Raw genomic sequence first — 72089 nt, forward strand, 5'->3', positions numbered from 1 at the left:
GATGTGGAGTACCTGGCAGTAGGGGGCAGCACAATGCATGTATTATGAAAAACGTGTTGTTTTTTTTGGGGGGGTCCGAATTCTTTTGATCACATAGTGTACCTGTGGCTAGTAGTTTGATAATTAAAAGTGAGGGGGGATGCTCTGAATTTCCTGAGTATTTTCCTGAATGTGAGTGAAATAAGTTCAATTACATTCTCAGGTAAACACAATTTTATTTTTTCCATGTGGGCCTCTTACGAAGTATTCTATTTTGATAGTAGTCTTTTCTTTTTTTCACATGTTGCCGCCCAGGGCGGTGGCACGGTTCGAGCCCGCCCTCCTCACGCCGGCCCTGCTACACGTTAAAAAAAGAAAGATTTAATTAAGATAAAATGACTAGCACCTGGTGTTACAACACAAAGCCAGTTAGCTCTGTTCTTCACTTTAAAATAAATCAATCGAATTCAATGGGGCTTTTTCCTCGCCTATTATTTTCATTCTTTTTATTTGAGTTACTATCCCGTTCAGCGTAACATGGGATCCGAACCGCATGAGGTCCCGTCGGAAATCGAACCCGTGTCTCACGCGCCAAAGGCGCGTACGCTATTCGTATAGATACGAGAGATCTCTCCTGTTAACCGCCAATCACTTATAAAATAAATAATCTTATCAGATTTATCCTAGGGCCCAGTGGTTCCCATCGTTTTACCTGGCGCTCCCCCTTCGTAATTCCTACATACTTTCCGCCCTCCTTCATCCCCGCTCTTTTGTCATACGTACTTTTTGTCTGGCCTTTTCTGGGATTCCAGATGCAGCATTTTATTTTCAAATCTTCAGTAATAATAACAATACTATTTTATTATATAGAACAGTAGAAGTGAGTGACTCATTATCAGCCAGACAATATTTCTATAGGGAGGAGTGTGCAATTTACATATAATGCTCCTTTTGTCACAAAAACAAGGGATAAGGAAGGATTTTCGGAAACGTGTATCGTAAAAGAGTAAATGGTATTTTTTTTTTTTCAAGAAACTGTATCTCCCAGATTTCTGAAGTTAGGAAGATAAAACTTGGAACACCAATTTACCATAAAAAGTAACTTTTTTTTAAGCTTTTTTGGAAATTCAACACCTTAGAGGGGAATTACACGTACGTACTATTTTACACGTACTATATTGGGCACATTTAAGTTTGTCGTGTCCTGATTAATTTAGTTGCTTGAGGGTAAGTGTGAGGGCGTCATTTGAGTGTGGGTGTGAGCAAGGACGAGGGTGTTAATGGAGGGTGAGGGCGTCAATGGATGGTGATGATGAGGGCGTTAATGGAGGGTGAGTGTGAGGGAGGGTGAAGTTGAGGGCGTCAATGGAGGGTGAGCGTGAGTGTAAGGGAGGGTGAAGTTGAGGGTGTGTGTGGGAGGATGACGGGAGGCCGTCAATGGAGGGTGAGTGTGAGGGAGGGCGTCAATGGTGGGTGATGTGAGGGAGGGTGAGTGTGAGGACGTCAATGGAGGGTTTGTGTGAGGGAGGGTGAGGGGAGGGCGTCAATGGAGGGTGAGGGTGAGGGGCGTCAATTGAGGGTGAGGGAGGATTAGGAAAAATAGCCATCTCTGGAGCAGAGGTAATTTAAGAAATTTAAGGAAGGTGACGAAACACTCGAAGACGCACCAAGTGCCGGAAGACCAATACATGTACAAAATTAAGATCTTCAGGCAGCAATTGAAGCGAACAGTGGCCAGACGTGAGGAACTGGGACTACAATTCAGTGTGAGTGCAGAAACCATGCGGCAGCAACTTCATCAACTTCGGAAGCACTACAAGTTGGGTCGATGGGTCCCACATGATTTGATTCCGAGTCAGAAGGCAACGCGAGCAGACACCTGTGTTTCTTTGCTGTTTCGTCTAAGGAAGGAGCCATTTCGGCAGTTCAGTTCATATGTAATGAGAAGCGGGTCCTGTACGAAGCTCCACAGCGCCGTCATCATTGGTTAGCATCCCATGAACCGGTTCCAAAACAGCTGAAACCAGCACTGAACCAGAAGTAGTTCCTTCTGTGTGTTTGGTAGACTGCTCGCGGCATCGTGCATCGGAAACTTCTACCAGCTGGTCAGAGCATCAATGTAACTGTGTACTGTTACTGTCAGCAGTTAAGCCGTGTTCAAGAAAAACTTAAAATTCTAGATCCAGCACTTGTGAATCGCAAAGGGGTCCTCCTGTTACAGGACAACGCTAAGCGCCATATGGCTAGGATGACCCGGGACACCATTCTACGACTTGAATGGAAAACACTATTTCATCCGCCATACTCCGCAGGCATTGCACCGTCCGATTACCACCTGTTTCATTCCTTGGACAATCACCTTAAAGGGCGCCAGTTCAAATCCCTAGTAGAGGTGCAAAATGCACTTGATGCCTTCTTCGCTTAACGGCCCACCAAGTTCTATCATGATGGAATCCATGGCCTTCCAGAACGTTGGCAGAAGGTCGTCAATGCTGATGGGGATTATTTTTGATCATCCAGGTACGTCTTAGGTGACATACCGATGTTCGAATGTGTTGGGTGAAAAAGCGACAGAACTTTCTTGGTTATCTTTATAAATTTAAAATAACTAATAACCTGACATAGTGCCACAATGCCACTTAATTTTATGTTGGATTGACAATACAGTTAATCGGGTGATATTGCGGAGTATGTCAAACAGTATCCCCCAGTGATATTTGCATGTTGCTAAATTTCATTGTTTTTTACCAATTATTAATAGTAATTGCTATATATTAGCAACTCCACAAATAAGTAATGAACTGATTCAACTAAAAATAGTCAACTTAGATTAAACTTCAATTTAGGGAAGGGTAGGAAAACAGGCCTACTCTATTAAGTACCTTCTCTTCTGTTAAATAGCTGACTCCACATGCACCTAATGCCAGAAAATTTTGGGTCTAATTTGCTCCATTCTTTGGTATTTGCACCAATTTATAATCAATTTTAAAACAATACTGCAAATACCAGTGTAATAAGTGTTACAATGCGATAAAAAGGAATTTTAAAACTTACAAACAGTATAAGTATTGTTTACAGTAACGAAATTTGAACTGCTTGAATTTTAAAACTGAATATTAACTACTTTCTCTCCCATAATGAGCAAGGCGAGATACAGAAATGTCGTATTGATATAGAACATTCGGTATCAGTTTCCAAAGTGCTAGAGGCATTTTCATATCTACCTAACAGATTTTCGGCTAGAAGAAGTATTTTGCACTTCAGTTTTCATAAAAAATGTAACTAAACATTAGTGCTAAAAATAGCACATGCGTAAATTTAGTGAAAATAAATATCACAAAAATTAATAATGAAATATGGCTTTAGACTTCTAACTTTGGCACTTTAGTAAAGAGATCAAAAAACAGAACAAGTTTACATGAAATAATCATTTATTGAAGTTTGTAGACACAAGTATTTACGATAGAAATATAATTTAACCTCCTTAACTTTATTTCAGAAGTTACCTTGTTCTAAACAGCATGTACATTAGCTAATACATGGAATTTCAGGCCTTTTTAAAACATGTTTCAGGAACATATATACAATGGCTGAGAAAATCTTACGTATTTATACATCGTAATTACTATATAAATTAACCAAAAATCAGTTCCAAATATCATCGTTGTTCATTCACAACGATAAAACACCTTTTTCGTAGTTATTTTGTAGACAAATTTCAATTTGTTCAAAATATTATGCTATTCTGACATACAATACACATATTTATAAAGACGAACTATTTACAAAGACACATGAAATAGTCAGCATAAGGATGTCAAACATAGTGTAAACTACATGTGAAATGTAATTTGCTTAGGAACATGAACATTGCGAGAATCAACTAGTATGTGTCAATAAGAATGCATGTCCATGTATTTTTCTGTTCATAGAGAATTCTACCTATGTTTGTTCAATCTTACTTGGAAAAAAAGTAGTCTGAAAGTTTAGTGTTCTTGAAGCACTAAAATAAATAAAAGCAGCACTGTCTATTATGTTTGAGAATCAGAAAAACACGCAACGGATTTTGTAATGAACATAAATGCAATATCCATAGAGAATTCATTCTCTCAAAAATAAATATATTTTCAACAGTTTAGTTCATCCAAGCAAGACGAAAACAAAGTACATACATCTACACATCATTATGAAGTAGCATTTTCACAAGCTTTATGTAAGTGTTCACTACTTCTCTATTTACACAATGTATACTTCACAGTCAGTATTTCTGAAACATGTTCGATTCAAAAATAAGCAATAGTAATTACAGATCGTACAACGAGAACAGTTCTCATTTGTTTGTCGCTTCAAACATGAATATATATATTAAAGATTTTATAAAGAGAATAGTTCTTATTTGTTCCTTACTTCAAAATATGTCTTTTCAAGTGCCTTATTGTAGCATCTCTCCACAATTTTCATTAACACAAACTGAAAATATCTCGTGTTTATTTTACATTGTGCTGCTGATGATAATCTAGTTTCTCCTATTAACACTTCCACTTTTCTCTCCTTCTTTATGTATGTGTGCCACCCTTCACAAGATTCAACTCATAGAAAAAAATACTTTTAAAAAATGAAAAAGAAAAAAAACATTTTCCTAGGAAGAAGAAAACGCAGAAGGAAAATACACACACATTCACACAACATTACATAGTTAATGGCTCAAATTATGGTTGTCAAATTATTAAGTTATTTGTTCGATTGCACAGAAGGGTACAACTCTATACCACGTCCAATACCTAAAGTATCCATGAAGTTAAATGAAACCAACAATATTGAAGTTTTGCTGTACTTAGTATTGAACTGTATCAGGAAGGAGCACATATAATGTCTAACACACAATAGGTTAATCTGTACGCAGGCAGTAGTATATAATATGATAAACAAATCACAATTAACAGCAGTGTCCGAAGATAGTGCAAAATTTCGATTATTATTATTATTATTATTATTATTATTATTATTATTATTTATTAGTGTCTATAATAGTGAATTTTCTGAAGACATTGAAGACAAGTTGAGTTTTACTCTACAGGGTGTTTCAAAACAACACCAACAACGTTTGGGAGATTATTCCTGACACCAAAATAAGGCAAAAAGTATAGATCAACCTCGGTGCAGAAATCCATCATTTCGGACTTATAGGCTCTCGAAACCTTAAAAAATATAACTTTAAAGGTCCATAGCTATAATACTATGGGACCTACCGTAGTCTTGTCAAAACTTCACTTAAGAACTTGTATGTGTTCTATCCAAATATCCATGTTTCAGAATCCTGCGGTACTTACGCAACAATTTTTATAAAGGGAGTCTGGTTACGGGCATATAATTTGAAGTACTCACCAACTACCTCTACAAAAATTGTTACGGTAGTATTGCAGGATTCTGAAACATGTATATTTGGATAGGGTACACACTAGTTCCTAAGTGAAGTCTTGATCCGACTACGGTAGATCCCATAGTATTGGAGCAATGCACCTTTAAAGTTGATTTTTCATATTTTCGCAAGCCTAATAATTCCGAAAGGATGCATTTGAGCACCCAGGTTGGTCTATACTTTTTGTCTTATTTTGGTGTCAGGAATCACCTCTCAAACATTGTCGATGTTGTTTTGAAACACCCTGTATATATCAACTTGTTAATATGCAGAACGTTTGCTTTTTTTAAAAAAAAATCAAATATAACAAATATGGGATTTTTTTTCTTTCTTTTAGATTTCATTGAGGAATATGTAATTGTATTTTAATATAATGATTTTGTTCAATTACTTTAAAGCTTATGAAAACACTCAGAATAGTACCAGCCCTGTCAACACACACATACACACATAGTATTACTAATGAACTCTCATGTGACGATCGAGACTTCTTTTATCTGCGAATCCCCTGGGACACACTTCACACACGTAAGGCCGTTCACCAGTATGAGTCTTTTCATGGCGGAGAAGATGGTGTTTCTCGCGAAATCGCTTTCCACACTGTTTGCATGAAAATGGGCGTTCAGTATTATGGACTTTTTGATGGCGATACAGACGGCTTTTGTACAAGAATACTTTCGAACACACATCACAGCGAACGAATCCACCATTGTGTTCATTTACGACTGGTACCTTTGTATTACACTGGTTACAAAACAATGAGTCATCTTTAATCACACATGATTGCGAACATACAGGGCATACAATTCCAGTTTCTGGAGTTTCTTCAATATTTGATGCAACAAGATTTTCGTAATTTTCTTTGACACATGTATCTTGGACTACCTCCAGTTTGACTTCACAACTGAAATGAAAAAATAAATAAATAAAAGCTTCTGAAATTGTTTGTATACTTTAAAATATGGTTTCAGAAATTATTTCTACTCCTACTAGACCTAGGGTTCCCAGGTTTTTTTTATTATTATTATTAAGAGCTTACAAGTATGTAGTATAACATAAATATTCATATTACATTATAAACGATAGTTCTGTCACAATTTGAGTTAAAAGTGCGAGAAACTTGTAAGTACTGACATAAAACTATGTTCCTTTAAGTCTTAGCAAGAAATTGTAGGTAATTTAATCATTCTCTCACCAACGATTAAATTATAGGTAAACAAAAAGTAATATACTCAAACTTGTGAAGAAGTCCCATTTAAAATATTCTGATAAAATCTGAACTCAGCCTCTTTGTCTCTCTGAATCTATTCACACAGATGATTATTAGAAACAAACAAGGGCAGTGTCTCTGTTTCAATAGGATACTTTGGTTCAAAATTGATAGACAGACGTATCCATCACATTGAATGAAGGCCTTCAAGATATTTGATATGTAAAGACACATTTATACTGAAAAAATACTAACAAAAATGTTGGTAACTTCTAATGAGGAATTTTAAAATGTACGATTCCACAATATGCATTTGAAATTGCTAGTAACATGTTAATGGTGGTGGCACATCAGCGAGAAATTGTTGAAACTTCCCGAAAGAAACATATACCGAAATATCTTATGTGTTAGCTCTATTCACTGCGTCTGCAATACCCTTATTTGGAATTCAAGTATATTTCATTGACTTGCTTCATTGTTTTTAATATACCGTACATAAACTTATCATTATACACGGAAAGGTAAAAGGGAAAAAAAAGTGTATAATAAAAACTTAGAATAGCAGAAACCTTTGTAATGTGAACAATTTAATAAAATTCTAAACCATAGGATAGCACAAAAAATTAGGTAAAAATGCAGTTGTTTTTAATTCTTACGAACAGAAAACTGATAAACTAACTAATTTAAGATTATACACTTTCTAAAATTGAGAATTATATGTAAAACGTCCTCTGAATTATATCGAGAAATCTGCTAAATTTGAACAAAATCGATATCGCGGTTACAATAGCCAATAGAATCGAATGCATAAAGTATCAACATAATAGAATCTACATTGAAAATATCCTACTTGAAACCTCTTTTAACGTATATTTTAAAAAGTTAGTAAAATTTTAACCAAAATCGGTCTATTAATTTCTGAGGTAATCACGAATATCGTCGTATCTTTAGATACACACTCGTGTAGAAAATAACTTTTGATTTTTTTTTTTTTTTTTTAATACGTAAATAGACTCGTTAAATTGAAACCGACACTTTTAATATAACAGGTTGTTTAAGGAAATTATACGCTTTCACTTAGGAAGTTGCTGCTTGTATGTTAATTATCTTAAATTGATGGTAAGTAAAATCAGTATTTTTAAAGTGAATCAGTTTTTTAATGACATCATTCGCATATGTCACAATCCATAAAGTTACAAGGAATTCGGGATATTTTGTCAATAACTATTTTCAAATTTGGGTACCTACATCGGGGCATTAGGTTCACGTATATACACGAAATATATCTCAAAAAATATTTGGTATTCAGGCCCCGAGTTTTATTACGCAGTATGAAAATAAAAAAAATATTGTCAAACCATATGTACATACAAATTTGAAAAACTGAAGAAGAGAATTTAAGATCCTCCTCGTACCCTAATTAACTTTTAATTTTGCTGTTTGTACGTCATAATCTTTAAAATAAATCAAGGTTTTTAAAAATAACTTACATATATTCCTGATCTTTTTTCACTCGAAAACCAGCAATCCCAGCCAGCCAAATAAAATGTTATCAACATCCTTTGATCCAAATCATCTCCAGAGCGATCGCAAAATTCATATTATTAACAATGTCAGTAACTTTGTTATCAACATGTTACCGAAAAAATTACCAATGTTGATAACAAATGTACCAATATTTGTCAATAACAAAACTGTTATTAACACTTTTTGAAGAAATGCAACAATGTTGATAGCAAATATTTTCAACAAATGTTATTATCATTTTAAAATATGAATTTGAAATTTTGTTAGAAACATTATTAGTAATATGTGTTGTTAACAATGTTACACCCGGTGTAAATCCACCTTAACGTTTGATTTAAATCCATATTATTGAAAGCTCTTGGTTTCAACTTCTGACCCTTGATTTGACCCAAAGATATCAAAACTTCTCTTCAAAAATTGATATTACAAGTGTTGAGATTGTGTCACGCTAAGCCGGTAAGGACTACAAAACGTATAACAAACAGTTTGGTATTTACAGCCTTTATTATGGCTTCACGAATATAGATGAGGGATTTCTATTAAATGTTGGGATGATACACTCAGGTAGATAATTGGTTTGAACACAAAATGCATTTTTGTGATGGAACATCGATTTCCCAATTTCGATTCAGCATTGTCAGCTTCATTCTAATGTACAGTAGTCTCGTATGTATGATTTGTGTAGACGAGAAAGTTACCAAACAATATAAACACTCGTGTTACAAAATACATGATTTTTGTGAGTTAGTAATCCTGAACGTTCGTGTACTTCGACTGCCTTGTGTTTGTGCCGTGTTGGGCGACGGTGAGTAGTACGCGAATATCCAAGGTCATGACAAGATACTGAATTTGTGGCAGGGCCACCATTAGAGATTATAAAAGGTGAACCGAAACCGAAGCTACGTCAGAGAAATCGACTAACATTGAAGAAGATTGTCATAAAGAATCGTAAAGTTAATGCGGCATACTTGACTGTAAAATTAATCTATCTGAAGCAACATGATCCTACAAGTACAGTCAGGACGAGAGCTGCATAGCCTCAACATCCGTGGTCAGTTTGCGATGCGAAACCTCTGATAAACGTCACCAAGGTAACAGTGCGAAAACGATAATGCTGGAATCATAAAACATGGACCTCCAATGTTTCGGAGAGAGAGACAGAGCACTTCTTGTTTACACCAATAGGATGGATCTCAAAAAAGCGGCTACTGTTGAACATGGCGGCAGCTTCACTGATCTGAGAAGCAATTCCATGTTTTCCATTGGTTCTGTCACTGCCTTCAATGAGTGAATTACTGTCAATGGTTATGTAGACATTTTACATATCTAGGTGTATGCAACGGTAAATATGCTATTCTCTAACAACGCAGACATAAATCCATCAAGTTGCTGGAAACGAAAAGACAGATGATTCATCCGACCATGTTACTTTCTCCCAATCACCGGATGTCCATCATATTTTATTATCTCGCCGTTATATTTCTCCGACCGGTGATCGCTACCGTGTTGACAGCGGTGATCATAAGATACGAAGTAGCAATTCGACTGCAATGTTGAGATTACTTAGCTCTTCGTCGGACCGACCTGACAACAACGCAACTTCCACGATAACAATGCCCCAATACATACAAACGTAGTTTGAAGAACCACGCTTCCCTGGTGCGTCCAATCTCCCGAATTAAACATTATTCAATACCTATGGTCAATTTTAGAATAGAGAATGACTCATCACTGACAAAACAGAGTGCTACACTGGATGAAGAATTATTTTGAATCTGAAAATGAGTTATGAGCTACGTATCTCAATTCCACGACGAGCATAAGCTGAAATATGGACTGAAGGAGTTCGAATGCTACATTAAGTAAGTTACATTTTGTTAAGGTATCCGCATTATTTTGATAACTATTTGTATATCAACACCAGTATTTAACTATCGTTCCTACGACATTACCTAATGCAAAATGTGGGTAAACAGTCAGATTAAGTTAGACTAGTGACCTCGCTTAAGGAAACCGATCATATGAATACTAGAATATTAGATACTTCTAAAAATATTTCTGAAACAGTGTTAATATACACACTCGGAAGTTACGTTATATCTTTAAATTTACTTCAATAATTTTAAAATATTTTTTTGGAAATGATTTTGTTACCATGAATATACTTTTGTTGTATGTTTCCCAAAATTGGAGCTCCTAACGTCGAGGATTATGTATACTACATGCTTATTACGCGAATTCATCAACAGATCTGTTAAATTCACGAAACAAGCATATACAATAGGCAATTTTTCTAGATATCTAATCATTCTACCTCCTACTAAAATGCTGTCTTGATTATGTAGGCTCTTGTTTATTATCCTTTCTAGACAGATATTAAATGATGATGGCGAGAGACAGCATCCCTGTCGAACTCCCCTTTCAATTGCATTCTCCTTTGTCATTTGCTCCCCTATTCTAACACTTACTTGTTGGTTCATGTATAAGTTTCTTACGAATCTTCGATATTTCCATTCCAACCCAACCTTAGAGCTCCCAATACCAATTCCCAATTCACGCGGTCTACAGTCTTTTCTAGATCAATAAATACAACATACACCTCTTTCCCTTTCTGTATAAACCTTTCACCAATCATCCTTAATAATCCAATTATACCTTTTGTGCCCTTACCTCTCCTTAACCCAAGCTGTTCCTCCTCAGCTTTTTCATTTGTTCTTCCATACAATCTTCTGTTCAATATTCGAAGCAATTTTTTTGTTGCATGCGATATGAGACTATAATTCTATAATACTCACATCTCTCTGGGTTCGATTTCTTAGTAATCGGTATTATGATTGTCTTCAGGAAGTCTTTTGGTCACACTCCTGTTTCATATATTTCACTGCAAAATTGGAACAATTCTTTTTTGCCCTTGTCTCCCATATTCTTAATGAATTCGATTGGTATATTATTTATCCCGGTTGCCCTTCTATTCCTAATCGCGGATATAGTTTTTCTTCAAACTCATGCCGAAAAATACTAAACTCTTTATCATCGTCACGTATTTCATTTTCTACTTCAACATCTAGGCCATATGGTCTATCCCTACTCCTACGTAAGTCCTCAACATATTCTTTCCATCTTCCTAAGACTTCACTTCTTTCGCTGACTACCTTTCCATTCTAATTTTCTGTCTCCCTTGTAATACCACTTGTTTCGTCCGAAGTTCCATATGTTTCACCTGCTTGTACATTTCCTCATATTTCCCACTTCTTCCTAATTCTTCTATATTCTTACACTTTCTTTGGTAAAACTCTTTCCTTGCTCTGTCTGTTACCCTTCGTAACTCATTGTTTAACTTTCTGTACATCTTTCTGCCCTCTTCTGTACCTACCTTTTTCCACATCTTCTTTCACTTATTTTCTCTAACATCTTTCTGTAATCCATGGCTTCTTAGCCGTTTTGTGTTCGCGGTAGCACACTACTTCTTCTGCAGCCTGCTGTATGCGAAGTTTAATATGTTCCCACCATCTGTTACTACCTGCACCTTTCCCTTCCTCATTTGAGTATTTTTCTTCGAATTTTTCAACGAAATGATTTCTTACTCCCTTCTTTCTCAACTTTTCAATATTCAACATCTTGTTGCCTACTTTTCTTCTCTCTATGTTTTTCAGCTGAATATCTACTTCGGCCAGCACAAGCTATGATCAGAGAAAATGTTGGCCCCGGGGAAAAATGCCGACTTCGCATTTTTTCAAGCTATTCCGATACCTGTCCTGAATCATAACATAGTCTATCTGATATCTTCGGCCGTCTATTGAGAATTTCCAGGTATATCTTTTTCTCTTGTGCTAATTGAACCAAGTGTTCCCAATTACTAGTGAATTCTGTATACAGAAATTGAGTAGTCTACAACGATATGTTGTATTCTTTTAAACTTTTTCTGGACAATATGTGATGTTTCTTTAAATATGTACTAGTCAGCTATTTCTATGGTAGAAGAAGAAGAAGACACAAAAATAATTATATTTTAAAAGTCAATGTTTTCGTATATGTATGTTTTTGTTTTTTTGGTAACCATGACGATATGTTAAATGTCGACATAGAAACGGAGTTACTGTAAGCTATAATATAAATAACATCAGAGAGATCACAACGAACATAAAAAGGTATAATAAACGACATTTTGGTACCATATTAATTTTGTTTATTTATGTGGCTCAAAATATATATAAGGATCAGGGCTATAGAACATCGATTAAGAGTAAATAGATTTATTATTCGTTCTAAGTCCCTTTCCCCTTTCATTTCTTTCGCTAAACCATATTTGCCTACGACATTACTGCATTGAAATCTCCCATTACAATTACGCATGCATCCTTCTTCTCCCTATCTATAATTTCTTCTATTTTCTCATAATTTTCCTCTGCTTCTTCAGTTGTATGCGAAGTCGTCGGTGCGTATATCTGTATCACCACTAAATCCTTCTTTTTTCTTATAAGTCTTAACTTTATCAATAACAAATTCTACTTTCCCTATCTTCTCTTTTAAGCGCTTACCAAGAATTATTCCTACACCATTATGACCGCCCTTTTCATTACCTGAGTAAAACATTCTATATTTTATATATATATAAGATTTTCTATACTTCCTTCCCTGTAACATAGTACGTACGTTCCATGTCTCAATCCTAAACCTTTTGCTCTTGTTTGTCTTTTTTTCTCTATCTTCCCCACATTGTTACCTTCTCGTCCAATATCCTTCCCAAGACATCCCCCTCCCAGAGATTCGAATGGAGAGGATATTTTATCTCCGGAACTATATTTTGACCTGCGAAAGATCATTGTATATATGTTCTTTTTCTGTCTGCAAATTAGGGAAAATGAAGTGGTAGCTTCGTGTTGTCTTCCACCCCGCAGTATCCCAGCCATTAAAATCACTGATCACGATAAGATATTTCATGTTCGGACGTTCAGTTCAAAATACATTATACTACGGCTACTTGTTTACAATACTTCGTTGAATAGTATTTCTTATATAATATAGTTGTTTGTATACGTTACATTCAATTCCAAATGGTAACTAATCATTACAACATTAAATACAAAGGAGTATCTTAATATACACGAAAAGGAAAACAACTATAGTTTTATCGTCCAGGAATTCTTTTGTACGGTGTTTAATGGAAACTTTCTTACCTTTATTTTTAAACTACACAATATATTTTCCATTCCTAAAGTCTCCTGGAAGGCGATTATAAATACTGATTTCCATTTTCGTAGGCTTTTGTGTGTAAAGTAGGTTGCAATAAATTTTTGTTTTATATGCTAAAACAATCATGTGTAGTGTTAACGGCGTTAGTTTCCTTCTTGGTGTATACGGCTATTTGTAGGACGTATGACAGAACAGTGAGGATTTCGTTTTCTTTTTTTAATATCTATTTACATAAGTATGTGCATAGTTTGCCAGTGATTATACGAGGCTTCTTTCTGTTCTCTGAAAAATAACTATGTCGTTCTTATCATTTCCCCAGAAAAGCTATCCTATACCTTAATGAGTAAATAAACTTGTAGTAAAGATTCTGTCTCTAAATTTTCTCTTAGAAATCTCTTAGAAACAGAGAAAGAATTTAAACTCTGTTATAACAACATTTATATATATGTCTGTATTTTCATTAATTTCGATCGTGTCTGAAGAAGGATATGCTAGATATCCGAAACAGTTACAAATTATAATTTAAAATAAAGTTTTAAGCTTTGGTCAGTGTCTCTTTTGCTAAAAGAAATCTAGAAGTATATAATTTACTATTTATTTTCTGTGTTGCTCACAGTATGTGGTTCAATCAATTTAAGTTTTCGTGTATTTTCAAATTCAAGAATCTAATATCTGACAACAAATTTTCAAGTTGCTTATGTTGTATAAAGACTTCTTTAGCTTTTTTTGTTTCATTCGGTGTAGAAGAATACCGTACGAATTATGTTTTTGACTCATTTGATAACTCGTTTGCTTCATATTTTCTTGAACATTTCATGTTTTATTTTAGTTCTTTTTATATCTTCCCCTTTAAGAATCAAGCTTGTGTCGTCTGCCCACAGTATGGATTTTACGTTTTCTGGAAGAGTATTTATGCAAAAGAGATATAGTAAAGGTACCAAGATTGATCCTTATGGTACTCCGTGGTTTGTGTGCTGTAAGTTGACTGATATGTTTTCTTTACGTTTTTTTAAGTATGAGAGTTATTTCTACTACTTGTCTTCGATTCAAGTTATTTCTGAGCATCACCCCTTATGTCATGTACGCAAATCTTTTTAAGCAGAATTGTATGATTGACCAGTCAAATGCCTTAATAAAATCATAAAATATTCCTATCTTCAACATCTTATTATAAATTGCTTCCAATATATCATTCATCAGCGTGTAAGCAGCGCCAATTCTGCATTTATTGGACGTAAAGCTATGCTGTTCAGAAGCTAATATTTTCAGCTTTTGTATGAAGCTCATCATCTTTCTTCCTTTCTTTCTTTCTTTTTTGTTCTCTCATTTTTTTAAATTAAGTTTTCGGAAATCTTACTCAGAGAAGCAATAAGGAAATCAGCTTACAATTTTCATCCTATCTCTAATGAATTCTCTTCCTATATCCATTTTTGAAGATTGGTTTAACTCTTGCTATTTTCAGTTTTGATGGAAAGTTTCCGCTCTCCATGCATTCGTTAAACAAATAAATTATGACTTTTAGCCTTTATGCAATTTTACTGAATATTATCGCTAACAATTATAAATCCTTTTAAGTTATTCCGCTCTTTTACTACTTCATTTTTGCAAGTATGGAAGATTATATTCGTAATTCAAGGATCTCTCGATTTTAGCATCTCAAGTGCCTCTTCAGAATGGATTTTCCTCGTTAAACTGCCACTTTATTATATTGTATTATTTTATGGCTTGTGTACTGCATTCTTTCGTTTCTTTCTCTTTTACTACGAGGAAAGATCTATCAAAAATAGGTGAAAACGTTTTATAAAAGTAATCAAACTTTTCCTCTGTATTACTGATAATAAATAACTGGTCCCAATTTTTGCTAATTAGTGCTCTGTTAAATGCGCGTGTTCTTGGCACTGAAGATTTTTATCACGTTTTCTACGATTTTCAAGTGTAGAATTTCTGTTTATGCGAATGTGGTTGATCATTCAGTCGTTTTGTCATTTTTAAATTGTCTAAGGGTATATTTGTAAGGACATTGTCAACAGCAGTCTTAGAATGTGGTGTTATTCTTGTCGGTTTATTAATTACATGATTCATATTGTGAAAGACAAATAATGTAAACAGCTCTTGTTTTTATATGGATTTTTTTTTAAAGTCAAATGTAGTCAGAGTAAAACATCACTTACTTTTTATAAACAATACAAATGTTATTTAAGGTCTATTTAATTTTTCAAAAACATACCGAAAAAGCCCGACTGACTACGATAAATCGACGCTATTATAAGATTTATAGATTTTACTAACACTAAAGAGCATTCGAAGCTTAATTCGCAACTTTCATGGTTAACTGCCTCTACACAGAATAGTAAATATTTTGAAACTAAAATTACTAAACTTCCTTCCCCTCCTCTTGTGATTTTTACAGAAACTACTCACCACTTCATAGTTAGCAATTTTTACCTATTTTATGCTATTATAAAGAGGTAATTCTGCCTATAATGAGGTAATTACGAACATAATTTGATAATTTACACATGATAATTTGGATTCTGCTATTTTTGAGCATTATGCGAACTACTAATTTTGTTTATCTGACAAAATTACCGTTATCTGTTTACTACCGTGGCGTGGCAAAACAATCGATATTATGTACAGACCAGCAATACACCAGCAAGCAAAAAGTTTTATTCAGCATATTCAGTATACACTGGGGAGAAAATACGAGGAAAGAGTTCATAGTTATCTTGTTCCTTTAACATATATCCAATGTTAAGTAATAATGGGTTCCGAAAGTAATACACTAAGTTAATAGTACGGCATGCACCAAAATATACAGTACTGAAACTCGCGCATTTCGAATACGTAGTTGCGTTTGTGGACGGGGCATAGCTCCACCTGAACTTGTTCGCGTTAGCGAAAAGGAAGTTGTGTTCTGCACTTGTTGTTGGAAATGGGTCTCTTGACGGAGGAAAAAGTATTCATAGTTGGGACGTTATTTCTGCTCATACGGAAGCGGTCGTGAAGGTGGACCGAGTTTGAAAAAGGTGGCAGAACAATTCCGAGAGGAGTGGCACCAAGTAACACAGTTATGCTGTCTATTGTTAAGAATAAGCCAAGAACTGTGCCTGCATTATGTGAGCAAATCATCATCTTTTGCAGCAGTCTGCAGCAACCTTTGTTTCAGAATATGTTTGAGAATCTGCGTGAACACTGTCTACAGCGAGGCGGTGCACACGTTGAACACTTACATTACACATGCCGTGGTATAAACACGCTAACAGTGTACTTATGTATGTATGTAGTCTGTGTGTTAATTTCTTTTGAGGAGAAATAAACTAACAGATGACAATAATGTAATTTTGTTCATCTTTTCATTTCAGTACTGTATATTTTGGCGCGTAAGTTACTGCATTTCCCAGGAAGTGTTTTGAATTTCTCTTCTACATCCCAGGATAAGAATAGTTTACAAAAAGGTGGAAAAGTTAGAAACAATGATTTTCTGAAAAAAGAAGGAAACTAACAGTTCTTATGTTTCATAACCATAATCAAATATTCATTAACACTACAATATAGTCCTTTCTCCTTACAATATATCAAAAAGGATACTAGTGCAAATTTGTCCTGTTGCGACTGTTTTTACGATAATAACGCGAATCATTTACTTGGTATTTTGTAAGAATATGTCATAATCATTTCCTTTCCGAGAAACCCAAAAAGCATAGCATAATGGTAGGACAGGTTTTCTTCGGACATAGTTTTCAGGAAAAAAAAATCTCATAATTTCCTTTGTATTTTATAAATAAATATTTCACTAATAACTCTACAGTATGACACAATTTAGATTTCAGAAATGAGACCAAGAAACTTTCTGTTATGGTCTGTACCTTTTATTTCTCTTTCTTCCTCTATTCGACATGACCTACAAAATGTAGAAATAAAATTCAAAAGGAAGAACAAGTTTACACTTGAACTTTTACAAAAGGATTTGAACTGAAAGAAATGGATTAAATATTGTAGTGCATTTTCGACTTAACTCAACTACGGCACACAAATAGTCAAAAGAAAAGAGAAGAAAAAAAAATACTTATGTTTTACGGGAGAAAAGGACAACTTTATCCAAATTATTATACTGTATTAATTCACTTTACCTATATTTACATTCAATACACATTTGCTTGCTTCTCTGTTACTTAAGAAAACGTCTGTATTACCCAGTACTGCCTGTCACGTGTCAAAACTCTCAATGCATCATTTTTTCATGTTTGAGAACATTTTGAGCTGAAGTATACTCATACTGCAGTGAACGAACCATATACGAAATTTTTTCCATCTTTCTTCTGTCTAACGCATTTACTAATGTACTAAATATGAAAACAGCATTTACTACTACCACTACTACACAAGAAAAAAGAAAGAAAGAAAGAAAAATCTGATTAATGGAACAGTGAGTAAATGATTGACCGGCTCGAAGGAACTGTACTTCAGTGACCAAGTACTAGATTTAAAAAAGTGATTCTTCACACTAATACAATTACATGATTACCCAGCTCTTTGGTACTGGAAAAAGAAATACGTATTCAATAGTCCTTACCCAATTACGTCTGCATTTTTACTTCTTAGCTCCCCTTGTTACTATTATTGACCAACTTAATTTAAAATAATTCGTGAGTACCAAAAGCATCAAGAAAATTAACTTTCTATGCCTTAGTACGTTCTCAATGTGCCGTATTTATATCGTACTTTATACTGCAACTGAAATTATTTACATTTTCCTGTATTAATACACTTCTTTTAAACCAATATTTTCATTTCTTCCGCACTATCCTTAACTTCCATTGTAAATTCTGGAATTCTGCACAACGGTTAAGTAAATAGTTCTCGAAATTTAAGAGGAGAATATACGATCATTTTGAACGTGACTGTACAATGTTCAATCTTCCAATAAAAGCTAACTATTACAAAGAAAGACATATCTGATAGTATAATTAGTACGCAAAACAATATTTTTATTACGAAAATAAATATCTACATACCTTTTTCGTCAATTATCCTTGGAGTATAATAATGTTTTCTTACGAAAATTCTCTAACTAATCCATTTGAAAATACTCAAAAATATATCAAAGAAAATTTTATATAGTACATACAGCCTTACAACTGACGAAGAAACAATCAAACTGAAATAAAACGTATAAAGGATATGTAAACGAATAAAATTAATGTATCTTCATATGTCGATCAAGATTAGACTTATCAGCAAAAGCTTTCGAGCATATGGGACAAACGTATGGTCGCTCTCCTGTGTGAATACGATTATGCCGGATAAGGTGATGCTTCTCTCGGAAACTTTTGTAACAAACAGTACATGAGAAAGGTTTGTCATCATTATGTATCCTCGTGTGCCGAACGAGGCGATTTTTGTCCAAGAACACCTTGCGACACACATAACAACGGACGAATCCTTCACTGAATTCAGTCAGGACTGGAATATCACTGTTACAATGACTACAGTACAGCACGCCACTGCGCTTCAGTTCACACGACTGGGAACAATGAGGACAGACAATGCCTGTTTCGAAATGCTCTTCCACCTTTATGGATGGGCTCACGAACTTTGTAAGTTCCTTCTCATCTCCTACCGTTGCTCCCTTGTCACAACTAGAAAGAAGAAAAATAATGCTCAGATCTCGTCGTTTTCTTTATAGAAAAAATATATATATATACATTCGGGAGCAGTATTGAATTGAAACAGAAGAAGCAAAATATACAACACGTGAAGTTAGAAATAAAAATACTATTGCAACAGATCACTATATACGTTTTGGATCTACATACCGGTCCATATATATATATATATATATATATATATTTCCACAGTAAGTACCAATTTTGAGAGAAAGATATTTATAAATAATTATAAATTGAGTTTACTTTATTTGCTACCTTATTGGCTTGTCTGTCTCCTGTCATACAGTGTACTCTTTTTCATGAAAAAAATTAAAAGAAGTGAACTGAACGTATAATAGATCACTGGCGCTTAAGATATAGTAAACTCAATATGCAAAGCTGCAAAGCACTAAACATCATTAATACCGCCTTTGAGACAGCAGATAAAATTTCCATTTTTAGCTAATTAAAAAAAAAACTAATTTATGCATTATATTGACTCAAAGACCTGTCTGTCATGAAGTCACTAAAAGAACTCTTCATGGAAAAGAATGAACTGAGAAGATGGCATATATTAAAATAATGAAAACAGTGATACCCACTGAAAAAATATTATTTTCATGTAAGATTGTAACGATAACTTAAAAATATATCATTTTATCGATTAATGAAGCTAGATGGTGACTACTAAGAAAGTAAGCATATATACACTCGTGTATATACTACAGTATATTTCTTTCCAACATCTCTAAACAGCCATTTTGTAGCGAACCTCAAAAGAAATTTTAAAAAATCAATCAACATATGGCGGAAAATGTTCTTTCCATGTTACAAGCTCTCTAAAACGACGGAAAATGAACTTTAAGGGGGTAGACTACTAAAAATGATACAATAACTAACATTTTTTTCTTTTGCCTGTTTTTCGTAAGTGAAAAGAGATAATGAAATGTTAACTTACCACAATAATAGATATTATTATACACCCAAAAATATGAATCGGAAGAATTTTTAGTGTTGCCATCTATAGAAATTACAGTGTGGCCAGAATATGAATTGCCCATTGAATTGACTAGAAAAATGAACTCAACTGCAATTGATGACTTATCGTGTTGTCTTGATTCGTTGTTAACTGCTTTTTAAATAATATTTGTATTTCTTTGTAATAAACAATACAAAATAAATAATTTTGTAATAAATAGTACAAAATAAATACAAATATCATTTTAAAAGTAGTTAACAAGACAACATGATGTCATCAATTACAGTTGAGTTCATTTTTCTAGTCGCTGCCTTAACCTAGATTTTTGGGTAAACCATTTTCTGGTCACACTGTAATTTCTATGGATGGCAACAATAAAAAATCTTCCGATTCGTATTTTCGGGTATCTACCTGGTTATATCATAAATACTGTCATAAGTTTGAATGTGAATAACACAGAGAGTATTAACACCAAGGCAATTTATTTTGGTCAGGCACAACCCAGAACGTTCCGGTCTCTTACAAGTGGTTTCGCCAGTTCAATCCGACCCCGTATGTACATGCCATGTATTGTAAGTGGTTTCGCCCGTGCAATCCGACCCCGTATGTCCATGTCATGTATTATAAGTGGTTTCGTCCGTGCAATCCAACCCTGTATGTCCATGTCATGTATTATAAGTGGTTTCGCCCGTGCAATTCGACCCCGTATGTCCATGTCATGTACTATAAATGGTTTCGCCCGTGCAATCCGACCCCGTATGTCCATATAATGGTGGACTGTGATTGTCGATACAGGCTGTTGGAGGAGCCTTCAGTTCCTCCATCTCCTACACCGCAATGCGGGACAGTTCTAAGTTGGCAATCCGTTTTAATGCTCGGCGGGGCCTGTCACTGAGAGTTTTCTTCATACCGCTGTTTCTCTTCGTCGATGTGGTTCTGTAAGCTGTAATCTCCTCGGACAGCGTTCTTCACGACATAACCAACACACTTACTATTTTCGTCAAGCTCGCACCACATAACCGAGCGCCAACAATTTTTGCCCGCTCTGAAAATCAGAGAGGTTGCAGAATACTTCTTAACTTTTTTTTTTCTAACCATAATTGAATGATCTGTCGACAATTTAATATATGAACCAAATCATATGTATTCGTGCTGGGATCAGGACAGAGATCATATAAAAACACTAACCATTTCGTTTATAAGAGCCTTCCTACGTACGTTGTAAATAAAAGTACTAGTAGCACTGTCAGGAGGGAAGGGTCTGAAAACCGTTGTTTAAATGACTGTAGAGGTGTGAAGTACCAAAAGCAGTCGGGAAAGCGAGTATTGTGGTGCTGTGCATGGTTAAAAAGCCAGTGTTATGTAAGGTGTCATATATACATATATGTACCTATGACACCTTACATAACACTTGTTTCTCTCTCTCTCTCTCTCTCTGTAACTAACTCTATGGCCAATGGAACCCGGAGGTTCAATGCCGCGTTCACAAAAACTCTCCACTGACTTCTATCCTTAGCTAACTGCATCCAGTTTCTACTTTGTATTCCAATCTCTGCAAGATCCATCTTAATATTGTCCTCCCATCTGCGCCTAGGTCTTCCTAATGGTCGTTTTCCGATTGGTCTTCCAGTCAAGACTTGGAAAGCGTTTCTACTTTCTTCCATTCTAGCTACATGACCCGCCCACCTAAGCCTCCGAGACTTGACGACCCTAACAATGTTGGGTAAACCATATAAATTATGTAGTTCCTCGTTATGAAGTTTCCGCCATTCCCCATTCCCGTTCCTCTTGGGTCCGAATATTCGTCTCAGTCTCTCTCTCTCTCTCTATATATATATATATATATATATATAGCGAGAGAGAGAGAGAGTGTGTGTGTGTGTTTCCGTGACCTCGGGTAAAACTTGAAGGAATGAACAATGACAATGATAAAAAAAAAAAAAATTGAGATAGGAAAACGCTGCTCGGAAATGCGTCTGTTCTGAGCTACAGCCTGCCGAAAATTTGACTGAATGATAGAAAAATGTCCATAATTGAAGAATGATTTGTCGGATCAACGTGCTGCCTAAGGTAATATTTCATTATTGGACCTGTAGATTTCATTAACGTAAAAATGAATGGGGAACAGAGATGACGGAAGGGTAACACCAAAGGAAAGTATGATATTCTGCCTGTCTTACACAAAATTACGACCAGAGAGCATAACTGACAGTGATTACACTGTAATCATTGCAATTGTTTCAAGCAGCAACATGTACAACACCGTAACCAAAAATGATTTAAAAAAATGTGGAAATGGGATTTGCAGGCTGTGGCGAACCTCCTTCTTTTTATTTATTTATTTATTTATTTCTCGAGCCGAGAGTAGTTTTGCGCTATCCTGTTGCACCAGGACGCGCGTTCGGTTCACCAATACAGGATACTTTTGGCTCACTCGGAATAAAGGTCGGAGTTGGTGACACGACTGTTAGGAACAAATTCGAAATGAGTTAACCCCTTGTAGTTCCACCATACATAGAGCACGACTCCATGTTCGAAACAACCCTGTTTGATGACTAATTCTGGAAGAAGGTCCTTGCTCAACCATTAATTTTGCACATTCGGATCTCACGAAAACACCAACTTTTCATCCCATGTGACAATTTGTTTCCTGAAACGCATAGCACGTGGATTTTGCAAAAGTTATCTGCATACATCTACTTTCTTCTAGGCCTGAGCTGAGATCAACTCATATGGCGCAATGCGCCACCTCCTAAAGTTTTCCCGGGTTCATGAAAGTGACGCACTTCAGTCGACTGGGACATTCAGAGTTCGTTTGACAATCGTCATGTGCTGATGGATGGATTTTCTTTAATGGGGTGTCGTATGACCTTACAATCTACTACCCTCGAGTGGCCAGACCTTAGCTGAATAATATACATTGATGATTTAAGTTTTCTTTTACTGTAGGTTATTATCACATTTGTATCTCCAGTGAATGACATCAATAATCAAAGTTGTAAGACGTAAGCATTAATTTGGGTTATGGGTTTCACGGAAGGAACACTGCTTTCAACATGTGAACACCATTGTTTATTATTATTATTATTATTATTATTATTATTATTATTATTATTATTATTATTATTATTATTATTATTGCTTCCTATAAAACGATATTTCAGTAATAGTTTAACAGTTAATGCAGCACGTAAGCATATTGATAATGGATGCCATCAATAAACAAAGTTATCGATATATTCACTACTTCATTTACACTTGATTTTCTGTGAAATAGTTTTGAATGGGTTATGGTTTTTATACACAGAAGATTTTGCTTTCAACATGTAAACATTATTGCTCTCTTATGATTGTGACTTCCTATATAATGATAATTTACTAATAATTTAACATTTAATGCAGCATATACGCACATTGATATTGACAATGGTTGGCATCAATAAACAAAGTTGTACAAGATATATTCACTACTTTATTTAGACTTGATTCTTCTTTGAATTTGTTTTGTGCGGGTTATGGGTTTCATGCACAGTGCCACAGAATTAAAATATTCTCCGTTTCTTTTTCAGAGTACAACGAGATACTGCTATGAAAGTACATTTTTTCTATATGTAGATCTCTACTTGTGGATGGTCGCGCCGATTCATAATTTACAAACAAAGCCTGTCGTAGGATTCCAAATAAATAATAAACTTGATGCTTTATCATGTATTTATAAATGTAAAAAACTAAACTGGTTATTATTTCTTTTTCAAAATTAAACCGGATTTTTTATGTATTTGGTCTAGGAATTAATTCGTGCGGTTGGTACGCACACATTGAAGCTGTAGTACAAACACAAAATACATAAATACCTTAAGAAAAATATTGTCCATCGCTAGCCACCACTTTCGCCCATCTGTCAGGCAATGTACGGATTCCGTGGCGGAAGAAGTCCTCATCCTTGGAAGCGATCCAGTCAGAGACCCATGTTTCGATATCTTCTGAAGAAGTAAACCGCTGTCCAATCAAATCGTTGTTCATGCAATCGAACAAGTAGTAGTCCGAAGGAGCAACGTCTGGTGAATACGGCGGGTGGGGTAAAACTTCCCATCCGACATTTTCTAAATAGGTTTTGACCGGTTTTGCGACATGTGGGCGAGCGTTATCATGTTGAACAATAAGTTTATCATGTCTGTTCTCCCATTCTGGTCGTGTTCTGGCCAGAGCTTGCTTCAAACGCATTAATTGTCGTCGATAACGTTCTCCATTCATAGTTTCACCCGGTTGCAGCAGCTCATAGTACACCACACCTTTCATATCCCACCATATGCACAGCATAACCTTTGCACAGTGAATATCTCGTTTTGGTTGTGATGGACCTGGTTCACCTGGTTTCATCCAGGCCTTTTTTCGTTTAGGGTTCTCGTAATGGATCCACTTCTCATCACCCGTAATAATTCGATGCAGAAACCCCTTTCTGCTCTGTCGTTGAAGCAGCAATTCGCAAATGGTTTTTCGTCTTTCAACGTCTCTGTCTTTCAATTCATGTGGAACCCAATGTGACATCTTTTGAATCATTCCCATGGCTTTCAAGCGTTTGGAGACTGTTTTTTGATCAACGCTTAATGCTGCTGCAAGTTGTTCCTGCGTTTGACACGAATCCTGCTCGAGCAATGCTGTCAATTCTTCGTCTTGAAATTTTTTGGGCTGTCCTGTTCGCTCTTGGTCTGCCAAGCCGAAATCACCACTTCTAAACCGTGCAAACCACTTCTGACACGTTCGCTCAGCTAGAGCATGGTCACCATACACTTCCACCAAAATACGATGACTTTCAGTCGCACTTTTCTGCATGTTAAAGTAATGCAGCAGGACACCCCGCAAAAACACTTTATCAGGCACAAATTGCGCCATGTTCACTTAACTACAAACTGGTGTTGTTGACGCTTTAATCCACTGCCCTATACTACGAACGATACGCGATGACAGGGGTTTGCAACACATGTGTGGATACACGGAACTGTGGGACGCTCCGTTCGTTGCGCCATCTCTTGTCCACCCGCACGAATTAATTCCTAGACCAAATATATGTTATTAAAGAAATCCTATAGGAAACTGACCTAATTTTCATTTCTATAAATAAATATCAGCCATACCTATAATACTCCGAAAATTTTACAATAGGATCATTCACAAGTTTGAACTTAGACTGATAAAGTACATTATAAGCAGGGAGCTAAGACAACGAATTTTTTATTGCCAATCCATTTTGCTGTAAACAATCTTCTTCAAACTGAAGACAGTTATTATCAGTTCATACTGATTTTCTGGTATTGCTTTTCCCTGACTTTCCAAGTAAGTATCCCCTGACTTGCGACACCCCAAACACTATCATATGTAGTTAGATTTCGAGAAAATTCAATTCTTAATCGGCCTCCATCATCCCCAAATGATCTCGTTTTTATGTTTTAAGTACAGTATAAGCTTACTTTCTTATGGTACATATTTATTGTAAGTCAAATTTCCTGTATTTGGAATACAATCAAACACTAGTACTAACAATAATTATACGATAATAACTTCAATATTTTCATATTTTAAATGCACTTATAAACAAGTACACATATAATTTGGCCTCACTCTTTGATCATTTACAATCAACAAATCTAACATTTTTTTTTTTTTTTTTTCATTCAAAGCATGAAGTTCTAACATCTCTCGGAGCTTTTTTCTATTTTTAAAAATAATTATGTTTTTCGGTCTTTTTTCTTATCTTATTGTTTTTGAATCTGTCTTGATTCTTTGAGTTGTTCCTCATATCTTCTATGGACGTGTCTCTATATATACATGCACATAAAAAGCCCTGGGTCTTCTGTCAAATGTAGCAGATTTACCTGACTTTCGGCATATTTTGAAGCATTTCCCTGATATTCTCTGACACTCATTTTAATTCCCTGGCTTTCGAAAAAAATGAAATGAAATATTTCTTGAGTTTTACGTCTCCCGGTTATGCCGGTTAGGCTAAAGGAGACGGTGATGATGAGAAATAAATGAAATGGTGGAATAAAGAAATTGGGAGAAAACGGGGGAACGCCGAGAAAACCACGAGCACGGTGTTTGTCCACCACAAAGGGAAGAACGCTCTACCACTCAGCCACCGCGCCCCACCCTGATTTTCGAGTTCAATGTGAACTGTTATACTGTACTGTCCCGAGTATGGTACGGATTTTCTGTATAAAAATTGTTTCGTTAAAAATGGCATTCGTATTCTAATCGAGCCTTAGTCATTTACCCTTGAAAGAAAAAAGTTTTATTTCATAGCTTATTAAAAGTGTCTCAATGGCTCGTTATGGCATGAACAGGATTAGCAGTGAGTCTGTTATTAAGGGTATAAAAAGAAATGCTATGTTTCTTATAATATGAATGGTAGTGAAGATGACACTTTATAGGATGATAATCAACCTGAAGAACAATTAGAAGATGAAATGGTAGGAAAAGGACGTGATAATGATGATAGTGATGATTGGAAGTGACAATCAACAGAAGATGGTGAAATAAAGACTGGATTCTAAATCTTAAAAACTGCTTTAAATTCCGTTGGAAATTGGTGAGTTTCCATTATATAATATTTTCAAAGTGTTTTAATACTTCATGCTAGGTATTTTTAATTATCCATTAACCTTTTCGAGACGAAGTGTCCCAGTCGGAATATTTACACGTCAGGTCGATGGGACGGGGTATCCTAATCAGAATACTTTCATAGTGACATACAAAACTTTTACTAATGGCAACTTTTCAGGTGTGAAATCTATGTATTTCTACCTATTTTATTTAAAACACAGAAATTATCATCTGTTACGCGTAAAATGATACAAGTTTCGTGAGTCCAGTAACTCCGAGGTCGAGTGCAGAGTGCTCTAAACACCAGCTATCCTGAACTAGGATGTTATAAGACCAATGCAAGTTAAATTTTGAAAAATTTGTGGGGAAAAATACATAAAACCAGATTATATTTCCCCGCCTGTATGACCACGAATTTTTTTTTCTTCCAGTATAGGATATACATACAGGTTTCCTTTATATTGGATAGTACTTGCCACTGAAACAATTTATGGCATACTTGAAGTTCATAATGACTTACAATGGAAGAGAGGGAGATGATACATCGAAGTAGAAGATGGTTTATACACCAATCGAAAACACTAATTACGCCTATTACGAAACTGTAATAACACTTTTCCGAATGCATATACTGTGCGAGTTACATGAATATACAGGGTGTCCAGAAAATCCGTTTCCACCCCTAGAAATCCCAAACAGTGAGACAAATGCCAAAACAGGAAAACACGTATTTGATCATTTTAAAACTACAATGTATCCAAGCAAAAAGTGTTGTCCTAGGGCCACCCGCAGGGTCCCAGGAAGGATCCAACTCAAAGTTTTCAAATGGCAAGGGAGCCCGACTAGCATATCGTTGGAAAGCTGTTGTTAAATGAAAGAAGACGGAACAAGTCTGGACGCTCTACGATAACACTGTGCAAACATCTTGCGTTTTAGTTTTCCTTTTTGTAGTCGGGTTTTAGTTTGTCTTCATTTTAATTCCTGTACTCAACGGAAAGAAAAGAAATACTTCTACTGTCACATTCTGCTCTTTGGGCCCAGTAATGTCTAAATAAATAAAGAAAGAAATATAATAAAATAAAAGCAAATTAAGGAACAAAGAGAAGAAAAGAAATAACATTTTACATCTTTGAGTATAGAATTGACTAGTTAACATATAATGTACAATAGTGGTACTTATGCTCGCTGTTTGGATTATCAAGAATAAAATGATTCCAAACAAAAAATTTTCTTGTACCAGGAACAGCGAATATGTGCAAGTGTCTCACAATCACAACAAGTGCCAATTGCAAAATGGAAAGCGAATGCGCTCGAAGAAGGAGAATGAGGATGTACATTTTGACCGGCCGTCATTTTGCACAGGGTAATTTTGGAGAGTCGAGACTACTTCTGTCTTGTTTCATTTAACAACAGCTTTCCAACGATATGCTACTTGGCCTCCCTTGCCATTTGAAAATTTTGAGTTGGACCCTCCCTGGGACCCAGTGGGTGGCCCTAGGACAACACTTTTTGCTTTGATACATTGTAGTTTTAAAATAATCAAATACGTGTTTTCCTGTTTTGGCATTTGTCTCACAGTTTGGGATTTCTAGGGGTGGAAACGGATTTTTTGGACACCCTGTATATTCATATAACTCGCACAGTATATGCATTCGAAAAATTTTTATTACAGTTTCGTAATAGGCGTAATTAGTGCTTTCGATTGGTGTATAAACCATCTTCCACTTCGATATATAATCTCCCTCTCTTCCCTTGTGAGAGTAGCATTAACCCCAAGTTGTTTGAGCTAGAATTTTAAATATGATGGGTGCGTAGACCTTAAACAGACAAGGAAGAAAAGTACAAGATTCGTCTTTAACAGTAAGTACGGCAGAAATTTTTACTTGAGGGGGGGAGATGTTCAAAACGAACTCAAAGAAAACAGTATATTTTGTTACGCAACTATTGCACCACCACCACCACTACTACCACTACTACTACTACTACTACTATTAATAATAATAATAATCATAATCATAATCATAATATCAGCTCTTCGCAGTGGTAAGGAAGTTCACACATTTGAGCATTTATTATTATTATTAATTAATACAGTGAAACCTCTCAAAACGGACATCGGTGGAACACGATTATTTCGGAACCTAAACGGAAGGGTTCTCTCTCGTAACACCACACCACACATATTTATGGCATGGAAGAATAATAAAATTTGTCCTCTTATGAAGGTGTCCACTATTGAGAGATGCCCGTTAAGAAAGGTTTCACTGTATTAGGAATTAACCACAACTATTTTACCCAGTAATTACATATGAATTGATTACATACGAATTATTGTAATCATTTTGCAAAATTCTGCCATTATTTCAATTTACTCACCCCCAACAAGTTTTAGTGGGTAATTTTTTCCAAAATATTAATTGGGAAAAATTCCCTCGTTCCATGATGAAATCACATTCGTTTAGTAATTAATACTGTACATAGTTGCAATTTCATTATTTTAATATTCAAACCTGTTATTAACGTTAATTGTTGTAATATTATTTGATCTCTTAATCTCCGCTCTTGCCCCTTCCTGGCTACGTCATTGGCTCTGAATATCTTTCATAAGAAAAATATTCATTGATTTAATTGTTTTCCAGAAATCCAGTTTTTTAATTTACAAATATTTTGTATCTTTCTGTTTTGTCTTTTTCTTAATATAGCCTAATTTTAATAATCCGCTCAATGAATTTACGTGAATAAAAATATACTTTGCAAAAAATTAAGCTAGCGACAAATGCGTTCCTTGATAACACTAGATTCAATCTAAAATATATACAATTCTTACTTCGATTGATCTCTTCATTTCTAAAAACGTTTTGAGTACACCCTTCTAACTTCCGTCCGCTGATACACCACTTGTAGAGTAGCACTTACCAACTGAATCTGGCATAGACTTATTATTATATTGTCACCTTTTTCCTTATTGAGGAGGAAGTAGGCGAATGACCGCTCAAGACGTTGCCAATTTCAGTCATCTGCATCTGTCCATCAATCTCTTTTCTCGGAAACGACCGCGGAGCCCAGGAGGGTAGGTATGAGCGAGTCTGTTTTGCCAATTGTTTTGATCGAAACACCGCCCGAAATAATGAAGTCAAGTGGTTCTCGAAACCGTACATGAGAACGAAGTCCCTTCGTACTTTTGAAGTGAAATAAATAAATAAGAATATTACCTTCTTTCCTAAACGCTAAACCTTTTTTAACTTGATGTATCAGGGTGTCTAGCAAATTTCTCTCAGCAATTTCCCGACTTTTTCCACCTTTCCTGACCATTTCTAAATATTTTCCGACTCATCCTAAAAAAATGTTTTCGTAAAATTAGGAAAGGTTGAATGTAATGAAAAAAGTGTACAAGTTCTTACCTGATCATAGAATGTCTCCTTCTCCATATATGCAATGAAACAATATAATCATGCAATTTTTTTATCTCCTCCTCTATGGCAGCAACCTGTTCTGACAACTGATTTACGATTTTTTGTTTCTTTGCTTTAAGTTCCTTTCGTCTCTGTTCTGCTCTTCTTTTTCCAGCGGCCCTGCGATCTTTTTCTGACATCACTTTTCTGCGGTGTCCTTCGGCTTCCTTGAATCTCGCGTATACGTTCCTCATTGATAGAATCATCTGCTTTGGGATAGGAAGGACTTGTATGCCACCAGGAAGGACTTGTATGTCACATAAATCACAGAAAATCCATGGCATATGCGATGTACACCACGCGATGCAACACGTACCACGTGACCGCTTCTACGTAGAAAATAGAAACACGGTTGAGATGGATCGTGGTGTATTTAGGAACACTTTAAAAAAAATACGATGTAAACGTACTACATCGCGATGCATTTAGGAACGCGAGGTTTATCGGAGTCACTCCGACAAGCGCAGCATCATTTCCAACATGTGGAATTTAATTCCAGTAAATCTATAATTCTTTGCCAGCTAGGCAAATAAGCACAATAATATTGTTTCAAACGTAGAATTCCATTTTTCCCGACTTCTTTCGCAAATTCTCGACCATTTTTTAAATTTAAAACAAATTCCCGACTTTCCCGACTGCTAGACACCCTGTGTAAATAAATAACCTATATGATACTGATTGATACAATTGGATTTGGGGGAGTATTCCTTTTCCATCCAGGGGTGTGTGTAAAGAAATCTGGGGGTGTTAGGGGGATGTAGATTACTCCCTGGTCTTTAAAACCTAATAATAACTCAAAGGAAATTTGTTCAGCAGAGATTCCCAAAGGTAAAGCTACGGCGTAAAAGCAGCTAATGAGTTAAACCCTTAATTTAACTCAAATGAATATACAGCACTAGTTAATTTACTTACATTATATAAACTACATTTTATACTTTCACATACATCATATACAAACACACTTACACACACACACACACGCACGCACACGCATATATATATATATATATATATATATATATACCGGATGTATCGAAAGTCTGCAGACATAGGCCAACTCCGTTATGAATAAAATTTCGAAAAAAACGGAAACAGAAGATACTTGTTGAAATAGGTGGTTTTCAACCTAAGCAACTTTCATCTCTTTCTATTTTTCGAATGGGCTGCGGTGGCTCAGTGGTAGAGCTTTCATCTCTGTTGCTGGAGCCCCTGGTTCGATCCCAGTTCGCGCCAAGTGGGCTTTGTGGTGTACAAACATCGTGTGCGTGAGTTTTCTGGGGGTTCTCCCGTTTCCTCCCACCTTCTTCATTCCACCATTTTTATGCATTTTTCATCATCACCGTCTCCTTTAGCATAGCCAGCATAATCATGAGACGTAAAACACGAAGTTGCCCGTACAAATGAAATAGTTTCGTGTGGTGATTAGTTTCTTGCACTTGCAGGAGAAGAATGTCAAGGATATTCATATCAAAAGAGTTGAGGCGTATCAAGAGAATGCATCAAAACATATAAACAGCGGAATGCCCTCTCGATGATCTGGTGGCTACTGCATCTGCTTTCACTGCACATGGTCTCGGGTTTGATTCGAGGTGGGACAGCACAATAATAATAATAATAATAATAATAATAATAATAATAATAATAATAATAATAATAATAATAATAATAATAATAATTCACAATCATTCATTCATTAATCATACGTTTCTAGCCTAAAGAGCATCAGCGTGGGACGTTAAACTATCCGGGGTCAAATACAATAACTGATTTCATTTTCAAACAATTTGAAAACAAAACATTTCAAAAGAGTTTTAAAGAGGCCGAGATGCTTTAAATGTGAACAAATAAGTACCGAAAAATGAACCGCGAAGTGGATGGCCGTCACTCAACGGAAAACAAAACATTATCGCCCAAGTGGGCTCTGGTGCTCGCAGACCTCCATATTGTTATTAAATAATGAGTCAATCCATTCTAAGTGATCAAGCATGTGCCGCTCGACCATCTCCAAAAAATCGAACTTTTTCATGGATGTTTATCCTATATCAGGATGCTTCAAAATCACAATTTATTTTTTACATCATCCCATGGCGACGCAGCAGCTGCCGCCATTTTGCGTTTTTTCGATTTTAGGCGTTTACGTTGTTTTCAATATCTCAGCATGTATTTGTCCTACCAAATCGAAAATTGCTGGGCCTCTCCAACTCGTGCAGAGCTAAAACTTTGATCTCTTAACATTTTTGCCTAAAACCACTTGAAGGGGTGAAATCAGGGTATACAGTAGCAATATATTTGGACATTGAAGACATGTTTGGGAAGAGGAAACAACTGACGTAGAGGTATGAATTTGTGTGTGCATATAGTCCGGGGTCATAAGTTAATACACAAAAATTTACAGACCTGTAGCTGTTTTCAAAGGCCTGAAAAAAAATCGTAAATATGGGGAATTATGCCAATTTGGCATGTTTCACTGTCCAATATCTCCAATGGATAAATGGATAAAAAAAAATCTGAAATTTTGAGAATAGTTAGTCCTTTAGTATATTATAACACACAACAAAGCGCGTTTTGTGTTTTTGAGCAGAAGGGGGTCAAAGTATTAAGGAATGACTTCATACTCTAGAAGCTGTTTTATTCACAAATTCAACTGAAAATTCGTTGTTGTGAAGTAAAATAAAGTAGGATGAATGGTTAGTCCAGCCACGCTGTCAAGCTCGGTTCTTTCCTCTAGTTGTAACACTGTCTTATCATACCCACAGCAGCACTGGTGAAGAATGCCGCTATCAGCAGAAGGCGAAGAAAGTCAATGTGCACCCTTGACAAAAAAGTTCGTAAGTACTGCCTGTTCTTACTGCTTGCTATATCAATGATATTTAATCATGTTTATTCTTCTTTTACCTGTCAATTTATGCAGGAGACTGTTGTCCTTTCGTTTGATCTACATTCCCAAGTCAGTGAACACTTACTTGCTGTAAACACTGACTGCGGATTGTAGATCAAACGAAAGGACAACAGTCTCTTGCGTAAGTTGACAGTTAAGAAAGAATAAACATGACTGAATATCATTGATATAGCAAGCAGCAAGAACAATCAGTACTTACGGACTTTTTTATCAAGGGTGCACATTGACTTTCCTCGCCTTCTGCTGATAGCGGCATTCTTCACCAGTGCTGCTGTGGGTGTGATAAAACAGTGTTACAACAAGAGAAAAGAACCGAGCTTGAGAACCTTGACTGGACTAACCATTCATCCTACTTTATATTACTTCACAACACCGAATTTTCAGTTGAATTTGTGAATAAAACAGCTCCTAGAGTATGAAGTCATTCCTTAATACTTTGACCCCAACACAAAACGCGCTTTGTTGTGTATTATGGTATATAAAGGACTAACTTCTCTCAAAATTTTAGATTTTTTTTTATCCAGGCCCATTGAAGATATTGGACAGTGAAACATGCCAAATTGGCATAATTTTCCAACTTTACGATTTTTTCAGGCCTTTGGAAGCAGCTACAGGTCTGTAAATTTTGTGCATTAACTTATGACCCCGGACTACATGCACACACAAATTCATATCTCTACGTCAGTTGTTTCCTCTTCCCAAACATGTATTCAATGTCCAAAATTGTTGCTACTGTAGGCTCTGATTTCACCCCCTTGAAGTGGTTTTAGGCAAAAATGTCGAGAAATCAAAGTTTTAGCTCTGAAGGAGTTGGAGACGCCCAGCAATTTTCAATTTGGTAGGACAAATACATGCTGAGATATTCAAAACAACATAAACGCCTAAAATCGAAAAAACGCAAAATGGCGGCAGCCGTTGCGTCGCCATGGGATGTTGTTAAAAAAAATAATCAATTGTGGTTTTGAAGTACCCTGATATAGGATAAACATTCATGAAAAAAATAGATTTTTTTGAAAAGGTCGAGCGGCAATTTTTCTTTTTTCTCGATCACTTTGCATGGATTGACCCTAATGCGAAAGGTCAACATTAGCTCCACAGATTCGATCACATCATTATCTACAAAGATCTATATATGACTGTGTCCATTCGATAGGTTCCCAGGTTGGTCACAACCTGTCAAACAGAGCAGAAATGTAACAGGTCTCGGGAAATGCTGTCACTGTTCCAGACTAATATGAACGTTTTCTCTCAGAGGCTAACCATCATGGATGAATGCTTGGTATGTTATTACGATCCAGAAACGAGAACAACTACTGAACAATAGGGTATTATGAACGAGAAGTGTTTAGGAATGCTGTGAAAAGAGTTCGAGAACTTGGCAGACAATGCACCCACCCTTCTGCTCGTTCTTTGCGCTATGAACTTTATGCACTTCAGCCTCAACTGCCACACTTTCCGACCTGAAATCAATTGATTTCTTCCTCTTTATGCAACTTAAAAGTGCTTCGTTGTAGGTGTCTCCGACTAAATGACTTTTGAAGAGGAACTTTCCTTCAACACCCAAAATGCAGACTTCTGCAATCAATCAGAAAGTGATTAATTGCTGAAAGAAGTGTGCCACCTTCGGTGGTGATTATGTAGAGAAGGGTAAAGTATATCACTAACAATCGCGTATGTGACTATCATCCTTCTTAGGAGGTAATACGAACTTTATGACCATTCTCCATACGATTGTATGCAGACAAAGCTACATAAAAACTGAACAATATACACATGAACATTAATAGGAATGCACTCCTGATAGAAATCAAGTAAATGCTGCAGTGCAAAATATAACTAAATTGGTTCTACTAATGAGTTAATTGTACAGTCATGTTCAAAATAATTGCATTCTTTCTCCTTATACTTAAATTCAATAGCTATAACCTTAACCAGACAAGTGCGGAAAAATACATCGCCAGTCCAGTGCATTATTTTCACCGTTGAACCAAATTGCTCCGTATACTTATCATCCATCACTTCTTGCAATCTTTAGTTTAAAGTATCCGCACACACTAGCCATCACAATTCCACACGACCAATTTTATAGACATCATTTCACAAACTCTTCATCAAAATATGTCTCTTTACATATAAATGTACAAGAATATTTTGTCTCAACTTTGAGCTAGAATTAATCTCATAAATTTCCTCTTGTGTTTATCTCTTTTTTCACATATTTTATTTCCTGGTTTTGTGCTCTTCCCAATTTTCATTTTCCATCCAAATTTAGTTAATTTCTATTTTAATATCCAAACCATTTTAATGAAACATTCACTCCCATAGTTGCGATTCTTTCAATATTACTTACCTCCTAAACGTACCATATCTACTTTTACTTACAGCAGTAAAACATTCATTTCTCTACATATATCAAGCACTATTACTACTCATATATGGCTAGATTTATCATCTGTCCGAACCTGAACAAATTAACAATTAAATTTTATCTTCGATCTTTTTTTTTTTTTTTTTTTTTTCCTGCATCTTGAAAACGCTCTACCTCTCTGAAACAGATTGGAGCAGATATTTACTTCTTCCCATTCACTATCCACCCCGAGTCAATAACGTGTCGTCTTTTAGCGATACAATATAGGACAAGACGTACAATTTAAAGTGGAATCCAACTACTGTAACACGCTCAGTGCTGCTCCATCGGAAATCGAACCCCGGAACCTGGTGCACCAAAGATACACGTGCTAACCACTCAACTGGTGAAGAAAGCATATATGTATATAGTTAAGCACTGATAGAAATCAAATGAGAATTCCAATCTATTCAGCTATGTATGAGATATTTTATAGATGACGTTTGTGAACCTTTGCCCAAATATATACACTCACTTCATTACTCACCTAGAAGCGCATTCCACTACAGTTTCCATCTCTTCATGACGTTCTTCAACTACAACAACTTCCACAGGATCCACAATCTGTGGCACAGCAACAGCTTCTTCAACCGCATGAACGGGCTGATCATTTACAATAGTTTGTTGCGATGAGTCTTCTGACAGCACGATTTCTAGTTCACCTACATCGTTCTCACTATTGACTTGGACATAAATTACTTCTTCCTCATCAAAATCTCTTTGCTCTTCATTCTGCAAATTACGAGATTAGTGTTATCGCTCTGAAATATTAGAATTCTAAAACTACAAAGCAAATCCAGAAAGTAAGTTTCATTTGCAATTTATGCTGCAGTTGCGCTGCAATCACAAAAACGCGCATGCGCGCTCTAAGTTCGACTTCTTGGCACGGCAGAGAAGTAAGTGTAAGAAAAGACAAGTGAAGATGATTCGTTGTGGGTTGCGATATCGTTAAGAAAATCGAAACACGAGCCATGTATGAAGCGCAACGAAACTATCAGCGCCAACACTTGTTGCGAAAATCGACAAGAAAAAAAAAAATGCGGACTCCAAAACAAGCGACGTGGCGTCTTAAATCGTGATGTTTTTATTTACGGCACTGCTCGTCCCCACAAGGAAGCTGCTACGCAACGACTCTTTACAGACTTTGGCCGAGAAATTTCCTCCTCCCCCTGTAACTCATAGCTCATCCCTCTGATTATCATCTCTTTTTTTATACTAAAGTTTTTCTTACTACCCAGAGCTTCGGGGATGAGGATGAGGTCAAACGAGCTATTCCCATAGATACAAAATATGGTGTTTCATTATGATAAGTATCTCAAGAAAAATGGCAATTATCTTGAGTTCAAGGCGTGTACTTCAGTCTACAATAAAGTGATTTGTCCTACTGCATTTTGTTTCTTTAATTGAGCAACAGAATTTACTTTCTGGATGACCCTTGTAGTTTCATAAGTCTTGGAATTTTAGATTATCGGTGTCATTATTATATAGCAAAGAACAATATTTAAAACACATTCTTACTACTTCTAACATACCTGATCTAAGATCAAAAATGTCTTCACTCTTATTAATGCTTTCGCTGGAATGAAGTGCTAAGAAATAACTATGGTTTAAGGAGCCCAAAAGATCAAAAGTGCCGAAACCATCACATGTTATCATTCATCATTTTCTTGCCTAACTTTTTGTTTTAATTTTTCTTCATGTTTCTAAACTCGATTTTCGATTTTCATACACCGTGCAAATAATTCCATTGCGAGCGATGTCTCACTCTTACAACTAATATTATTATCCGAATGAATGATACGGTATTCACTATACATAGTACGGAATTAAATGTTACGAAATATCCATATCTTTCAATTCTCACGATTTTCTCCCGACTTACGCAAAATATTTTGCTGATATGAAATCCGAACAACTACTTAGGATTTTATGCGAGGCACTATACTTCCAGAAGGATTTGAACTTAGCAATACAGGCATCGAAAGCGAGCCTGACAAGTATGAGGAAACGAAGTAGCCCAACCGTGTGTGGGATACTGAAGCTGAATCATTAGTGATATGTTGCTTTGGGATGAGGACTATTTGCTAAACAATCATTAGTGAGCATATTCCGTGTCTGCCATCATATTCAGACCTCAAAAATTTAATTCTCACGTAAAAGATAACGATACGCCTAGTGCTGTAAAAAATGTCTATTTTTACTGTGAAGATTTTCTCAATTAAAAATGTGGTATTTTTTTCACGTTTTTTAAACATTTTTAAAAAAATTAAACATTATAATTCCTTTCCTTTTCTTCACATTAAAGTTCAACCTAAACACCAAGATTTTCTGGACATGTAAAAAAGTATTGCGTCCTAACTATATCATTCACAGTATTTTACATTGCATAATATAACGTAACATAGGTTCGGAAGAACAGGAGATTCCCACATTATTCCTTCAAGCTTTTCGGGGAAATCTCCTCGCTTAACGTTCTATGCATATGGGATATACATATCGAGTATTGGATACATCGGGAAAACCCCGTACAAAGCCAATCGCAGAGCATTACAGTTCGGTAGTTTAATACTTAGAATGAAGAACCATTTTTGGTTGCTGGCACAAGTTTATCTTCTAAGCCAATTAAGGAAAGAGTTCCAAGTACCTCAAAAGAAGTTTCAATCGTCGCGAAAACAGGTGACAGCGATAAAGACGAAGAAAGTGATGAAGACGATGATGATGATAGTGAAATAAATTCATTAATGTCAGCTGCTGATACTTCTAGCGATTTCCAGCAATAAATTCAAAGTTCAATTATTTCAAAAACTTTACAATTTTGTGACAAACGGTAATTCTGGTATTTTAACAGATAATAAGTTCTTGTGTTTATAATAGTTTTATTAGAATTTTATGCTTTCTACAAATATATCCGGAGATAGCAATGAGTTCTTGTTTCTACATACTTGTTGTATTTAAAGTTTATAATTTTTAGAAAATGTATATAGGAATAACGGTAAGTTCCTTATTATAGTATCTTTTCACTTTAGTTATACAATTTCTAAAAAGCTAATCTGGAAATAATAATGAATTGTGTTTTCATTTGAAGTTTTAGGAATTTCAATATATATACCTTGATATTAAAATGAGATCTTGTTTTCTTCAGTGTACATAAATTTTGAAAGTGTCAAATATGTATGTATGTAAAATTAATAATGAGTTCGTACTCTTCAATATTGTTTTATTTTAATTTTAGGAATTCCAAATTGTTAATATAACTGAAACTGAAATGAAAATATATTTTAAACAATTCATTTTTCATTATTTTGATTACAAAAATATGGCTTCAAATTTTATTGTTATTTTCTCTCTATAGTATAAACATACGTTAGAAGCTAACCTGAGCGCATTCTAAGCACCATTCTGTTTTCTATTTGTTTCACAGATATATTTTTTTCACATTTATCTTTCAAACAAACGTTTTAGAAATAAAACGGCGGTTTATGTTTTCCTTTAAAAATCTTTTATATATATATATATATATATATATATATATATATATGACTCTAGATACGCCTAACTTTAGGGACAGGCCAAGAAGACCCATAGGCGATAAGAAGGTCTACGAAACAGCAATATTCGTATTCCGCCCACCTTTACTTCCCAGGTATCCTTTTACAGACTGAGTGAGCCGCATTGGAACGAAAGTAGAACAAGAAATAAATCCCGTCCCATTGGGAATTCCAACTCGAGCAGTCTGGTTGGGAGGAACACGCCTTACCGATTATGCCACTACAGCTCTTAATACTGACGCAACTAACGTATAGGAAGATAAAAAATAATGCTTACTTAATTCTGTTCATACAAGCTGAAATCCTTTCCAATATTTCGGATACATAAGCCAGTATCCTTTTTCAAGGATCAATAAAATACATGTTACGCAACACACAAGCTTATAACTTCAATATCAATGGACAAATTAATTTCTACACGAAATAACGTAACTCACGTAGTAATGTAATGATTATTAATATTAGTAATGTATTGATTATTAATATTAGTAATGTATTGATTATTAATACTATCTGGAAGCTTAACAAAACTATTCTTTCCCCCTTAAAATTATGTAAAGTACAGGGTGTCCAATATACAATGCAAGCCGGAATTTGGGATAGTAAAACTTTTGAACCTGAAGTGATACACAAACAATGGTTATACCAAAATGAAGCCTTGTTCATGCATATATTTTTAAACTAGGAAGCAACGATTGAAGTACACTAGGCACCACACAGTGTTGCCACATGTAACCGAAGGTGTAATTTTTTTTTTTTTTTTTTTTTTTTTTGTGCAAAACATGTAAATTGACTCATAACTCATACGCATGGATATTCTGTCATTAATTTTCAGTTTGCTTGGTTGGAGTAGCTTGCAAAATATGGAGCAGAAAAAAGGATTTTTCATTTCCACCGATAACTAATCGGATGAGGCCTCTGTAAGGGGAAACTAGGGAAATCGTAGTTTTCATAAGTTAACACTCTGAATTGGCAATCCTGCTGATGTTTTAGTACATCAAAAGGTGTGTTAAGGATCTGTCTACATTATACAATTCCTGAAAACAATGAAAAACAAACTTTGAAATTATCATGATAAAATTTTTACTTACATGCATCCGGCAACACTACTATTCATTTCTATGTGGCTATTTAAAGCAAGAGGTATACAAGAACAACTCTCGAACTATTCAAGACCTGGAAACGCATTCGCAGTGCCAATCAGAACATTAACACTTCTAATCTTCGTAAAGTTGCTTTCAACCTGGTGAAACGTTTGAACCAGTGTTTGAATCAAAACAGGGGGCACTCCCAGCATCCACTGTAGAGCTGGTAACTCATTTCTGATAGTAGCAGTGTTACCGGGTGCATATAAGTAAACGTTTTATCATAATAATTTCAAAGTTTGTTTTTCATTGTTTTCAGGAATTGTATAATGTAAACAGATCCTTATCACACCTTTTGATGTACTAAAACATCCAGCAAAGTTGCCAATTCAGAGTGTTAATTTATGAAAACTACGATTTCCCTAGTTTCCCCTTACAGAGGCCTCATCCATACGTATGAGTTATAAGTCAATTTACATGTTTTGCAACAAAACAAAACAAAAAAAAAAAAAAAAAAATGATTTACCCTTCGGTTACATCTGCTAACACTGTGGGGTTCCTAGTGTACTTCAATCGTTGCTTCCTAGTTTAAAAATATATGCATGAACAAGGCTTCATTTAGGTATAACCTTATTCGTATATCACTTCAGGTTCAAAAGTTCTACTATCCCAAACTCCGGGTTGCGTTGTATGTTGGACACCCTGTATCACCTATTTGAAATTAACAGATTTTTTATTTTGCAGATATATGCCAGTATTAGTATTTCCTTGGTGCAACCTTTAACGCGGTCTTCAGCCTCCTTCACACAACCATTATGGAGCCCTGAGAAGTTCATTGTTCCATAACTTATAAAAAGAAATTTCAGAGTAATAAAATATACGAAATTATATCAATAATATTATCAATGATTACTTCTGTGAACTTTTCTCTTATGTGTTTACAACAAAATTTGTATCAAGCAGAAAACTCGGAGAAATAAAGATATATGTTACAAAAATAAACAGTTCGTTAATGAAATTGGTAATGATGGTATCCCATTCCTTGTCTAAATTCCCTTTCTCGGTATTGATTTTTGGATTTTTTGTTCTAATGAAAGCCTAAAAAAGACGTTACTTTCAATAGCTGATTTCGCACGATGTAAAACCTTGATATCCTAGATACACTCTATGTTTAGGTTTTTGTAAATGTTTATGCAACCCCGAAACAGCTTCTTGATCTTCTCGTGACTTTCTTAAGTGTACCTTCAATCCAGTGTTAGTATTTCAGTTATAACGATATAAATATCTTGGCATGAGCACGATATCTCATAAATGCCATTCAAAGGGTATTTACCACGAAATAGCTTTTGTATTAGCTCAGAGACTTTTCCAATTCCTAGGTGGTTCCAGGCTGACTTTTAAATTATGTTTCATTGCAATTTTTCGTAGTGTACACGACAGTCTTGGAGAATAACTGAAAAGAAGCTTATTTATCCACTTGGTTATCCTGTGTTTTAATTTTTCGCTTTTTTAACCTTTCAAGAATATTGTATGTCTTTTGCTGTCAATCTTCCATTGTAAGCCTACTGCAACTATTAGTAAGACCTAAATTGGTAATGTATTCAATTTCTTCGTTTAAATTAGCCGCTAAAGTCAGTAATCTGTACGCTCTACCGAACATGATCAAAACGTTCGCCTTAATCTTCCATGGATGTCAGATTTTTTATGCACATGGCAATTACCAGAGATACATTTTCTATAAAATTTTGACTAGAATTTCTTTCGAAGCCTGTAAAAATTAAGACGCAAGAAATAAATAGAATAATTCTTTTCCAATTCCACCGTAAATTTAACGTTAAAATTTACTTTATACTTTACTTATTAAAGTATATCTGATATACTTTAACTTTGGATTCTCCAAAATGCATGAGTCGAAGTTATTAATTACTATATTGACTAACAATGAATTTCCCAGAGCTAACCAGTCTTTTCGTCAAGAACACTTACGTTTGAAGTTAACTTTTTAACTATATATTATTAACAACATAACCATATTTAAAAATCATAAAATAAAATAAATATTTTTTTCTTGAAATATGTATTTCATGTGCTCCACTAGTCAATGTAACGTATAGAAACTACGTTCAAATCGGCGAAATACTCCAATTTAACGGATGTAGGTACAATTAAGTTAAAAAGTAATCGTAAAATTCGACCCAAATAGACGTGCCCACAAGCTTAAACAAATACGCTGTATCATCGAACCGGGTTTCTGTGTTAATTTCGTGTTTCTAATTTTTCTTTCTTCCCCTGAAATTTATGAAACCAATAAATACTGCATTTTTAATTCAAAATACACTAATACGCGGCTTGATATCGTCGGATCATGTACTATTCCCAGACCCTCTTAATCTTCAGACTTGCATTGTGATATTCTTTTCATACTAGTAACATGTTGTTCCATCAGAATAAGGTGAAATCTTCCTTGACGGACACCGTAATACGTACAGATTTTTCTTTTACGGACACTTTCAGGTACGGACACTTTTTTTTCAATGTTTTTCAGGCAGAAAAGGTTTTTCCTTCAAAATATCTTTGTTACTGATCCACCACACACAACGCCTGCGAGCTAAATTTGAAGCTGTAAGTTCTTGTTGCGTTACTTTGACTTTTGGTGGTCAGTATGCGTATTAAGGAATTTTTTAGAGATGGTATCTACGTGACAAGGAGATTGCCACATAAGCAGTATATTTTCTATTACACTGCGCATATGAATATATCTCCCCAGGGATACTTCTGTTTCTTTACAGGGGGATTTTCCCCTTCATCCTCCCAGTAATTTGAACACTGAGTTCAGTATTTTTATATTAGCTCATATTTATATTTACAGATTATCACACAATCTGTACCCTAAATTTGTGTATCTTCTCTGTAACGGACACCTCTCTTCACAAATGAACAAATAATCATGTCCCATCAGTGCCCGTTATTCAGAGGTTTTATTATCATTATCATCAATTACCTCTTATTATCATCAATTCATCACCAACGGCAACATTTCAGTACTTTGTTGTCACTGGCTTGCCACAAATTGCAACGCTTTAATGAACTAGTTTACTAGTCTCTTCTTCTGACATAACCTTTCAGCTCGTATCCTTTTATAAAGGTTCCCACAGGTTCTGACTCTTTTTTTCTTTCTTTTTCTTTTTTTTAATATCTTGATTCTTCAAAAGAATTTCACGGACTCCATGACTACATGAAATTCTTGTTAACCTCTTCCTCCCTACAACCAACTCTTACTCATCAATTTGACAATTTCTTTTCTAATTTTTTAAATACTGACTTAACTTTTATTTTCATACACAATGTCACCTTTTTTTTTTTTTTTTTTTTGTTTTGTTTTCTGAAAAGACTCCCCAACTGTCTACAAACAAGATTGCATATATCTATCTAAAATACGTACAAATATGACCAATTCTTTCGAACAGAAAAAGAAAAATGGCAGTTCACTTGAATTAAAATACCAAACTATAATTAAAAACAAAGATTCGCGCCAGGGAGTTGCTGAAATTTACGTCAGAAAAGCCCTTTTCTTCTTGATCTCGTTCAGTTTGGTATCAATGGCTAGCTTCTTTTCATCACCTTCCGTTTCAAATGTATCGTCTGTTGCTTTAAGTCTCTCAGTTGTCCATCCAACATTCTCTTCTCAGTTTTCCTTTTGTTAAACTCATTTATCTCTTCTTTCTGTTCGTGTGAGATTCTTCGTAGAGTCTCTGGAGCCTTTCACGTAAAACATAACCTGGTGATATGCACGTGTTAAACACCTTCTACTTCTTGTACCTAGTTATGAATATATCTTTTTGCTTCAATAGTTTTTTCATTTGTAATTTTCATTAAAAGCGATTTATTGACAAAAAATCCTGTTTCGACCGTTAAATTTCCATGCGAGAATGACAGTACAATTTTCATTATCTTCCATAAATGTTTATATTCTTCAGGGCCACCAAGAAACTTGTAAGCAGCGTCAAGTTCTAATTTGTTAGAACTCGTCAAGTTCAGCTATTTAGACTATATAAAGAGATTTATTCTTTTCTCGAGTCTTCAGCATGCATATCTAATGTCAGACATACATACGCATATATATATATATATATATATATATATATATATATATATATAGTATGTCTACAAGAAGAGAGGACCTTTTATTGACTAGGCGAATATTAAGTTACCCTACGAGCTAACGAAGACAAATCTTCAGATCATACTCAGAGCTTTTAAGGTACTCTAAAGAAAGGTCTGCAATGTCGAATTTTGGTAATCATAGACTTTAGGATCCAGCGGCTTCATAAAAATTCTAGTTTCTGCTGTTCCTTGGCCTTTGTTCCTATTTGTGCGAGGAAACATTAGGCAACAAATCCAAAGTCGACATTTTTGTTCACCATAACATTTTCTGCTTTTATCACGTCAACACTTGATAGACCTGTATCTATAAATTTCAGCAACGGAAATTTTGTGCATCCTGTGATCTCAGTAAACTTTTCCTCGACGAACTAGAGAGTCACTGATCAAGTAGTGCAAGTGACGTAGTAGGTTACATATATTCCAGTCCACCGATTCATCACATCAACGATTCATAAAGGCTTTACGTTCAAGATAGTTCTGTCATTTTTAAGTATTATATCCATTTATCAAAACAAAAACGTTAGAAGAAACTTCAGATCTTCCAGTGACTTTTCTCTGGCTTTCAACAGGTTTCCCGATATTCCCTGACCACCTTCAATTTCCCTGAAATTCAGTTTGTACGAATCCTGCTAATTTTTAAGCAAAAACATATTAATCTGTGAGTAACTTCTATGCAAAGTTCAAAACATTTAAGAATTACAGGTTGCATACACATCTAGGCAAAAATATTATGCAAGATGCGTCAGTTTGTGAGTCACGCTAATATCCAATAGTTCACTCAGATTAATAGTTGTCGCTAGCTCTACTGCCCATCTGACGCCAAGAGACGCACTAGCGTGCAAGCAATTTACAGAAGAACCAAAGCCTTTTGGAGAAGGGGGAGAAGCACAACTAGTAATAACAACAGACAATAAGAACATGACATACCAATTCTATTTAGAAGTGATTTCGAAGTCTTTAGCCTGTATGTACCTAATATCTCGTAAAACAGCAATCAGTAATTACATGTTATTTCATTTTTTAATTTAACAACTGTATTGTTCACGTAATACAGGTTATATTGTAGCGATAAATAAATATATATATATAATTTTGCATCATGTCCACTCTCCTATGAAAACAGAAGGTGAAAGTAGGAAGTTTGGGAGGGGAAAGAGTGGCGAGTCGATTAAGTATCCTAAAATGACAAATTATACACTCATCAGCGGTGCGGTCAAGCTCCCCACAATCTGGCTTCACACAGAACCAAGACGTATCATCTGTCGCTCCCACTGCTAACACGAGTATGTTGTGCACTGTTAGGACAGGGGTAAATTCACAATAAGGAACGCATATTTCACATTTTTTCTTATATATATATATATATAAAGACAGTTTTCTATTTGGTTTCCTTTTTCCTTGCACGGATATTGCGTCCAGGGCTTTGTAAAAGTGGGCCTGCATTCTACCATAGTTTCTATCATATATATTATAATAAAACACTTTCTTCCTAAATAACATTACCGGTTCTTTCCTCGTTTTAACTAGGTTCGTACTGCCTTAATAGTTATTAACGCTTTCTTGTCTTCTTATCAGATTAACCTTCTCTATTATTCTCCATGCTCACATTCAGAACGCATCTATTCAGCTTTTACAAGTATTTCATAATGTTCACGTTTCTGTCTTCTACAGTGCAATATATCGCACGACACAAATATGCTGTGAGTCTTTCTGTAGCTCTTTATGTAATAGCCCACAAATACACTTTTCTTCTTTCTAAAAGCCTCTTTTGTCACTCCTATTCGTACTTTTATTTCTTGCTCACATTTCTTCCTTACTAACTAGTTCCCGGTTCCACTTTCTCTTCTCAGTTCCCTTTGTCACAATCTCCAAAGGAAGTGCTATTAACCTTTTCAACTTCTGTCAAAACACTATTTTCATTATCTACAGCAATATCTATTTCTTCGCAATAGATAGAATGCTTATTATAGCAAATTTATTTGCATTGATTATTAAACCATTTATAAATTGAGCAGAATTAATTTGTAACTGACACAACTGCATTTAGCTATGTCTACCCTGGTCTAAAAAAATACAACCTTCTACATTTTACGAAGCATTGATGAATGATGTTGCCAAAGCTATTCAAAACTCTTCATCCAAAAAAAACTAAACAAAGCTAATTTAAAATAATTCTGGTAAACTTATGTTTTCTTTAAAATAAATAAATAAATAAATGTTCATTTAAGAGGTACAATTTGGAGCAAAACGGTACTTACGATTATACATTTTTAATTAAGAAGGCAACAAGATACATGTGCCGTTTTCGGACAACAAATACGCAGAAAGTTTCGCATAGGACCTGAGGTTCTCAACTTTTTCACTGGCATACAACCATATCTAATACAGAAAATATTAATGTACCAGAAGACAAAAGTTACCCTGGAAAAGCATGATTTCTTTTTCCCAAGGCCAATACTACACACTTATTGACCAAGTAACTGAATTATACATTTCCAAATGCAAGATATATATACACCCTCCATTCCAAAAGAAACCGAACGTTTTAAAAAAAACAAAAAAGCAATGTACATTTTGGAACAAATCATTTTTATTAATCAATGTATTCCCCTTCTGCATCGATACACATATTTGCACGCTCCAACAAGTTGTCAAACGACTTCTCCATGTCCTTTATTGGAATGGTCTTTAGGACGGCGGTCGTCGCCTTCTCAATGGCATCAATCGATGCGTGCCACTTTCCTTTCATCGCCAAATGCAGTTTCGGGAACAGATAGAAATCGCACGGAGCGAGATCTGGTGAATAGGGCGGATGATGCAACCGAATAATGTGATTTTTTGACCAAAAATTCAGTTACAAGTCGCGAACGATGTGATGGTGCATTATCGTCCAAAAGAGTCCAACTGCCGATTTCGCGATATTCGGGCCGAATACGACGAATTCTTGCCAGCAAACGCTTCATGACGCCCAAGTAAAACTCTCCAGTGACTGTCTGGCCGGGCTGAACAAATTCTTTGTGGATAATTCCTTTTGAATCGTAAAAACAAATCAGCATCACCTTAACTTTTGACTTCACCAAGCGACTTTTTATGGGTGTTCCTTCATCCGGCGCTCTCCATTCAGTACTTTGCCGCTTTGTTTCGGGTTCATATTCAAAACACCACGTCTCGTCACCAGTTACAATCGATTTCAAGAAGTTTCGATCCTGCCGAGCACTTTTAACGATGTCTTTGCAATGCGCAATTCGATCAACTTTTTGGTCTTCGGTGAGTTTGTGTGGTACAAACCGCGAATTAACCTTCTTAAGGCCCAAAACTTCGGCCAAAATGCGGTTGTTTGAGGAATGCCTAATTCCATTTCAATAACTTTCACCGACGATTTTTTGTTATGTTTGATGAATTCACGCACTTTTTCGATGTTTTCTTCCGATAATCCGGTTCTGGGACGGCCTGATCTTTCGTCATCATCCAGCGTCTCTACCCGATTTGAATCGCCTGAACCACTCGTAAACTTGCGTACGGGATAGACACTCATCACCATATGCATTTTGTAGCATTTGGTGCGTTTCACTAAAAGTTTTACCCAGTTTAACACAAAACTCAATTGCAGCTCGTTGTTTGAAACTCATTTTCCGACCGATGTACACAACACACTGACAGTTGAAACGCAATAACTTTGTTGCCATGCATCCAAATGTCATGACATTTATACCAGTTGTCAATAAGGGACTACGCCATCTACCGGTAAAATATTACAACAGATGGCACTAGTGGTACTATTTGTTTTCAAAAGTTCGGTTTCTTTTGGAATGGAGGGTGTATATATATATATATATATATATATATATATATATATATATATATTGAAAAATCAACTATTCTTTTAATCTACTGAATGGATTGTTTACTAAAATATACAATTTAAAAAAATAAAATAACGTTAAGTAATAGGTTTTTGTTTTGCCAGATGAAAGATGCCGAAAAAGTTCTTATGCTGGGTCTTCGACTCGGCCACACTTCACATTTTTTACCTCAAACAAAAGAATATTTTCATACAGCTTTACGGAAGACGTTCGTACCACCTAGCAGAGGAACCATGGCACAGATAAATATTAAATTAGTTTTTCTTCGTAATGGTACCATGAATGCGCAACTCATATCTTCCTCACTTTGCAAATTAGTATAAGCTTTGGAGTTCTGATTGTCAATCTCGTAGTGAATTCTGATTTCCTTGTTATTCAAACGTACTACGTACGAGCAGCCAAGAATTACTATTTTTATACCGTTACTTCCATTAGGAATACTTAAATAATTTTAAAAATAAAAATAATAAAAAAAGGAAAGAAAAATTAGTTCTCAATCATAATAGGCCTATATTATTTTCGTTGAATAGATATATACACATTCAAGAACTACAAGTAGTAGCTCCCGCTAAGTGGGCGTTGTGGTGGACAAACACCACGTGCGTGGGTTTTCTCAGGATTCTCCTGTTTCTCCCACTCGTCATTCTATTATTATTCTCCATCTTGTAATCACTGGCTTCCTTAGCCACTGTGCACAATCGTGGGACATTAAACATACACGAAAAAGTACATTAAGCAAATACTCACCCGCATAACAACCGTTTTAATGTTGCAGCGTTCACCATTTTTGGCATTTTCTTCTAAGAGCCTTATATGAGACTTCAAAACATTTTCGGATTCTTGACAGTATTCTTTGAATTCATAAAAATTTACAAGTTTCTCCAAACAAGTATGACATAAATACCGAGGAAATTTGTCATCCTCAGAGATCTGAAAATAAGAAAGAAAAAAAACATGATGAAAAATAAAATAAGGTAGTGATAATAACAACAAATAATGTTGAAACAACACTAGTTAACCAATATTTTGTTAAAAACATAATTGAAGACTCGCTGTAGAAAACAATGTAAGTGCCACCTTGAAATTGTCTCACTTATTTTATTTTTTTTAAATACATTTATGCCTTAGATTTTCATACTTAGTTATATGCTAGGCTGTAGTTCTAAGCAATAGTATTTTCAATTATTTTGACACTTAGGCACAATTCATTATCTCTTGTTTCTACTGTTACAGTAACTTTTGTGTTTGGCACTTACATTGTTTTCTACAGCGAGCCTTCAATTCTTCTGTTTCGTCCGTTAATCATGGATTTCTTCTATGTTCTGAACTCTATTTAAGTGCTTTGAAGTGAAATAAAATACTTAACCCATTGCCATATTTTTTTCGCATTCCTTGCATGCACAGAATCAACAGAATCAACACTTAGTTTTTTGCAGATTAAAATGGTTTATTCTTTATAGAAAATACATTTCCTTTACAAAGCATAACATTAGTTAAATGGCCTAACAACACAAAAAGGAAGTGGAGACTGATTTTCTGATGGACCAGTAGAACTGAAGGGTGGGATTTCTTGTCCGCCAGAATTCAAATGAGAAATATCCCCGAATCAAGTCTTTTTGGTAGTGGGACACCATTTATTTATCGTTTACGCATTTGGATTCCTACTTTATATCGTGTGGCATACTCATTTATTTTAATAGTAACCTCTGCCCAGAATGATTCAGTTCCTAGATTCTGCGGCTGTGGGTTCTGCAAATGTACCCTTGGACTTGAAATATTTACATAAATATACTAGGACTTAGCCTAGAAACGTCACTTACAGTTACTTTCATTTTCTGAATCAATGTCATGATTGCTGCTACCAAGGCTGAATGGCTTTAGAAAGAGCGTGTCTTTCTCTTTCTAATGGTATAGGCTAAAACATGTTATGCAATCTCATGGCCCAATAAAACATTATAAAAAAAAATCAAGTCCTACGTGCCATTTAGTTGCGCTCGCATAAAATTAAAATAAACTTCAAACTAAATCATGTGATCGGAGCATATTCAAATGCTCTAAGCACAGAATAAAACTACGATTTTTCCTTTTTCCAACTGTATACGACAAGCAATGCCATATTTAACAAAATTTGTGTCATATATACAGTTGTTCATTACGGTTAACAGCAATGTGTGCGCGTTAGCGCGTTCTGCGGATATATTTGTGTACACTGAAGGAAACAGACACGTGAATAATGATAGGAGTGTATGAAAGAAAATGAAGAAAAAAAACTCCCTATGTAATCCCAAGAACACGATGCTGTCCGCTACTAACTTACATAACTTAAGATCGAACAGACTCTTTGTGCTGCCAGAAGTAAACGCTCTACCACTTTTTTTCTAACATTTGGCGAGTAAAGTTCGATGAATCAAAAACGTGAATTCAAGAATATTTGTAAGAGACATACCAATAAACAAAATAAAAAAATGTACTGATATGTTTACTATGTCGCAAAGTGATTTTTGTTTATTTGTATAAACACTGTGACGGCAAAATGGTCTGGCTAGTAGAGTTTTAGTTGGCGAGGATTTTTCAAGCTCTGCTCATAAATAAATGTTTGGTAGACAATATACATCCAAGTTCTATATCCAATACTAGTGATGCTGTTCATTGTTGAAGCGAGCGATCTTACCTTTCATTAACTTCAACTCAAACTACAGAAATAAGTATATAATCTCCGACAAAACACACACACATATAGTGTTCTATGAAAATCTGAGTGTATTTAATATTCAGAACAATATGCTACATAAAATAACGAGGAACGCGTTCTCTTATTATTGACCCATTTCAACTGCACGCAAGGAATTTCTCAGAAAAAGTTCGACCATATTCGACAAAATTATTTACTTTACAGAAGTTATTATCGAGTTTTTATTTTAATCTTCGCGGGGTGAGGGGTTAAGTGAGTCTTCATATTTTATTGATTTTCAACTGCAAGACTCGGAATTATGTAAACACCAATATATATACCAAACAAATTCATGCGTTAAAATCAACTTTTTTTTTTTTTTTTTAAATATCTGAAGGTTGAGGAGAGAAGATACACTCTCATTTTCAATTGTTTTTTAATCCAAGTAGTGTCAGAAATGATTGTGAAGCCTCAAAAAGCATATACCATATTCTAGGAAAGTTATTATTATTATTATTATTATTATTATTATTATTATTATTATTATTATTATTATTTTAATCGGACGCGGAGACTAATCCAAACCATTAGGGATATAAATTCACCGTCCACTGACTAAGCACAGTGGATTACGGAAAAGAGTCAAAGACAATATTGTATCAAAACCGGATGGGTTTTATATAAGTTACCATACAACTCTTACTTTAAAAAGGGAAGGAAGGGTGCGCTAGAAAGGTAAATCTAATACCTTAATCTTTAATGATTTTAACTTACTGCAGATGGGGTTGTTGGGAAGCCTCAAAGAAAATGTACGACATATTACGGCAAAATCACATTGTTTTTACGAAAATTGTCGTAGAACATATTTTTCTAAATTGAAAGTGATTTATCCTTGGCAGATTTTAACCAAAGATGTGAAAATATTTCCAATGCTATACAGAAAATATACATACCAATGCTATACAAGTTTTGCCACAACCGAAAAATTTTTACGTGGTTAATATAGAAACGTTGTATCCAGCATACATATGTAAACTTGGTTTTAGGGTAGATTTTACAGCCCTTATTCTTGACGGATTGTTACCCCGAATAATAGGGTTATTTCTGCAAGTAGGAGAAAGGCATACGCCAAGTTCCTTCAAAATCGGATAAATTTTACGAGATTACCGTGGAACAAACCGACGGACAGACATACAAATCCCAACAACGAAGTTGAATAGCAGCTTCACTAGCGTTCGCTTCAAGAAGTGTCTATACATTCACAATCACCTGGTACACTCCTGAACGCGTGAACTTGTTATCCATTTATTTTCTTATATATTCCTTCAAGAATAAATTCCATCCAGAAAGAGATAATCTGATTAATAATGCAATGAATTTTTTGATGAAAAGTAAAAAGTCCAGCCCGGACCCAATTTTGAAGATTTTTTAGTACCCATTGATTTTAAAGACACATTGATAAATAGAATACGCAACTTCACACCGGGGTGCTTGTGAGTAGAACTTACGCTACTCCCCTGGCTATCCCATAAGCACGCCCTCACCGTAGGATCAGCGTTGGGCCGACGCAGTCAAGGAGAATATAGATGAAACAAAACCATTTCCGTCGACAGAAACATGTGGCCCCGGAAAAAAGAATTGGAACTTTTAAAAAAAAACTTATCAAACAGGAAAGAAAAAAAAACACAAAACAAAAAAAGGTGGGGACTTTATCTTTTTGAGTTTTTATTTACTTTCCTATGTTTTGATTTTTTTATTTTTTAAGGATATTTTCAAAAACTCGGATACCGGATAACACAAAACTGGGCACACAACAGCAGGTCGAGATGGCTGACGTCCTCCCCAGATGGAGGAAGACGTCCACGGACCAGCCATTTCGCAAGACTCCCACCAACCACCCGCGAGTTCTCTAGCGATATTCAAGTACATGCGGATGAAGCATGGAAAAATAAGCCACTTTCTCAGCTCCATACCCTCCTCGACGACGACCCGTCCGTTACATGGAGGAAGGTCCGCTCTTCATAACCTCATTGTTAATTAAGGACATTTAAGGCCAAGTGAACTTTTTCTACATAGCAAATTTATTTTTAAAAATGGTTTTAACCCCCCCCACACACACACACAAGCAAAAAAAGGTCGGGGCAAAAGTACATTTTTCTTTGTTGTTTCGTTTTTGTTCAGATGAAAATTCGTTAATAGAAGAGGGTACAAAACAAAAGTCAGGAAAGACTTGCAGCATATGAGCATGTCACAGCAATCCTTGATCAATTCAGTACAGCGATCACTTCGATAATATTTGCTTAGTAGTATAGGTTAACGATTTAGAGTTGCTTCGCAATTTGTAAGATGTTTAAGAAGGTGTTACAAAATTGGTTAAAAAGGAAAAGAAACAATAGCTGTGTAAATTCCGTTGACGAAAATGTAAAAGCAAAGACATATCGAGAAATAGCGAAGAGAAATGTTATTTTGGCAGCCACTAATTCAGAGAAAGACGTAAGTTTATTTATTTATTTCACATTATAAAGGTTGTTATGCCATCTCCGGCTTGATGACGAAGATATCAGAAAGATAACGTCTTTCGTTAAATGCATTTGAAATGAGACTACTTCGGGCCTATAAAGTACCATTCCGACATTTGTATGATATGAATGAAGAAAAACTTCTCTTAGGATAGCTGATCTGCAAAGGCTTTTTCACACCTTCTTGACTGATTTATTATTATTATAATTAAATTGTTATTGTTAGAATTTACATCTGGGTAAATCCGTAACAAGTGGTCCAATGCATGTTGCTCGACAATTTTTAAAAATTCTGATCTTTTGTGTGCTGTTACCTTAACATGTCGTTAGTTCAAAATTAGAATGATTTTAATTTTATTGGCTTTTGGTTTCGAGTGACAGCCATATTTGTTTTCGAAGATGTGCCGTTTTGTGGTGTTGTAAGGGGTTACAGAATCTGAAATATCTCAGCCCCTAATTACCCTATCGATGTAAAACCAAAATGTTCAGTAAGTTCTACACTTTAAGAGTGTATACTAGTTGTCATTCATAAATTATGAATGGGTAAAATTAAAATTTGAAAAAGTAGGTGATTGACGTTAAAAATTCCAACTTTGGCACTTTTTTTTTTTTTTTTTTTTTTTTTTTTTTTTAAGAAGGGAAGGGGTCAGGAAGTTGAGCTTTACTGAATAAAGAGGTCTGATATGGTTCTTATCACTCATTAAGTTTCAATTCTTAGACATGTCTCCTTTTTTCCCTAGAAATTATCAAAAATTCAGAAAAGTGAAAAAAGTGCATATTTCACAGGTATATATCTCTGGTGGGGGACCTAATAAAAATATACAATTCCTCCCCATAACAGGTCTACATGATATTATTCTATACCAAAAATTAGGAGTTTCAGATTAGACTATAAGTACCTTTATTATGAACACAAAGTTATACCTATAAATAAGCATAGGCAGAAGTACGGATAAACGAGAGTTTACTGTATATCCATCATAAATCGTTTGGCAATGGATGAATAATGCATAGAGTGGTTAAGCACAACATACAAGAACAAGTTTTATCCTGTTAATAAGCAAACAGAACAAATGTACTGAAAACACAATTCAGCAGAGTGCTTGTTCCAACATGCACAATCGTGTTCAGATATGCATCAGATAGGAATTCACTACTGGTGCTTCACTCAGATGCTTACAGCGCAAGAAGACGGTTGTGTTTCTGCAGATCTGTGTCAATACTGCATCAAATTAGTGAAGAAAATGGAATGTGATGTAGGCAACTGTATTGGTGAAGAATGTCATAAATGTGTGTATGGGCCGATAGCAAGATGCATTACGTCCCTTAGTGACTTCAGTGAAGAGAACAGGAATCTTCTGCTAATGTGAACAAGCAGTGGCATTGCAAACATATGCAACTACCATGAAGTAAAGTTTTCTCGAAAGTACCATCATCTTTTTGGTAATTCGTGTTGCAACCCTCTTAAAATCCATTTAAAAAAAAAAAAAAAAAAAAAAAAAAAAAAACTTATAACCAAAGGACTTTCAGAAATGTCGAGTGCACATTTACTAAAGAACAAGAATTATGTAGATCTGATTCCTGGAATTATTATGTGCTACATGCTACACAAAAATCTTTGTTGTGCAAGAAAAAAGCAAAATCGAAAACAATAATGTTGAATCAGGAATTAACCTGATTTTGTCCTTCCATCAGACAATAGTGAAGTTTAGAATGCAACGTGTTCAAAATTAGACGTGTCACCTGTTTCGAAAATAAGGAAGTTAAGTGTTGAACAGAGACCAAAAGCAATGCGCAAAAAGTTAGAACAATTGAGTACAGGATTGAAAAGAAGTCTTGAAGTTTCTTTTGATAGTTCAGTTGCTGATGAATCACCGACAGACAATATGCATTCAGTGTGGCTGGCCGAAGAATATGAAGTGCTCATCGAAAAATTGAAACAGAAATGCACTGTTGCTGAGAAAGGAGAACAAGTGAAAATAATAAGCTTACTACCCGAATCTTGGTCAAGAAAAAATGGTGTGTGCTGAATTTAATGTTTCAGAACGTTTAGTTAAACTGGCTAGGGAACTTACGAAAACTCAAGGAATACTGCCTGATGTATGTAAAAGAAGTAGCAGTAAAACTATTGATGAAAGTACTGTGAAAAAAGTTGTTGCTTTTTATATAAGTGAAGAAAACAGTAGGATCCTTCCTGGCAAAAAAGACTATGTATCTGTCCGAATTAATGGCGTTAAAGTTCACAAGCAGAAGCAGTTACTACTAGGTACCTTGAACGAGTTGTACTTACACTTTAAGGAGACGAACTCAGATTGTAAAATTAAAAGATCAAAATTCTGTGAACTGAGACCCAAGTGGTGTGTATTTGCTGGTATACCAGGAACACATTCTGTATGTGTATGCGTACATCATCAGAATGTGAAGTTAATGATCGACGGAGCTAAATTAAATGTGGACTATAAAGATTTGCTTGAAATGTTGACCTGCGATCTCAACAATGAACAATGTATGATGGATAACTGCATCCAGTGCCCAGATTCTGAAAATCTACTTCAACAACTATTTCAAGACGAGTTAAAATACAACCTTCCTGGTAATATTATTTACAAGCAGTGGATAACAACAGATCGTGCTGAGATGATCACCATAGTTAAACCAAAAGAAGACTTTCTTGAGGACCTTGCAGCAAAACTCAGAAATCTCAAGTCACACCACTGTGTCCAAAGTACAATCTAGTTTTCTTGCAGACAAAAAAAAGATGTCTTTCACACTCTGAATGCATTGTTTTAGCTGATTTTTCAGAGAACTTCTCATTCGTTATTCAAGACGAGATTCAAAGTTTTCATTGGGTGAACAAACAGGCAACACTTCACTCATTTGTTTACTATTATAAACCAAGTGATGGAGGTGATTTAAAATCTAGAAGTCTTTGTATTATCAGTGATTTATTTAGAACATACCACCACAGCAGTCCACACCTTCCAAAGTCATCTGATTGCAGATGTTAAGTCACATGTTCCGTCCGTGACACATATATACTTCACGGATGGGGCTGCAAGTCACTATAAGAACAGGAAAAATTTCATCAATTTGTGTAATCACAAAGATGATTTTGGTCTTGAAGCGGAGTGGTACCTCTTTGCTTCCTGTCATGGAAAAAATGCTTCTGATGGGATAGGAGGGTCAACAAAGCGAATAGTAACCAAAAGGAGTTTACAGATGATACGTAATGATCAAATTTTATCTCCATAGGACAAGAGGTGCCACTCCGCTTCAAGATCAAAATCATCAAGTGTGTCCTATGGAGTTTTTTTTTTTTTTTTTTTTTTTTTTTTTTTTTTTTTTTTTTTAATGGATTTTAAGAGGGTTGCAACACAAATTACCAAAAAGATGATGGTACTTTCGAGAAAATTTTACTTCATGGTAGTTGCATATGTTTGCAATGCCACTGCTTGTTCACATTAGCAGAAGATTCCTCTTCTCTTCACTGAAGTCACTAAGGGACGTAATGCATCTTGCTATCGGCCCATATACACATTTATGACATTCTTCACCAATACAGTTGCCTACATCACATTCCATTGTGTAAAAAACATTTCTGGTATAAAGTACATTTATGTCAAGAGTGAGGAAGTAGTCAACCGTGAAGCTGAACTGCGAGGGAGATTTTCTTGCTACTTGTTTGCCTGCTCGTAAAACACGTTCATACCATAAATTTGTACCTCTCAGTGACGCCAAAGTTAGATGCTTTCGCACTTCAGTTTCTACTGACTTTCAGGAAATAAATGTGAGAAAAGCGTCCTTGCACTGCCTTCAAACAGGTGACACAGTTGCATGTATTTATGAACAAAAGTGGTACATTGAAATTGTTAAAGATGTGAGTATCGAACATGACGAGTGAAAGTGCATTTTTACGAACCCCCAGGACCACGAACTTCATTCAAAATTTCAAGAGACGACAAGACATGGGTACCTTTCAACAACATTTTACGAAAGCTTAGTCCCAATGAGCTTACAACAGCAACGGGTCGGTGTCATACTATCACTCCGCAGTTGTGTGATCAAATATCCAAACTTTTTGTGGAACAAACTGTTTAAGTGGTACGTAAGAGCCAGTATTGTTCTTGTATGTTATGCTTAACCACTCTATGCATTATTCATTCATTGCCAACCGATTTATGATGGATATACAGTAAACTCTCGTTTATCCGTACTTCTGCCTATGCTTATTTATAGGTATAACTTTGTGTTCATAATAAAGGTACTTATAGTCTAAGGTACTCCTAATATAATATAATTGAAAACAACACAACAACATTTGGGAGGTGATTCCTGACACCAAAAAATGAAAAATGAAATCTTTGAGTTTTACGTCCCACGGTTATGCCGGTTAGACTAAAGGAGACGGTGATAATGAGTAATGGATGAAATGGTGGAATGAAGAAAGTGGGAGGAAACGGGAGAACCCCGAGAAAACCCACGCACACGGTGTTTGTCCACCACAAAGTTCACTTGGCGGGGGCTGGGATCGAACCCGGGACCCCAAGCACCAGAGGTGAACGCTCTACCACTGAGCCACCGCGGCCCCTCCTGACACCAAGATAAGACAAAAAGTATAGACCAACCTGGGTGCACAAATGCTTCCTTTCGAAGTAATAGCTGTCGAAAACATGAAAAAATGAACTTTAAAAGTTCATAGCTTCTAAACAGTTCAACCTACCGTAGTAGGGTCAAGACTTCACTTAGTAACTAGTATGTGCCGTATCCAAAATATACATGTTTCAGAATCCTGCGGTATTTACGAAACATTTTTTATAGAGGGATTTTGTCTACGGGCATATAATTTGAAGTACTCACCAACTACCTCTATAAACATTGTTAAGGAAGTATCGCAGTATTCTGAAACATGTATATTTGGATAGGGCATATACTAGTTCCTACGTGAAGCCTTGAACCGACTATGGTAGGTTCCATAGTTTTGGAGCTATTGACCTTTAAAGTTCATATTTTCATGTTTTCGGCAGCCTATAACTTCGAAAGGAAGCATTTGTGCACCCAGGTTGGTCTATACTTTATATTTTATCTTGGAGTCAGGAATCACCTCCCAAACGTTGTCGGTGTTGTTTTGAAAGTCTCTCTCGCTATATATATATATATATATATGTGTGTGGGGGGGGGTGTCTGTGTTTGTGTGTGTGTAACAAGGGATGAAGCGCATACCCATCTAAAAAATTAACATTACATCACCTTATTATGCTTTTACTCGAGCAGACGGTTGTATCAAATTTTGACACACTCTTCACATTTACAGGTTAGGTTAGAACTTTAAATTAAATTTATATAGAACAATTATATAGAAAGCAGAGCTTCTAGTTATGGAAAATATTAAGAGTTTTGTATTTCTTTTAGCAGAGCATGCACGAAATGAGGAGCTTCATTACTACTTTCAGATTGACTTCAAGAGGGTTCAGTATAAATACAGCGCGGACGTACGGCATAAAAACTACAGTGCACAAAACACGAACCAAATTGTGCTAGGTGACCACTAAAAAGCACGAATGCTATATGAGATAGGGCAGTAGTGCAGGAAGGGGGCCCGAACGGCTCCATTTGTAGAGAGCAGGTGCATAAGCGACGAGGCTATATGAATGAACGACGATAGTTGAAAAGCACACTTACGCATACAATACTTTCATTATAACTAAAATTCATTTCAATATGCTGTGCACTGACAGTAATTACTTATATTTACACTCTCATTCCTTCACGAAAATATGAGTTGATTTTAGTTTAGCGTCCCTTTCAGCAGAGAGGCTACATGAGACGTGGACCTACTGATTAAATTGTAATCCGAACGTTTCACATCGTATTTTACCTATAAATTTTCGTCCGATACCGGTATTTAGTATCTCCTCCAATCTTGCACATATAAGATTTACAGTGTGTTACTTACTTTACAAAATATAGCTAAGCTAGGGACAGCTAGCGAAGGGAGTTATAGACATGCCACATTGACTTGATCCCTAGTCTTCCGTTGCAAGTGCTGCTATCGGCTGGAGGAATTCCACTTCCTTTCTCTCGATTAGCAACAGCTGAACTCTTATTGGCTCAACGCGTGGGTGTGCAAGACTGTGAGCTATAGTTTGCATTTTTGTCACGGCTCAAGACATTTTGGCAGAACAATAGAAGCCCCCAGGGCCCTTGTACTTCTACCTATATCATAATTTAGCCAAAAACAAGGTACTCGGTTCTGGAGCCATGAAACAAGTTGAGGGAGGTACTAAATGCCATCCTAAATTTTCTAATTGGTAGAACCATCTGCTCGAGTGAACCCCTTACCGTGCAGTTTTACTATACGGATACGTAATATAAGTAGCAGTAGTAGGAACGGGTTAGAAGCTCCGCACGGGTTGGTTGGGCTCTTGTTTTCGACATGAAGTGGATAAATTATAGACTTGCTCAAATTTTTCTGTACATTTTACAATCTATGGATCCGTATGCTAAAAGTGCACCCCCTTATTATATTCGAGTGGCAACGCTTTTTAACATTTCGCAAATTCTGAGCCCTCTACTCTAGTCCGACTATTCTGCCCAAAAGCAATCTCTAGACTGGCCCATTTGCCTAATATAACTACCGGAACATTTTAGCCTATAGAACAATGATAGTTTTAAGTTATTTGTTAAAAATTCACAAAGTATATGGCACATTTGAAATCGTAGAACTGGAAGGAACCAAGAGACTGATTAGTAATCCAAAACTGGGAATTATGGCTTAACTACAATATTCGCTTGCACCCGTAAAATATTCCTCCCATATATGGTAATCATAACATGCAATTACTCTTCGGAATGCACAAACTCAATACAACACCACAAATTCTCTTACTGTTATGCAAAGACAAGCTTGAAGTAACTGTTGAACATCATGTTTCGTATCTTCATCATCAAAAATATACAATTTCATTGTAGCGTGTTTCAAACACAGTCTACATAATTCTTGGTAATCATCTCCCAACGATATCGAAGGAATATTTCGTTGAGGTTTATTCCTTAGGAAATTCATTTCAACATAGTATTGTATACTTTCTTATTCTCAAATAAACACAAACATTACTTCATGCCAAAACACGAACGTAACGCACTGTGATCGTGTTTTATTGTCAACTATCTGCATAGCGCCGCACATTTGTAATTTCATTTTCAGATTGTTCCCTCCCGTTGTTTGTCCCGTCAACTACTCCAATAGGCATATTCCATAACGAGGTGAATCACGGCAACGTAAAATTTCCGATAATAGGAATTGCGCTTGACATATTGCAGTTTTGCTTTTCGTTAATATAGCCAGAATTTTGTGAAGACTAATACAAAATGACTAGGTGCCCATTCAGCACCTGTCTTTACAAAATTTCGCGGACTGCAATACAACGCAAGGCTTGAAACAAGAAATCCTAAATGTTTCCTGATTATCGCAAAGTAAAACGCTAATTTAGCATTTCTTTTACGCAAACTTATACGGTTACACTATAACCTCCGCCGATGACGCGCCTGCTCTCGCTTTGGCCCCTTTCTATGTTCTTGTCCTATAACAGTATTAAATAGCATTCTCAATTTTAGTATTTTTGTTTCACTTTCGTATATGTGGCATATGTTTGGATGCGCATTTGTACCTTACGGGAAAGTCCTCGTAAAATTAACCTGCACTTATGAAAGCAGCTCCTACCTAAAGAAATACCTTCTGAAATATTACGTGCGAATTCCGTAATAAAATAATTGCATATTTTATAATAGACTAGCATGTAATAATTTCCAGGGTACTTCAGTTTGCGAGCATAATATCAATCTGTATGCAATATTTTTTTTATTATCCCAGATTAATAAGAGTACAAAACGTCTTATTATTAAGCAAGAAAAGTTATATATATATATATATATATATATATATATATATATATATATATATATATATATATATATATATATATATATATATATATATATATATATTATTTAATAAACTCTTTCTTCATCTACACCCGATATTCTTGTACATTAAATTCTTAAATTAATACTTATACAGTAGAAGTGGGTGCCGATAGAAGGCCGAGTCAGCAAAAAATTATCTTGTTTTCCTAGAATTCGGTGTCATTTCCTGGAATTGGGAGGCAAGTTTCGACAAGCCTTTGGTTGCTATGTTCATAGCCTTTTATGGGTAGTACAGAAGCGCGTGGGAAAATTTTGGTTTATCTGAACGTGTATGAGAACAGTTTGTTGTTATGGTGATAGTCTTGGATGGTCATGCTCTTGGAGGGATCATAGTCCTATCAGTTATCATGATCGAAGCTTCCCAACTGATTGATTGATTTTTGCTTTTCTTTATGTATTGAATAGCTAGATGCTCTTGGCCTTCATAGTCTTGGATGCTCATACTGTTGGGCGGATCAGAGTCCTATTAGTTATCATGATCGAAGCTTTCCAATGGATTGATTGATTGATTTTTGCTTTTCGTTATGTATTGAATAGCTAGATGCTCTTGGCCTTCATAGTCTTGGATGCTCATACTGTTGGACGGATCAGAGTCCTATTAGTTATCATGATCGAAGCTTCCCAATTGATTGATTGATTGATTTTTGTCTTTTCGTTATGAATTTGAACCCCTAAACCCCCTCCACGTCCTCCTACGAAGAACGTAAGGGAACGTTGTTACTATGCTCATACTTTTGGATGACGAAGCTTCCCAATTGATTGATTGATTGATTTTTGCTTTTCGCTATGTATTGAATAGCTAAATGCTCTTGGACGGATGAGAGTTCTATTAGTTATCATGATCGAAGCTTCCCAATTGATTGATTGATTGATTTTTGTCTTTTCGTTATGGATTTGAACCCCCCAAACCCTTCCACTTCACTCCCTCCTGCGAAGAACGCAAGCGAACGTTGTTACTATGCTCATACTCTTGGATGGCTATCACGTTCGAAGTTTCCAATTGATTGAATATTAAGTTTGAAGCTTCCCAATTGATTGATTGATTTTCGTCTTTTCGTTATGTATTGAATAGCGAAGAGCATATGAATTTGCTGCTAAGTCGTGACGAGAAATTGCAATATAATATATTCCCATAACAGAAAAAACTACGTCAACGAAATTTAGAATTGAAATATTATTTTTACGTGTAAGAATACCAACCCCCGGGAGCCCATCTCTACATAAGTGATTTTAATTACTTGTCATAACAGACATCGTTTCACAACAGAAAGGAACGAAATAGAAATATTTAATGCTCTTTCACTAAGAATCGAACCAGAACCCTAATATATGCTTTTATTTTGAAAGTCCTCTCATCGGAATCGAAGGTGAGACCAGTACTTCACGGAAAGGAACGAAATAGAAATATTTAATGCTTTTTCACTAAGAATCAAATCAGAACCCTAAATATGCTTTTATTTTGAAAGTTCTCTCATTGGAATCGAACGCGAGACTTCACGATCTAGAGTTGAATTAATCCTCGCACGGAGTAATCCACCGTGAGGTGAACACTCATTCACTGAATGTCAGTGCCTCGCATATAGATTAGATTTTATTTTTTTAAAAAAAACTTTTCGTATTTTTTTCTAGTCGTCTTGTATTGGGTAGCTAGATTCACCACCTCAGCCTCCAGATCCATCTTGTAATGCTAAGAATAGAAGTTCCCAGATTTTCTGCGAAGAAAAAAAAGAATGCTTTCTCATCGAGAATCGAGCCCGGATCCCAAACGATCGTGGTCTTTCGTAAGTGTATGGTACATGAATAAACAAGATAAAACATGATTTCCTCTTCGTCACCCTTCCTCCATCATGCATGTGTGCACAGATATTTGTATGCATAGTGTCATTAGTCTCTGTTGATCATCTGCTGAAATAACATGGCTGTGTAAATCATAAGTTACTTTATAATATTGACTTCCATAGATTTCGAACATAATTGAATATAGAAACGTAAGCAAGATTTCATTGAAGTAGACGATTAGAAAAATACGAATAGTGGAAGATTAAGAATGGAAATGCGACCAAATTCCGTATCTGAAAGGATACCATTCCAACAAATGCCAGAACTACCATATAGTGGTGCATATAAATGTTTTGCCCCTCAATATAATCAGTATTGTACAAAGGAATTACGTTTAAGAACATTCGAACACTGGCCTATTTCATCAAAACAATGCCCGGATCAATTAAGTGATGCTGGATTTTTTTACACGAAGACAAGAGACCAAACTATATGCTTTTATTGTGCTGGTGGATTAAAAGATTGGACTGATAACGATGTTCCATGGATAGAACATGCGAAATGGTTTCCTAATTGTCCATTTCTTTACTTTAAGAAGGGATATGCTTTTATTAAACAAATACAGGAAAAGTGCCCTGATATACAAGTATTTCGTAGTGCTCCGAATGATGATATACATAAAAATGCCAGTAAAAGTTGCAATAAGGAACATAATTTTCAATATGGTACAATTTGAAGTGAAACTTGAATAAAGTTCCATTACATACTTTTTCTTTGTATATAACTGTAAAAAGTACATGTACATATTCTAAAGTTACCAAAACAATATGTAATTATACAAATAATTTACGTATGTGCTATTATGTATAACTTCCATATGCATTAGCATCGTATTTGGAAAAATGGAAATATATGTTTAATATATAAAGGAATGAAGATTAATTTATTTGGACGTAACATGCACGATCTTGAATTTACTGAACTGATATCATAATCGTAAGTGTATAGGACATATATAAACAAGACGAAACATGATTGTTTCTCCTCCTTGTCATATTAAATGGTGCATAAGGTCTTAATTTAATGAAAGCCAAATTATTGTGTATTGTACTAAAAAGTGGAACATTTGAATAAGTGAATCGTGTTGCTAAAGACCTTGTATTTGGATTTAAGTGAAATTTTAACGGAATGGGAAAGAAAACTTGTACATTTGATTCCGCTTGTTTTCAGACTATAAACAAAAAACTCATAGATTCAATTATGACTGATTTATTGGATAGTGTACAAACACAGTCAAGTTTGATGGAAAAACGAACTTTAAAGTTGATGTCTGTCAATGAAGTGGACTTCTGTTCAAAAAGAAGCAGAAAATACTTTTCATTTATACTGGCCAATGTAGTAGTAGTAATTCTAGTGCATTTAATAATAATAATAATAATATAGTGAAATTGAAATCTTTTATTATTTTCACATAAAATTTGTATTTTGTGATCGACCAATATGGTAGGATTTTTAAATTAGTATACTAATGTTGTTGTTATTCCGATACTTCTCTTTTAGGAGTTAAGAAACTTCATTTAGAATGGTTGATCTGAAAAGAAACCGTACGGACGTCTTTTTTTTTTTCGATCACAGTACAACGTACGTTTACGATGAAGAAAGTTGTGTTTGTAGATTTTTGAATTTATCAGAAAGTCCATACGGTGTGAACCGCGATCGAATCAGGGACCCCCAGGAGGAAACTGGTGAACTCCGAAGGGAAATCGACGCATACGATGTTTGTCCACCACAAAGTTCATAGGGTACGAACTGGGATCGAACGAGGGACCCCCAAGCACTTAAGGTGAACACTCTATCATTGAGCCACCGTTCCACATGGAACGAAAAAATGAAATGAAATCTTTGAGTTTAACGTTCCACGATTATGCCGGTTAGGCTAAGTGTACTATGCTAATGGAAGACGAACGAGGGACCCCCCAAGCACTTAAGGTGAACGCTCTACCACTGAGCCACCCTGTCCTCTGGAACGAAAAAAAATGAAATGAAATCTTTCAGTATAACGTCCCACGATTATGCCGGTTAGACTGAGTGTACTATACTAATGGACGGCGATGGGACAAGTGAAAAGTGAGTTTTACGTCCTGCGGTTACGTCTACTAGGCTAATGAAGGAGAGGTGATAATGAAAAAATGAATGAAATGATGTAATGAAGAAAGTGGAAGGAAACTGGTGAACTCCGAAGGGAAATCCACGCATACGATGTTTGTCCACCACAAAGTTCATAGGGCACGAACTGGGATCGAATCATGGACCCAAGCACTTGAGGTGAACGTTCTACCACTGAGTCACCGTGCCCTCTGGAACGTAAAAATGAAATGATAAGGACGGTTTTCCGGGGGCAGTCAATAGCATCTTTTCGTTAAGTTGTAAAGGAAGCAGGGAATTTGTGGTCGCTAAAATTAATGACAAGTATATAGAAAAAAAAGACGTGATTTGAACACGGGACCTCATGCACCAGAGGTAAACACTCTACCACAGAGGCACTGAAGTTAATTTCATAATTTTCTAATGTTAATAAGAGTGAAATCTAACGTTAAAAACACATACATAAGTCAACGAACTGAGAGAGTTTCTGTATCTGCACTATCTACTTGCAAAGAGCAGAAAAATAAGATAACAGAACATGTTTTGCATTTCAATGTTGTTCTCCAGCTATCGCGTCAACATTATCTTAGGTCATGGTTTCAGACAACACGAAGCGAAGATATGTATGTGTGTGTTTTAGGTAATATTAAAACAGTGTTTGAGATCTAAAACTTGACAAAACTAGTGTTGCTTATACATCTCGGATGTCGTTACTCATGTACACATGATGTTGATTGATTTTTGAGTTTAACGTTCCGTTCAGCAGCGAAGCTATATGCACCACAAAGTTCACACGACGAAAGTTAGGATCGAACCAGGGGCCCCCAATCACCGGAGGTGAACGCTTTACCACTGATCCACAGCACCCCACGATTTCAACATAAACACAAATCTTCAAGTTAAAACAATTGTCTATTCTCAAATAAGAGAACATTTCTCCATTTCTTTAAGTTGATCTAGGAAGTTGAACTTTGTACAGTTTTCTCCATATTATAGTCTAAGTTGTGTGTGATATTACTTTAAAAGGACGAAAGTAGTTAAAATATTCCCTATTATTATCATCAATTTCTTTTAAAATGCTCAGAAACCCGTCATAGAATTCGTATACTAGCTATGTACACAGGCGTGCATCAAGATTTTTTTTTGTTGGGGAGATGTCCAAGCTTTGGGCGACGGGGCTCAAACACTACAAGCCTCTGTGTAGTATTGAATGCGTATTATTCTGCACTCGAAAAGACAATAAGTACTATCTAAGTGTATATCTTTCTGTCTGTCTATCTGTATGATGAGCGTAATCGTGGTACGTTAAACTGAAATATTTTCTTACGTTTCGAACGTAAGAAATATGTGAAAGTTTGTGTATGTGGTTCAGTGATAAAGCAACGACGTATTCTTTCAGATGAATACTTAGTATAGTAGAGTATTGTTCCGTAACCCCAGTGCATGCGGTCCCTAGTTCGATCTCCAATCAAGTAAGCTTATAATTTTTTATTACTAATTGCCGCCCACTGTGGTCGACTTCCGAACATAGTGTCCGTGAGTTTTCATGGTCTACTTATATATTTTTATTTTACTAAGTATTCATTCATTCATTCATTTGTCTTAATCATTCGTCTTCCTCAACATAATGAGCATAATCGTAGTACGTTAAACTGAAATATCTTCTTACGTTTCGAACGTAAGAAATATGTGAAAGTTTGTGTGTGGTTCAGTGATAAAGCAATGACTTATTCTTTCAGATGAATACTTAGTATAGTAGAGCATTATTCCGTAACCCAGTGCATGCGGTCCCTAGTTCGATCTCCGATCAAGTAAGCTTATAATTTTTTATTACTAATTGTCGTGCACTGTGGCAAAGTGCATGCAGTCCCTAGTTTCATCTCCGAACATCGTGTCCGTGCGGTTTCATGATCTACTCATACATTCTCATTCTACTAAGTATTCATTCATTCATTTGTCTTAATCATCCATCTCCCTCAGCAAAATGGGCATAGTCGTGGTACGTTAAACTGAATTGAACGTACCTCTAACTTGAGTTTTCGTATTTGCTACGAAATAAGAACATCATATTGTGTTAAGTAATAGTTTTCGCAATCATTGAGACATCATGCCCTTTGTAAGAGAGAGAAAGAGAGAGAGAGAGAGAAAGAGAGAGATGAAATATTTTTAGTTTAACGTTCCGCCTAACAGAATTTCTTCGTATTTCCACTCTTCAGTGAAAATCAACGTTGCCATTTTCTTTTAACATAACATGTTTTTTTTGAAGGTACATTAGTGACAATACTACGAGTCTTGGATGTTTCTGTTTCATATCGAATTTGAAAAAATATACTTGTCGATTTGCGACTTATGTCTTTTCGTATCGAAAAGTTTCTCCATTCGTTGGCAAATAAATCTAAAAGTAATAATTTTTTCTTCACGAACTATGAGAATTGTCTGAAACAAAAAGAGATGTGTTTATGCCCTTATTATTATTATACTGAACACCTATCATTAACATCATCATCATCATCATCAGCCTTGGAGAAACATGAATCTAGCAAATTCCGAACTCGTTATCTTTCTTTTTTTAGAGTAATTAACTGAAGGTGTGATGATTGCCAAATCTGAGGCACTGATCGCCATTAAGTTCCAGCACTTGCTTTGTACAGGATGCATACCAAGAAGCTTCAGCATTTGAAAAGCGAAGTAGTGATTGTAAATCCTTTACCACTGAGCCACCATACTCCTCAAACCTAAAATGTAATAGGTTTGTACATCATGTAAAGACCCCCCGGAGAAATAAAGATACGTCCCCATAAATATACCCTTTCTCGGTAAAAGGACATATGATTAAGACGAAAAAATATTAGTTGATAGAATGACAATGTGAATAAACGTTATATCACTGAAATTTATGAGTAGAAGAACAATACACGTACTAGAAAGAAAAGATACATGTTCTTCTAACCTGATATAATTGCTTTAGAAAAATAACAAAGTAGAAGTAAACAGGAGAACTAATGATCACAGTTTTTTTTGTTTACCACAATTACCTATTAACATGAACTCGGATTGAGACAGGAACCACAAGCACCAGAAGTATTCACTTTACCCATGCCCTTATCCACAGGGATGACGAGCGCCCCTAAAATTATCACGGTAGGCTTGCAAATGAACTAAAATATGATTGAATTGGGTCTTTCCTAACTTCTACTGCCCATCTCCCTACATTTGGGACTGACTGTTGCCAATCTACCAATGGGACTCAACCATTGATCCATCATGGTCGTTAAAAAATTAAATTGTGATTACTCATCACTCTTTTACAAAAAGTTACGAATACCATCAGCGAACTTTCCATTGTGATAATACCAAGGAGACAGGAGGCTAATGAGGTAATGCTTAAAATTACTAATATTTGGCGAACATGTGAGCCATGATTAGCAACCAAAAATTGGCATGTCCATGCTCCCTTTTAGAAAATTTTGTTCCAACTGGACCTGATTCAAAACGTTAGTGGTTACATTAAATAGTATTTGCAAAGATGTGATGTGCACAAGAGTAACATGTAATCGTTTCTTAGAAAATTAATTACTTTTCAAAACGAAAGTCTAACATTAAAAATGAATCGAATGACTTCATTAAAAGATTGAAATCTATTGTACACGTTCACCATCATCATCTTTAAACATCACAAGTTTACTTTTTAAAAAAAAGAATGAACTACATACGCGTGAAGATAAATATTAAACCAAGACATTCGTCAACAAAAATGAGAAGTGTTAACGTGATGTTCTGACGTAATGCTGAACAGCAAAAGATAGCATATATCTAAAGAAACACTGACCTATCCTATATACAGAAGGAGTAGCAATGTAATATTCTGCGATATAATACATGATTCATTTTTATATAACTCTGCACATGTCGACATCAGGTCCGCAATTTGAATTACTAGCGAAAAAAGATAGCAGCACATAATGGCCAATAAGTTTTGATCTACATTTGTTGGAGAAACAGTAGATCATTATTACGTATAGTCATATAATCTTCCTGTACACACGAAAAAGAAAGTATTCTTCAGTTGACAAATTTTCTTTTTCGCATTAATTCGTGAACAAATGAATTAATTTGTTTTCACGTTATCTTTGGAATAGTTATAATTTGATAACTTGTCAAGTCGGTACTGTAATAGGAAAAGAAATTTTCTCAACTGTTTGTATGGGCGCTAAATGATTATCCGCGAAGATGTATTGCTTTTTTAAGACAAGTAAGAAAAGGTAATTCAAATAACAAATTACAATAGTCTTGTGTTACGTTTTTTGAACAAATCTGAGAAAGTGGGTAGATCTAGCAATGTAGTATTCTGTGATATAATACATCATGCATTTTTACATAGCTCTGCACATGTTGATATTAGGCCCACAATTTGAATTACACTATTAAAGATGTACCTAGACTTATATTCTGTTAATCGAATCTGTAACTGTAACTGACCACTTACACTTCGAAAAATTGCACAAATCTGAAATTTTCAGATGAACCTTTAATGCGAAAAAAAGTTGCATCACGTAATGGTCAACAAGCTTTGATAAGTGATGACACTACGGATAAAAAAATATCTATATCCTCCTAACTCTAGCAATTCCCCCAAAGTTACTGCTAACAGGGGTAATATAAATCAAAAATCATCGCTGATAATGGGCTTGCGTGTACAAATTTCTAATTTCGATATCGTTTTTCTAAAATATATTGGATCTTGGATCAAGTTATCACAAACTTTTTTGAACGTACCTATGTTTTTGTATCATCTCGAATTTGAAAATGTACTTATTGAATTGAGACTTGCCTCTTTTTGTATCGAGAAGTTTCTCTCATTTTGTTGGCAATACTAGTTACCCTAGTAATAGTATTTTGAGGTTTCAGCTTTAGATCTTCATAATAAATCTTTTAATCCCCCTTCATTTGTACATTTTGTTTCTACTTTTATATCTCTGTAGTTATTAGATAAAACATAAAATGTGAACGTGATTTAAAAACAAAGATAGAGTAGGAATGTTGAAAGAAGCATTTAAATAAGAAATAACCCATCTTGTGAATCTTTGAATAAGAAGTTAGAAACATAAACTCTACTCACACACACACACGATGTTTGTACACCACAAAGTTCACTTCATGGGAACTGTGATTAAAATCGAACCCGCACACATCATTTGAGGTACAATTCATGTTCATTTCTGTTCTTTGTTTACTGTAATGAAAAGGTATGTTCTGGGTCAGATCACCAACATTCCTTAATATTCCGAATTTTCTGTAAATTTTGTCTAATGTGGACATCTTCCTCATCACAAAAACTTGGGCGAACTAGTATTGCTCATAAGTCTCGGATGTGTGTGAATTATTAATGCTCATAAATCTCGGATGTTTTTGTATTGTCTTGAGTTTGAAAATACATCGTGTTCGTGCAATTGCTATATCAATTTAAAGCTATTATATATGCCACATGTGACATTAAAACAGTGTCTGAGGACTAAAACTTCAGTGAACTAGTATTGTCTATGAATATCGGATATTTCTGTTTCATTTCGAATTTGAAAAAATGTACTTCTCGATTTGCGACTTATCTCTTTTTCGTACCGAAAAGTTTCTCGAATCGTGTCATATTTTGTCAGACAGTGAAGATAGGAACAAAGGAATCACTGGATGGATTATTTTACAGAGAGGAATTACAACCTGTGACGTTATCAAAGATCTAGATATTCTATGCTTGGTCGTCCTTCTACCTTTCTCTCTATCAACATGGATTTAATAAAAAAAAAGTCGTGAGAAACACTAAAAGTATTTCACATTATTGCTTATATTTCTCATGGCTTTCCTTTTCCAGTTTAATAAGACCACGATTCCAAAACGACTTAAAATGAGCTGAAGGAGCGAGCCATTTATGAAACTCAACTCGACTCGAAACTCGACCTGAAAACAGTAACTCGACTCGAAACTCAACTCGAGAAAATTACATTTGACTCGACTCACGCCTATCCCTAAGATTTACGCATGTAATCTACGATTTTACGTACGCTACATAGTTTTTTCTTTGTGTCATCAAGTCTGTATATAATTGATTCATATTGAGCCTCAAAGTCTTTCAAAATCCTCAACTTCAGTCCATATAATGGAAATTTATTCCATTTTGAGAAATGATGGATAATGTTGCGTGTTGTGTGTCATCTTCTTTTTTGTCCATTGACTTATAGAGGATTTATTTTTCTTTCTTCTTTGAAATGAACTGAAATGTTAATAATTTATTCTACTAATACCTTCTTAAAATATTCCTTACTTAATAAAAACTAAATTTTGGTAGATCTACATCAGTTGTCTGAAAAGCATTGTCCTTTGAAGTTCAAAATTTGAGAATACACTTGTGATTTGAAAATAACGCAATGAAACTTCAAATACAAATGATCTGCCATTTTTCCGGTAACAGAATTAACCTGTAACTGTAGAACAAGTATTTCAAACTTGTGAGCTGCATGTGGCCCTTGAATCATTTCTTTGTGACCCTCGGTTCACCTTCAGAAAACAAGAAAGAAGTACTCGTATATATATATATATATATATATATATATATATATATATATATATATATATATATATATATAATGACCCAAAAGTAGATATACAGCCCTGTACTGATCAGCTCATGGAATTTTCATTTACTTATTACAACACATACATACAATATATTGACTTAGTTTCTTCATTATTTGCTCTTAATTCCTTTTCACTTATGCCTAAACTCGGAATAGACCGAAGCATATAAATTCATTATCTTAATAAATTAAAATGTCATACTTGATCAATGCAGATATGTATATCTACTTTGGGTCACTTTGTGATACGTTCAAAGATAGTTCACATAGACAATGTTCATATGGCTTAAACCAGCGACAATTTGCTGTTTTCTTGGAAGGTTTTGCATAAATATTCTAGGTTTCCCTATCGCAGAGAAGTGTACTGGGTATCCTGTGCTCCACGGG

At 35.3% G+C, this 72089-nt stretch overlaps 1 protein-coding gene across 3 annotated transcripts; it reads right to left on the reverse strand.

Annotated features, from left to right (window-relative positions):
- Nucleotides 1–3392: 3392 nt before the first annotated feature.
- LOC145680687 (uncharacterized) lies at nt 3393–60333 on the reverse strand. Of its 3 annotated transcripts, XR_014130661.1 has the most exons (5): nt 60053–60332; nt 48724–48906; nt 35804–36048; nt 18347–18970; nt 6166–6302 (listed from the first exon to the last, which is right to left on the reverse strand). XR_014130661.1 is itself a non-coding variant. In XM_081751578.1 (4 exons), the coding sequence occupies exons 1-4, from the start codon at nt 60227–60229 to the stop codon at nt 5858–5860; spliced, it is 1050 nt and encodes a 349-aa protein (XP_081607704.1). In that variant the 5' UTR covers nt 60230–60333; the 3' UTR covers nt 3393–5857. The 3 variants fall into 3 exon arrangements, 2 of the variants coding, with proteins under 2 accessions (XP_081607704.1, XP_081607705.1); XM_081751578.1 differs by lacking the exon at nt 18347–18970 and having other exon boundaries at nt 3393–6302; nt 60053–60333; XM_081751579.1 differs by lacking the exon at nt 6166–6302 and having other exon boundaries at nt 13764–18970.
- Between the last annotated feature and the right edge of the window lie 11756 nt (nt 60334–72089).

The sequence above is a fragment of the Thermobia domestica genome, chromosome 3 (assembly GCF_964235325.1).
Source record: "Thermobia domestica chromosome 3, izTheDome1.hap1.1, whole genome shotgun sequence".
Classification (NCBI taxonomy): domain Eukaryota; kingdom Metazoa; phylum Arthropoda; class Insecta; order Zygentoma; family Lepismatidae; genus Thermobia; species Thermobia domestica.

What these genes read in the sequence shown, in the direction of transcription:
- LOC145680687 (XM_081751578.1), bottom strand. Translation starts at nt 60,229, where the DNA reads ATGAATTTCCTAAGGAATAAACCTCAACGAAATATTCCTTCGATATCG. An exon ending in AAGCTTGTCTTTGCATAACA is followed by an intron (nt 48,907 to 60,052) that starts GTAAGAGAATTT and finishes TCTTATTTTCAG; the next exon opens with ATCTCTGAGGATGACAAATT. An exon ending in GTAGTGGAATGCGCTTCTAG is followed by an intron (nt 6,303 to 35,803) that starts GTGAGTAATGAA and finishes TTTTCATTTCAG; the next exon opens with TTGTGAAGTCAAACTGGAGG.